The following is a 53,512-nucleotide window of genomic DNA, read 5'->3' on the forward strand; positions in this document are numbered from 1 at the left end:
GATCCAAATTTAGGCTCCCTGACCCACCCGGACACCTGGGTCCCTCCCGAGCTCCCTTGGGGGTGTCCATCCCCATCCCCCTGAACTCCTGGGTCCGTCCTGAACTCCTGGGTCCCTCCCGAACTCCTGGGTCCCTCCCGAACTCCTGGGTCCCCCCTGAACTCCTGGGTCCCCCCCGAACTCCTGGGTCCCTCCCAAGCTCCTGGGTCCCTCCCGAACTCCTGGGTCCCTCCCGAACTCCTGGGTCCTAGGGCAGGCAGGGGGGTCTAGGATCCCAATTTAGGCTCCCTGCGCCACCCGAACGCCTGGGTCCCTCTCGAGCTCCCTTGGGGGTGTCCATCCCCACCTCCCCGTCCCCCTAGGTCCCTCCCGAACTCCTGGGTCCCTCCCGAGCTCCTGGGTCCCTCCCGAACTCCTGGGTCCCTCCCGAACTCCTGGGTCCCTCCTGAACTCCTGGGTCCCTCCCGAACTCCTGGGTCCCTCCCGAACTCCTGGGTCCCTCCCGAGCTCCTGGGTCCCTCCCGAACTCCTGGGTCCCTCCCGAACTCCTGGGTCCCTCCTGAACTCCTGGGTCCCTCCCGAACTCCTGGGTCCCTCCCGAACTCCTGGGTCCCTCCCGAACTCCTGGGTCCTAGGGCAGGCAGGGGGGTCTAGGATCCCAATTTAGGCTCCCTGCCCCACCCGAACGCCTGGGTCCCTCCCGAGCTCCCTTGGGGGTGTCCATCCCCACCCCCCCGTCCCCCTGGGTCCGTCCCTGAGCTGCGCGCCCCCCCGGGGGCTGCGTCCCAGGCTGGAGTCGCTGAAGCGCTGGAATGGGGAGGGGGTGCTGTGGTGCGAGCGGGGGGCGCAGCTGCTGCTCACGGCCGTGGGGGCCTTCGCGGCCTTCGGCCTCATGACCATCGCCATCGGCACCGACTATTGGCTCTACGCCCGCGCCTTCCTCTGCAACACCAGCAACGCCTCCGGGGGGGGCGACGACGGCGGGGGGGGCGCCCGGGACCGCCGAGACCCGGGGGGGCTCACGCACTCGGGGCTCTGGAGGATTTGCTGCCTGGAAGGTGCGGGGGGGGGTGGGGGGAGGGGGTGGGGGGTGGGGGGAGGGGGGAGGGGCGGGGGTGGTGATGGGGGGGTGGGGGGGGAGAATTGGGGGGGGTGGGGGTGTTAATGGGGGCATTTGGGGGGTCATTGGGGACATTAATGGGGGGGTTGGAGGTGTTAATGGGGCCATTGGGGACATTAATGGGTCATTGGGGACATTAATGGTGGGGTTGGAGGTGTTAATGGGGCCATTGGGGACATTAATGGGTCATTGGGGACATTAATGGGGGGGTTGGAGGTGTTAATGGGGGCATTTGGGGACATTAATGGGTCATTGGGGACGTTAATGGGGGCGTTGGGGGTGTTAATAGGGGCATTTGGGGGGTCATTGGGGACATTAATGGGGGGGTTGGAGGTGTTAATGGGGCCATTGGGGACATTAATGGGTCATTGGGGACATTAATGGGGGGGTTGAAGGTATTAATGGGGGGGTTGGAGGTGTTAATGGGGGCATTTGGGGGGTCATTGGGGACATTAATGGGGGGGTTGGAGGTGTTAATGGGGTCATTGGGGACATTAATGGGTCATTGGGGACATTAATGGGGGGGTTGGGGATGTTTGAGGGGGTCACAGGGGACATTAATGGGTCATTTGGGGACGTTAATGGGGGTGTTGGGGGTGTTAATGGGGGCATTTGGGGACATTAATGGGTCATTGGGGACGTTAATGGGGGCGTTGGGGGTGTTAATAGGGGCATTTGGGGGGTCATTGGGGCCATTAATGGGGGGGTTGGAGGTGTTAATGGGGCCATTGGGGACATTAATGGGTCATTGGGGACATTAATGGGGGTGTTGAGGGTGTTAATGGGGCCATTGGGGACATTAATGGGTCATTGGGGACATTAATGGGGGGGTTGGGGATGTTTGAGGGGGTCACAGGGGACATTAATGGGTCATTGGGGACGTTAATGGGGGCGTTGGGGGTGTTAATGGGGGCATTTGGGGGGTCATTGAGGACATTAATGGGGGGGTTGGAGGTGTTAATGGGGCCATTGGGGACATTAATGGGTCATTGGGGACGTTAATGGGGGCGTTGGGGGTGTTAATAGGGGCATTTGGGGGGTCATTGGGGCCATTAATGGGGGGGTTGGAGGTGTTAATGGGGCCATTGGGGACATTAATGGGTCATTGGGGACATTAATGGGGGGGTTGAAGGTATTAATGGGGGGGTTGGAGGTGTTAATGGGGGCATTTGGGGGGTCATTGGGGACATTAATGGGTCATTTGGGGACGTTAATGGGGGTGTTGGGGATGTTTGGGGGGTCACAGGGGACATACATTATTGGGGGTGTTGGGGGAGTTAATGGGGGCATTTGGGGGGTCATTGGGGACATTAATGGGGGGGTTGGAGGTGTTAATGGGGTCATTGGGGACATTAATGGGTCATTGGGGACATTAATGGGGGGGTTGGGGATGTTTGAGGGGGTCACAGGGGACATTAATGGGTCATTTGGGGACGTTAATGGGGGCGTTGGGGGTGTTAATGGGGTCATTGGGGACATTAATGGGTCATTGGGGACATTAATGGGGGGGTTGGGGATGTTTGAGGGGGTCACAGGGGTCATTAATGGGTCATTTGGGGACGTTAATGGGGGTGTTGGGGGTGTTAATGGGGGCATTTGGGGGCATTTGGGGGGTCATTGGGGACATTCATGGGGTCATTGTGCATATTTACGGCTGCCATTGGGCACAGTGTCCCCATCCCCACGATGTCCCCATCCCTGCGATGTCCCCATCCCTGTGATGTCCCCATGATGTCCCCATCCCCATGGTGTCCCCATCCCCACGGTGTCCCCACCCCCACGATGTCCCCATCCCTGTGATGTCCCCATCCCCACGGTGTCCCCATCCCCGTGATGTCCCCATCCCCACGGTGTCCCCATCCCCGCGATGTCCCCATCCCCACGGTGTTCCCATCCCTGTGATGTCCCCATGATGTCCCCATCCCCACGATGTCCCCATCCCTGTGATGTCCCCATGATGTCCCCATCCCCGCGATGTCCCCATCCCCGCGGTGTCCCCACCCCCACGATGTCCCCATCCCTGTGATGTCCCCATCCCCACGGTGTCCCCACCCCCACGATGTCCCCATCCCCGTGATGTCCCCATCCCCACGGTGTCCCCATCCCCACGGTGTTCCCATCCCTGTGATGTCCCCATGATGTCCCCTTCCCCACGATGTCCCCATCCCTGTGATGTCCCTGTCCCTGCAGTGTCCCCATCCCCATGATGTCCCCATCCCCATGATGTCCCCATCCCCACGGTATCCCCATCCCCGCGGTGTCCCCATCCCTGTGATGACCCTGTCCCTGCAGTGTCCCCATCCCCACGATGTCCCCATCCCCACGGTGTCCCCATCCCCACGGTATCCCCATCCCCGCGGTGTCCCCATCCGCACGATGTCCCCATCCCTGTGATGACCCTGTCCCTGCAGTGTCCCCATCCCCATGGTGTCCGCATCCCCACGATGTCCCCATCCCCACGGTATCCCCATCCCTGTGATGTCCCCATCCCTGCGGTGTCCCTGTGGTGTCCCCATCCCTGTGGTGTCCCCGCGGTGTCCCCACGGTGTCCCCGCGGTGTCCCCACGGTGTCCCCGCGGTGTCCCCGCAGGGCTCAAGCGGGGGCTGTGCCTGAAGATCAACCACTTCCCCGAGGACATGGAGTACGACCACGACAGCGCCGAGTACCTGCTGCGTGAGTCGCCATGGCAACCGCCCCGGCATCCCCATGGCAACCCCCGTCACCATGGCAACCACCCCATCACCATGGCAACCACCCCATCACCATGGCAACTGCCCCATCACTGCGGCAATCACCCCGGCATCTCCATGGCAACCGCCCCAGCATCTCCATGGCAACCACCCCATCACCATGGCAACCCCCCATCACCATGGCAACTGCCCCATCACTGCGGCAATCACCCCGGTATCTCCATGGCAACCCCCCCATCTCCATGGCAACCGCCCCATCACCACGGCAACCGCCCCATCTCCATGGCAACTGCCCCAGCATCACCATGGCAACTGCCCCAGCATCTCCATGGCAACTGCCCCAGCATCTCCATGGCAACTGCCCCAGCAACTCCATGGCAACCGCCCCAGCATCACCATGGCAACCCCCCCATCTCCATGGCAACCGCCCCATCTCCATGGCAACTGCCCCATCTCCATGGAAACCACCCCAGCATCTCCATGGCAACTGCCCTCATCACCCTGGCAACTGCCCCATCACTATGGCAACTGCCCCATCACCACGGCAACTGCCCCAGCAACTCCATGGCAACCGCCCCATCACCACGACAACCGCCTCATCACCATGGCAACCGCCCCATTGCTGAGGCAATGGCTCCATCATCTCTGTGACAACCGCCCCATCCCCCTGGCAACTGCCCCATCCCCATGGAAACCATCTCAGCAACTCCATGGCAACCACCCCATCACTGCACCCACTGCCCCATCCCCATGGCAACCACCCCATTTTGTCGGGCAACCACCGCGTCACCATGGCAACCACCCCAGCATCACCCCAGCGATGTCCCCGGTGTTATCCCGGCGTCACCCCGGCAACCGCTGTGGCGTTGCCATGGCAACCGCCCCGGCATCGTCACCGCGATGCCTTGACGACCGGCTGCCATCATCCCGGCGATGCTCCTGCCGTTGCCATGGTGACGCGTCGCCCCGGCAACGGCCCCAGCAGCATCCCGGCCATGCCCGGGCGTTGCCATGGCAACCGCGGGCCCTAGCAACGGGGCTGCCACGGAAACCCCGCCCATAGCAACCCAGGCTGCTCCTGATTGGCTGCTGGTCTCAGAGCCACAGGAGCCTCTGCGTTCTGATTGGCCCCTGGTCACGGTTCCTCCCTTCTCTTCATTGGTTCCCACCCTCAAAGATCTCTCCTCTGATTGGCTGATGCCTTTAAGGCCTCCCATTGGCTGGGACTGACAGATCCCATGCCACTCCTGTGTTCTGATTGGCTGTCTACTTGATGCGCTCCCATTGGTCGGGGCTAAACGATCCTATGCCTTTCATGCATTCTGATTGGCTGCCAGATTGAGGGTTCCCATTGGCCGGGGCTAAGAGATCCCACGTCCTTTGTGCGCTCTGATTGGCCACCAGCCCTGGGGTCCCCATTGGCCAGATCTAACGAGGGGGCGGGTCTCACAGGGGATATTCTGGGCCCCCATTGGCTGTAATTAATGGAGGGATCTGTCAGGACTCTTCTGTTGTCAGTAATGAATTGGGGGGGTCTCTTAGGGCTGTCCCATTGTCAGTAACAAACCGGGGGGGTCTCCAGGACTGTTCCACTGTCAGTAATGAATAGGGGGGTCTCCAGGACTGTTCCATTGATGGTAATGGACTCGGGGGGTCTCTAGGGGTGGTCCCATTGTCTGTAATTAACAGGGGGGTCTCCAGGACTGTTCCACTGTCAGTAATGAATAGGGGGGGTCTCCAGGACTGTTCCATTGTCAGTAACAAACCAGGGGGGTCTCCAGGACTGTTCCATTGACGGTAATGGACTCGGGGGGTCTCTAGGGGTGGTCCGTGCCTCCAGCATCTTCCCCATCCTGAGCGCGGTGCTGCTGCTGCTGGGGGGGGTGTGCGTGGCCGCCAGCCGCCTGCGCCGCGCGCGCACCAGCCTGGTCCTGGGCGCCGGCATCCTCTTCGTGGCCGCCGGTGGGTGACGTGCGGGTCCCCTGGGTGCCCCAAACCCCCCTGGGGTCCCCCAAACCACCCCGGGGTCCCCTGGGTGCCCCAAACCCCCCTGGGGTCCCCCAAACCCCCCTGGGGTCCCCTGGGTGCCCCAAACCCCCCTGGGGTCCCCCAAACCGCCCCAGGGTCCCCTGGGTGCCCCAAACTCCCTGGGGTCCCCCAAACCGCCCTGGGGTCCCCCAAACCACCCCGGGCTCCCTTGGGTGCCCCAAAACCCCCTGGGGTCCCCCAAACCGCCCCGGGGTCCCCTGGGTGCCCCAAACCCCCCTGGGGTCCCCCAAACCCCCCTGGGGTCCCCTGGGTGCCCCAAACCCCCCTGGGGTCCCCCAAACCGCCCCAGGGTCCCCTGGGTGCCCCAAACTCCCTGGGGTCCCCCAAACCGCCCTGGGGTCCCCCAAACCACCCCGGGTTCCCTTGGGTGCCCCAAAACCCCCTGGGGTCCCTCAAACCGCGCCGGGGTCCCCTGGGTGCCCCAAAACCCCCTGGGGTCCCCCAAACCCCCCTGGGGTCCCCTGGGTGCCCCAAAACCCCCTGGGGTCCCTCAAACCGCCCCGGGGTCCCTTGGGTGCCCCAAACTCCCTGGGGTCCCCCAAACCGCCCTGGGGTCCCCCAAACCACCCCGGGCTCCCTTGGGTGCCCCAAAACCCCCTGGGGTCCCCCAAACCGCCCCGGGGTCCCCTGGGTGTCCCAAACCCCCCTGGGGTCCCCCAAACCACCCCGGGGTCCCCTGGGTGCCCCAAACCCCCCTGGGGTCCCCCAAACCACCCCGGGGTCCCCTGGGTGCCCCAAACCCCCCTGGGGTCCCCCAAACCGCCCCGGGGTCCCTTGGGTGCCCCAAACTCCCTGGGGTCCCCCAAACCACCCCGGGGTCCCCTGGGTGCCCCAAAGCCCCCCTGGGGTCCCCTGGGTCCCCAAAACTGTCCCGAGGTCCCTTGGGTGCCCCAAACCCCCCTAGGGATCCCCTGTGTCCTCCAAAGCCCCCTGGGGTCCCATGGGTGCTCCAAACTGCCCTGGGGTCCCTTGGGTGCCCCCAAACTCCCCTGGGGTCCCTTGTGTCACCCGGGGTCCCCTGGGTCCCCCACAACCCCTGGTGTCCCAGGGAGGGGTCCCCTGGGTGCCCCAAATCACCCTGGGGTCCCCTGGGTCCACAAAGCCCCTGGTGTCCTGGGGAGGGGTCCCTTGGGTGTATGAGTCCCTGGGTCCCCTGTCCTTTATCCCTTGTCCCATGTCCCTCATCCTTTACCCCTTGTCCCTGCCTGTCCCATGTCCCCCATCCCTTGTCCCCTGTCCCATTTCCCCATGTCCCCTGTCCCTTGTCCCGTGTCCCATGTCACTTGTCCCTTGTCCCCTGTCCCATATCCGTTATCCCTTGTCCCCTGTCCCCCATCCCTTGCCCCCTATCCCCTGTCTCATGTCCCTAATCCCTTGTTCCCTGTCCCCTCTCCCATGTCCCCTGTCTCCTGTCCCCTGTCCCCCATCCCTTGTCCCCTGTCTCATGTCCCCTGTCCCATACCCATTACCCCTTGTCCCCTATCCCATGTCCCATGTCCCCTGTCTCCTGTCCCCTGTCCCCCATCCCCTGTCCCCTGTCTCATGTCCCCTGTCCCATACCCATTGGCCCTTGTCCCCTGTCCCCTCTCCCATGTCCCCTGCCTCCTGTCCCATGTCCCCCATCCCTTGTCCCCTGTCCCATGTTCCCCACCCCATTCCTGTCTCCCCCTTGTCCCCCATCCCTTGGCCCCTGTCCCATGTCCCCTGTCTCCTATCCATTACCCCTTGTCCTCTGTCCCCCACCCCTTGTCCCCTGTCCCCTGTCTCATGTCCCCTGTCCCATACCCATTACCCCTTGTCCCCTATCCCATGTCCCATGTCCCCTGCCTCCTGTCCCATGTCCCCCATCCCTTGTCCCCTGTCCCCTGTCCCCCATCCCATTCCTGTCTCCCCCTTGTCCCCCATCCCTTGTCCCCTGTCCCATGTCACTTGTCCCTTGGCCCCTGTCCCATATCCATTACCCCTTGTCCCCTGTCCCATGTCCCCTATCCATTACCCCTTGTCCCCTGTCCCCTGTCTCATGTCCCCTGTCCCCTGTCTCATGTCCCCTGTCCCATACCCATTACCCCTTGTCCCCTATCACATGTCCCATGTCCCCTGTCTCCTGTCCCATGTCCCCCATCCCTTGTCCCCCATCCCTTGTCCCCTGTCCCCTCTCCCCTGTCCCCTGCCTCCTGTCCCATGTCCCCCATCCCATGTCCCCCATCCCTTGTCCCCTGTCCCCTCTCCCATGTCCCCTGTCCCTTGTCCCCTGTCCCCTCTCCCCTGTCCCCTGCCTCCTGTCCCACGTCCCCCATCCCTTGTCCCCTGTCCCATGTTCCCCACCCCATTCCTGTCTCCCCCTTGTCCCCCATCCCTTGGCCCCTGTCCCATGTCCCTTGTCCCCTATCCCCCCTCCTTCCCCCACACCCCCCCCACCCCCCCATCCCCCCACCCCCCCCCAGGCCTCAGCAACATCATCGGGGTGATCGTGTACATCTCTGCCAACGCGGGGGACCCGGGGACCAAGCGCGACGAGGACAAGAAGAGCCACTACTCCTACGGCTGGTCCTTCTACTTCGGGGGCTTGTCCTTCATCCTGGCCGAGGCCATCGGGGTGCTGGCCGTCAACCTCTACATCGAGCGCCACCGCAAGGCCCGGGGGGGCGGCCCCGGGGGGGGGGGGGGCGGCCCGGGCCCCCCACCCCCGCCTCCACCCCCCCGTGGTCCCCAAGGTCCCCGGCCCCGCCCCCGCCGCCGCTCCCGCTCCAGCTCCCGCTCCAGCGAACCCGGGCGCTCCCGGGATGCGTCCCCGCCGCCCCCCCCCACGGGGAAAAGCGGGGGGGAGGGGGGAGTGCGGGGGGGGGTGGGGGGGGTGCCCCCCCCGCCGATATTTCCATGTACACCCTATCGAGGGAGGGGCCCCCCGGTACCGCCCCCCCCGGTACCCCCGGTCCCCCCTTTTTGCAGCTGCACAACGCGTTTGGGAAAGACCCCCCCGGGGGACCCCCCGATAGCGCCTCGGGGACCAGCACCCTCAACCGCAAAACAACCCCCGTCTAGGGGACCACAGACCCCCCCGGACCCCCCCGGGACCCCCAGACCCCCCGGGATCCCCCAGACCTCCCTGAGAGCCCCCCGGATCCCCTTAGAACTCCTGGGACCCCCCCAGGACCCTTTAGAACTCCTGGGGTCCCCCGGACCCTCTGGGACCCCCCAGACCCCCCCTGAAATCCCCAGATCCCCCTGGGAACCCCCAGGACCCCCCAGACCCTCCCAGAACCCCCCAGGACCCCCAGACCCTCATGGGACCCCCCAGGACCCCCCAAACTCTCCTGGGACCCCCTGGGAACACCCAGGATCCCCAGAACCCACAGGGACCCCCCAGGACCAGCACCTTCAACCTCAAGATCACCCCCATCTCGGGGACCCCCCCGAGACCCCCAGATCCCCATCAGGACCCCCTGGGAACCCCCAAGACCCCCAAACCCCCCACTGGGACCCCCCCCCTCCATCAAGGGCTAAACTCTGCTCCAGCTCTGAGCCCCCCCATTCCACTGGGGATCCCCAAAACCACTCTGGTGGTGGGAGGAGGGGTCCCAAAACCACCGTCTCTTGAGGGACCCCCCAAAACTGCCAGTTCTTTGGGGGGGGACCCCAAAAGCGCTGTCATTTGGGGGGTCCCCGAATCTGTTCTCATTTGGGGGGGCCCCAAAACCACCATTTGTTGGAGGGGGGTCCCCAAAATGCCAGTTCTTTGGGGGGACCCCAAAACCGCTGTCATTTGGGGGGGGTCCTTGAAACCGCTGTCTCTTGGGGGGTCCCCGAAACTGCCAGTTCTTTGGGGGGGTCCCGAAACCGCTGTCTCTTGGGTTGGGGGGGTCCCCAAAACTGCCAGTTCTTTGTGGGGGGTCCTTGAAACCCCCATTTCCCAGTGGGGGGGGGGGTCCCTGAAACCGCCACTTTCACCCCTCCCCACCTGCCCCTTTCTTGGGGGGGGGGTCCCAGGGAGGACCCCTTGGGGTCCCTGTGCCTTATGGGGGGCAATGGGACCAGTGTGGCCCAGTCCCGGGGCAGGATCCGACCAGTACCCCCAGTGCCCCCCCATACGGGACCAGTACTGCCCAGTACGGCCCAGTGCTCCCAGTATCCCCAGTGCCCCCCCAATACGGGACCAGTACTGCCCAGTACGGCCCAGTGCTCCCAGTTTCCCCAGTGCCCTGGGCTGGCTGCAGAGCTGGGCTCTCCAGTGCAGCCTCACACCAGTTGCTCCCAGTAACAGACCAGTTGCTCCCAGTAACCACCCAGTTGCTCCCAGTATCCCCCCCACCAGTTGCTCCCAGTCCCCCTCAATTGGTCCCAGTTACCCCCCTCATTATTCCCAGTCACTTCCAGTCACTCTCAGTCTCCCCCAATTGGTCCCAGTTACCCCCCCCATCACTCCCGGTCACTCCCAATCTCCCCCAATTGGTCCCAGTTACCCCCCTCATCATTCCCAGTCACTCCCAGTCACTCCCAGTCTCCCCCAATTGGTCCCAGTTACCCCCCTCATCATTCCCAGCCACTCCCAGTCTCCCCCAATTGGTCCCAGTTACCCCCCCCATCCCTCCCAGTGTCCCCCGCCCGGTCCCATTAACGAACGTTGATTAATCGGGGAGGAAGAGGAAGGCGGGGGGGGCCGGGATCGTTGGGAGCCCCCCCCTCCACGAGCACGCGCAGCGCCGGGTGCCCCAGGCCCCGCCCTCCTGTACAGCCCCGCCCCTTTGTACAGCCACGCCCCCTTTCCCACATTGGCTCCGCCCCCTGTACAGCGCCGGGAGCCGCCCACTCCGGGGTTTGTCCCCGCCCACCCTGGGGCTTGTCCCCGCCCACTCGGGGCTCGGCCCCGCCCACCCCCGGGCTCGGCCCCCGCCCACCCCCGGGCTCGGTCCCGCCCACCCCGGGCTCGGCCCCGCCCACCCCGGGCTCGGCCCCGCCCCCTTGCATGGATTTTTACGGAAATTTCGCTCTTTAAAATAAAATGGGATCTCTGGACGTGGCGCGGGGGGACACGGGGGGACATGGGGGGACATTGGGGACATGGGGGACATGGGGGGTCATGGGGGACACGGGGGGACATGGGGGACATGGGGATGGGGGGACATGGGGGGACACGGGGGGACATGGGAATGGGGGGATAGGGTGGGACATGGGGGAACTTGGGAATGGGGGGACAAGGGGGACATGGGGGGCACAGGGGGACACGGAGGGACATGGGGGACACGAGGGGACATGGGGATGGGGGACATGGTGGGACATGGGGGACATGGGGATGAGGTGACACGGGGGGACTCGAGGGGACATGGGGATGGGGGAACATGGGGGGACATTGGGGATAGGGAGAGATGGGGGATTTTGGGGGACATGGAGGGGGGACACAGGGGGACAAGGTGGGACGTGGGGGCATGAGGTGACACTGGGGGACTTGAGGGGACATGTGGGGACACAGGGAAGTGGGGGGGACCCCAGAGCACCCACCTGGTTGCCATGTGAAGGGGAAAAGTCCTTGGGTCGTTGCCACAGCAACCCCGAGGGACCCCCCCCCCCCTCCCAGTGACCTCATGGGGGTGGGAGGTGTTGCCCCCGCGGGCTAATGGAGGCTCATTAATATTAATGAGGGAGGTGAATATTCATGAGGCACTTAGCAACAAACCAGCCGGGCCCTTAGCAACGCAACAGGCCCCGCCCTGCAGGCCATCCTGCCCTTCCATTGGATGACAGCCCTGTCAGTCAGGGAGAGAGGCGGGGCTAGGCGCCCCTCACACCTTATTGACTCCCTGACTGCTGATTGGTCAGCGTAGCTGCCTATCACCCAATTCGCGGCTGTCCCTCTTCCTATTGGGTACCGTGACGGGCTACGTCCCAGCGTCCGCTGCGGTTGGCGGTTCTGCCCCGTCCCTCAGGCCGGCGCTCGGTGATTGGCTGCGGTGGCGGCGTGGGGGCGGGCCCGGGCGGGGCGGGCGCCGCCGCGGCGGAGGAGGGCGGAGGAGCCGAGAGGAGCGGACGGAGCAGCCCCGGCCCGGCGCAAGGGGCCGCCGCGGCCGCCATGGAGGACGGAGTCTATGGTAGGCCCGGCGTGGGGAGGGAGGAGGCGGGAAGAGGCGCCGTTTGCCCCCCCGGGCTCCGTTGCTACGCTACGGTGGCCGCGTGGGGCCGATTCCGGGGGTGCGGTCACGTGAGGGGCGCACGGCGTTACCGGGGGGCGGGGGGGGTGGTCACGTGACAAGGCCGCACCGTTGCGCGGGGGGGGGGGGGGACACGACGACAATTCAAGGGCTGGGAGGGGGGCGTGGCTGTGATGTCCCAAACCGCGCCCACCTCTTTTGGCCAGGCCACGCCCCCTTTTGTCGGCCCGCCCCTTGCACGTGGTGTTGCATCGGGGCGGGGTTTAAGGGGAGAAGGGGCGGGGCTTAGGGGAAAGGGGCGGGGTTATGGCAAAGTGGGCGGGATTAGGGCCCAGGGCTCTGGGGCAGGGCGTGAGAAGGGGCGGGGCCTTCAGAAGAGGGTGTGGCTTCGGGAAAGGGTGGGCGGGGCTTAAGCAAAAGGGGCGGGGTTATGGCCTAAGGTTCCTCACTCTGGAGCAGGGGCGGGGCTTATGGGAGGGGGGTGGTGCCTTGTGACAGGGTGGGCGGGGCTTAATGAAAAGGGGCGGGGTTACATCTCCAAGGCTGCTGGCTCTGGACCAAGGGGGCGAAGGGTGCTTTGGGGGAAGTGGGTGGAGCTCGCAGGAAAGGGGCGTGTCCTAGTCCAAAGGGGCGTGGCCTGCGGGCAGGGGGCTGGCCTCGCTGCAGGGTGGGCATGGCTTAAGGAAAAGGGGCGGGGTTAGATCTCCAAGGCTCCTGACGCTGGAGCAAGAGGACGAGAGGTGCTTTGGGGGAAGTGGGTGGAGCTCGCAGGAAAGGGGCGTGTCCAACCGAAAAGAGGCGTGTCCTGCGGGCAGGGGGCTGGGCCTCGCTGCAGGGTGGGCGTGGCTTAATGAAAAGGGGCGGGGTTAGATCTCCAAGGCTCCTGACTCTGGACCAAGGGGCTGAAGGGTGCTTTGGGGGAAGTGGGTGGAGCTCGCAGGAAAGGGGCGTGTCCTATGCCAAAGAGGCGTGGCCTGTGGGCAGGGGGCATGTCCGTGACCCCCACCCCGCCCCCCCAGTGCCCCCCGACCTGACGGCGGAGGAGCGGCTGGAGCTCGAGAGCATCCGGCGGCGCAAGCAGGAGCTGCTGGGCGAGATCCAGCGGCTGCGCGAGGAGCTGAGCGAGGCCATGAGCGAGGTCGAGGGGCTGGAGGCCAACGAGGGCAGGTGGGACCCCCAAACACCCCCCCCGAACCTTCAGAGACCCCCCCCCGAGGCTCCAAAATACCCCCCAGGACCCACAAATGTCCCCCTTGGAACCCAAAATATCCCCCTGAAGCTCCAAAATACCCCTCAGGACCCACAAATATCCCCCCATTGACCCCAAATATTCCCCTGGAGCCCCCAAATACCCCCCCAATGTCCCCCAGAACCTCCAAAGACCCCCCTGAGGCTCCAAAATACCCCCCAGGACCCACAAATATCCCCCCATTGACCCCAAATATTCCCCCTGGAGCCCCCAAATACCCCCCCAGGACCCCCAAATATCCCCCCTGGAACCCCAAATAGCCCCATATAACCCCCCATTGACCCCAAGTATCCCCTCTGGAGCCCCCAGATAACCCCCAGGACCCCCAAATATCCGCCCAGGAACCCCAAATATCCCCCATTGACCCCAAATATCCCTCCTGGGACCCAAAATATCCCCTTGTGGCTCCAAAATACCCCCCAGGACCCACAAATATCCCCCCTGGAACCCCAAATAGCCCCCATATAATCCCCCATTGACCCCAAGTATCCCTCCTGGAGCCCCCAAATACCCCCCCAGGAACCCCAAATAACCCACCATTGACCCCAAATAACCCATCATTGACCCCAGATATCACCCCCTGGAACCCCCAGATATCCCCCCTGGAACCCCAAATTTCCCCCCCCAGGACCCCCAAACACCCCCCAAGGACCCCAAAATATCCCCCTATGACTCCAAAATTCCCCCCTGGACCCCCAAGTATTCCCCCCTGGAAACCCAAATAACCCCCCAGGAACCCCCCAAATATCCCCATGGAGCCCCAAATATCCCCCCCAGGACCCCAAATATTCCCCCCCTGGAGCCCCAAATAACGCCCTGGAACCCCCAAATATCCCCCCCCGGAACCTCCATTTACCCCCAGGAACCTCATATCCCCTCCTAGGACCCCCAAAATACCCCTCTGGTACCCCCATTATCCCCTGGCACCCCAAATCCCCCCCTGAGGCTCCAAAATCACCTCCAGGACCCTCAAATACCCCCCCTGACCCCCAAAACCCTTCCCCCAAAACCACTCTCAGACTTGGGGGTCCCCCTTGAACGTCCCCCCCTAACCCCACAGCAAAACCCTCCAGCGGAACCGTAAGATGGGGATGGGCCGCAAGAAATTCAACATGGACCCCAAAAAGGTGAGGGGCTCCCGGACACCTGGGTCCCCCCATCCTGGGGGGTGGATCCTGGGGACCCAGCTCCCTGATTTTGGGGGGTTTTGGGGTTTTTTGGGGGTGCAGGGGATCCAGTTCCTGGTGGAGAACGAGCTGCTGCGCCACACGGCCGAGGACATCGCGCGGTTCCTCTACAAGGGCGAGGGGCTCAACAAGACGGCCATCGGGGACTACCTGGGCGAGAGGTGGGGCTTAGGGACGGGGGCGGGGCTTCCCAAAGGGGGCGGGGCCTCCTGGGATGGGGCGTGGCTTCCTAAAAGAGGCGGAGCTTCCCCAAGCCCCCCCTTAGTATTTGGGACCAAGCCTTTGGGTTCAAGCTGAGGATGCTCTGGGTGATTGACAGGGGTGGGTGGGGCTTCCTGGGAGGGGGCGTGGCCTTCTGGGAGGGGGAGTGGCTTCCTAAAAGAGGCGGCGCTTCCCCAAGCCCACTCTTAGTATTTGGGACCAACCCCTTGGGTTCAGGCTAAGGATGCTCTGGGTGATTGACAGGGGTGGGTGGGGCTTCCTGGGAGGGGGAGTGGCCTCATGGGATGGGGCGTGGCTTCACAAAGTGGGTGGAGCTTCCCCAAGTGTCCGCATAGGAGTTTGGACCAAGCCCTTGGTTTCAGGCTAAGGAGGCTCTGGGTGATTGACAGGGGGTGGGTGTGGCTTCCTGGGAGGGGGCGTGGCTTCCTAAAAGAGGCGGAGCTTCCCCAAGCCCACCCTTAGTATTTGGGACCAGGCCTTTGGGTTCAAACTGAGGATGCTCTAGGTGATTGACAGGGGTGGGTGGGGCTTCCTGGGAGGGGGAGTGGCCTCATGGGATGGGGCGTGGCTTCACAAAGTGGGTGGAGCTTCCCCAAGTGTCCGCATAGGAGTTTGGACCAAGCCCTTGGTTTCAGGCTAAGGAGGCTCTGGGTGATTGACAGGGGGTGGGTGTGGCTTCCTGGGAGGGGGCGTGGCTTCCTAAAAGAGGCGGAGCTTCCCCAAACCCACCCTTAGTATTTGGGACCAACCACTTGGGTTCAGGCTAGGGATGCTCTGGGTGATTGACAGGCGGTGGGTGGGGCTTCCTGGAGGGGGAGTGGCTTCACAAAAGGGGTGGAGCTTCCCCGAGTGTCTCTGTAGGAGTTTGGACCAACCCTTTGGGTTCAGGCTGAGGATGCTCTGGGTGATTGACAGGGGTGGGTGGAGCTTTCCTGGGAGGGGGCGTGGCCACATAGGGGCGTGGCTTCCTAAAAGGGGCAGAGCTTCCCCAAGCCCCCCCCCTCTTTAGGAGTTTGAACCAACCCCTTGATTTCCGGCTGAGGATGCTCTGGGTGATTGACAGGGCATGATTGACGGGGGGTGGGTGGGGCTGCAGTGGGCGTGGCCTGGCAGTGATTGACAGCTAGGCCCCGCCCCCAGGGAGGAGTTCAACATCGGGGTGCTCCACGCCTTCGTGGATCTGCACGAGTTCACCGACCTCAACCTGGTGCAGGCGCTGAGGTGGGGGTCCCGGGGGGATTTGGGGGGTCCCGGGGGGATTTGGGGGGTCCCGGGGGCATTTGGGGGGTCCCAGTGCGATTTGGGGTTCCTGGGGGGATGAGGGGGGTCCCAGTGGTATTTGGGGGTCCTGGGTTGTAGTTGGGGGGTCCTGGGGGGATTAGGGAATGCTATTGGGATTTGAGGGGTCCCAGGTGGATTTGGGGGGTCCTGAGGGGATTAGGGGGTCCCAGTGGGATTTGGGGGTACTGGGGGGATTAGGGTGGGTCCCAGGGGGATTAGGGAGGTCCTGGGTGGATTTGGGGGGTCCTGGGGGGGATTTGGGGGGTCCCAGTGGGATTAGGGGGGTCCTGGGGGGGATTTGGGGGGTCCCAGGTGGATTTGGGGGGTCCTGGGGGAGATTAGGGGGTCCTGAGGGGATTTGGGGCTCCCAGAGGAATCTGAGGGGTCCTTAGGGGGGAATAGGGGATCCCTGGGGGGGAATTGGGGGGTCCTGGGGGGGATTTGGGGGTCCTGGGGGGATTTGGGGCTCCCAGGGAGATTTGGGGGTACTTGGGGGGTCCCATTTGGATTTGGGGGCTCCCAGGTGGATTAGGGGGTCCCGGGGGGATTAGGGGGTCCTTGGGGGGGATTTGGGTGTCCTGGGGGGATTAGGGGGTTCCAGGGGAATATTTGGGGGTCCAGGGTGTTATTTGGTGGTTCCAGGGGGAGATTTGGGGTCAATGGGAGGGGGGAGAATATGGGGGTGCGGTGGAGAATTTGGGGTCCCCCCCCAGACAGTTCCTGTGGAGCTTCCGGCTGCCGGGGGAGGCGCAAAAGATCGACCGCATGATGGAGGCGTTCGCCCAGCGCTACTGCCTCTGCAACCCCGGCGTCTTCCAGTGCACGGGTACCCCGAATCACCCCAGAACACCCCAAAATCACCCCAAAACACCCCTAAATACCCCCAGAACACCCCAAAATACCCCCAAAACAACCCAAAATACCCCAAAATACCCCCAAAATACCCCAAACACCCCAATATCCCAGCGCTACTGCCTCTGCAACCCCAGCGTGTTCCAGTGCACGGGTACCCCAAATCACCCCAGAACACCCCAAAATCACCCCAAAACACCCCTAAATACCCCCAGAACACCCCAAAATACCCCAAATACCCCCAAACAACCCCAAATACCCCCAAAACAACCCAAAATACCCCAAAATACCCCCAAAACACCCCAAACACCCCAATATCCCAGCGCTACTGCCTCTGCAACCCCGGCGTCTTCCAGTGCACGGGTACCCCGAATCACCCCAAAACACCCCAAAATCACCCCAAAACACCCCTAAATACCCCCAGAACACCCCAAAATACCTCCAGAACACCCCAAAATACCCCCAGAACACCCCAAAACACCCCCAAAACAACCCAAAATACCCCAAAATACCCCCAAAAAACCCCAAACACCCCAATATCCCAGCGCTACTGCCTCTGCAACCCCAGCGTGTTCCAGTGCACGGGTACCCCAAATCACCCCAAAATCACCCCAAAACACCCCAAAATACCCCCAGAACACCCCAAAATACCCCAAAATACCCCCAAACAACCCCAAATACCCCCAAAACAACCCAAAATACCCCAAAATACCCCCAAAACACCCCAAACACCCCAATATCCCAGCGCTACTGCCTCTGCAACCCCGGCGTCTTCCAGTGCACGGGTACCCCGAATCACCCCAAAACACCCCAAAATCACCCCAAAACACCCCTAAATACCCCCAGAACACCCCAAAATACCTCCAGAACACCCCAAAATACCCCCAGAACACCCCAAAACACCCCCAAAACAACCCAAAATACCCCAAAATACCCCCAAAAAACCCCAAACACCCCAATATCCCAGCGCTACTGCCTCTGCAACCCCAGCGTGTTCCAGTGCACGGGTACCCCAAATCACCCCAAAACACCCCAAATATCACCCCATTGACCCCAAATATCCCCCTTGGATCCCCAAATATTCCCCCATTGATCCCCAAATATCCCCCCATTGACCCCAAATATCCCCTTTGGATCCCCAAATCCCCCCATTGACCCCAAATATCCCCCTGGAACCCCCAAATATCGCCCCATTGACCCCAAATATCGCCCCATTGACCCCAAATATCCCCCCATTGACCCCCAAATATCCCCTTTGGATCCCCAAATCCCCCCATTGACCCCAAATATTCCCCCTGGAACCCCCAAATATCCCTCTATTGACCCCAAATATTCCTCCTGGTACCCCCAAATAACATCCTGGATCCCCAAATATCCTCCCATTGACCCCAAATATCCCCCCATTGACCCTAAATATCTCACCATTGACCCTAAATATCCTCCTGGAACCCCCAAATATCCCCCTTGTACCCCCAAATATGCCCCTGGAACCCCCAAATATACCCCTTGTACCCCCAAATACGCCTCTGGAACCCCCAAATATCCCCCTGGGACCCCAAATATCCCCCATTGACCCCAAACCCCCCCATTCCCCTGTCCCTCCAGGGGACCCCATTGACCCCAAATATCCCCCACTGACCCCAAATCCCCCCCATTCCCCTGTCCCTCCAGGGGACCCCATTGACCCCAAATATCCCCCATTGACCCCAAATCCCCCCCATTCCCCTGTCCCTCCAGGGACCCCATTGACCCCAAATATCCCCCATTGACCCCAAACCCCCCCATTCCCCTGTCCCTTCAGGGGACCCCATTGACCCCAAATATCCCCCATTGACCCCAAATCCCCCCCATTCCCCTGTCCCTCCAGGGACCCCATTGACCCCAAATATCCCCCATTGACCCCAAACCCCCCCATTCCCCTGTCCCTCCAGGGGACCCCATTGACCCCAAATATCCCCCATTGACCCCAAATCCCCCCCATTCCCCTGTCCCTCCAGGGGACCCCATTGACCCCAAATATCCCCCATTGACCCCAAATATCCCCCATTAACCCCAAACCCCCCCATTCCCCTGTCCCTCCAGGGGACCCCATTGACCCCAAATATCCCCCATTGACCCTAAATCCCCCCCATTCCCCTGTCCCTCCAGGGGACCCCATTGACCCCAAATATCCCCCATTGACCCCAAACCCCCCCATTCCCCTGTCCCTTCAGGGGACCCCATTGACCCCAAATATCCCCCATTGACCCCAAATCCCCCCCATTCCCCTGTCCCTCCAGGGGACCCCATTGACCCCAAATATCCCCCATTGACCCCAAATCCCCCCCATTCCCCTGTCCCTCCAGGGACCCCATTGACCCCAAGTCCCCCTCCATTCCCCTTATCCCCCCGCACCTTTTGCCCTCCCCTGACCCCCCCATTCCCCCCCAAGCCATGGGGTGTCCCCCAGCATTTCGGGGTCCCCCCCGACCCCCATGTCCCCGCAGACACGTGCTACGTGCTGTCCTTCGCCGTCATCATGCTCAACACCAGCCTGCACAACCCCAACGTGCGGGACAAGCCCTCGGCCGAGCGCTTCGTGGCCATGAACCGCGGCATCAACGACGGCGGCGACCTCCCCGAGGAGCTGCTGCGGGTGGGCGGGGCCTGGGGGCGTGGCCTGGGGGCGGGCGGGGCCGGGGGGTGTGGCCTATACCCTGGGGCAGGGCTCTGGGGTGAAGGGATGGGGACTCAGTAATGGAGAAATGCAGAGGGAGCTGCTGGGGGGCGTGCTCTATGGGGGCGTGGCCTGTGATGGAGGCGTGACCTGGTGGTGGGTGTGGCCGGGGGTGTGGCCTGGGGAGGGTGGAGCCTGGGGTGGGGCCCTAGGGTAGAGGGATGGAGGATCAGTAATGGAGAAGTGAAGAGAGAGCTGCTGGGGGCGTGGTCTGGGGGTGGGAGTGGCCGGGGGCGTGGCCTGGGGGCGGGACCTGGGAGTGGGCGGGGCTCTGGGGTGAAGGGATGGGGGTCAGTAATGGAGAAGTGTAGAGGGAGCTGCTGGGGGGGCGTGCTCTATGGGGGCGTGGCCTGGTGGTGGGCGTGGCCGGGGGTGTGGCCTGGGGAGGGTGGAGCCTGGGGCGGGGCCCTAGGGTGAAGGGATGGAGGATCAGTAATGGAGAAATGAAGAGGGAGCTGCTGGGGGGCGGGGCCTATTGGGGCGGGGCCTGTGATGGGCGGGGCATGGGGGTGGGGTTTCAGGGGGAGGGGAACCTCGTAGCTCTGGGCGGTGTCAGTCACTGTAGGTGGGGCTTGTGACTCTGTGGGCGTGGCCTGTCACTATGGGTGGGGCTTGTGGATGTGTGGGCGGGGCTTGATGCTCTGTGGGCGGGGTCAAAGGCTGTGGGCGTGGCTTGATGCTCTGTGGGCGTGGCTTGTGTCTTTGTGGGCGTGGCCAAACCCTGTGAGTGTGGCTTTTGGCTCTGTGGGTGTGGCCAGCCACTGTGGGCGGGGCTCGTGGCTCTGTGGGTGGGGCCTGTCACTATGGGAGGAGCTTGAGGCGCTGTGGGCGGGGTCAGTCACTGTGGGTGGGGCTTGTGGCTGTGTGGGTGGGGTCAGTTACTGTGGGTGGGGCTTGTGGCTGTGTGGGCGGGGTCTGTGGTTGTGGGTGGAGCCAGGGGCTTTGTCCAGCCCTGCAACCTCGCGAGGGGGATGGGAGGGAGCGTTTCCTTTGGGGTGGGCGTGGCCGTGGTGGGCGTGGCCCACTCTGACCCCGCCCCCCATGCCCCCCCCCCCCCCCTCTTCCAGAACCTGTACGAGAGCATCCGCAGCGAACCCTTCAAGATCCCCGAGGACGATGGCAACGATCTGACCCACACGTTCTTCAACCCCGACCGCGAGGGCTGGCTGCTCAAGCTGGGTGAGACACGCCCCCTTCCCGGCCACGCCCCCTTCCCCCCCTCTGGCCCCACCCCCTCTTCCCCGGACACCTGGGTCCTTTCTATTATCTGTCTCTGGCTGCTCAAGCTGGGTAGACACGCCCCCTTCTTCACACACGCCCCCTTCTTCACACACGCCCCCTTCCTCAGACACACCCACTTCCCCAGACACGCCCCCTTCCATGGACACACCCCCTTCCTCAGACACGCCCTCCCCCGGTGGCTCCACCCCCTCCCCCTGGCCCCACCTCCTCCCTCTGGTTCCACTGGGTCCTCTCTTAATCTCTTGAGACACGCCCCCTACATGGCCACGCCCCCTTCTCTGGCCACTCCCGCTGCATGGCCACGCCCCCTTCTCTGGCCACTCCCCCTGCATGGCCACACCCCCTTCTCTGGCCACACCACCATGGCTCCACCCCCTCCCTCAGTCTCTCCGGCCATGCCCCCTGCATGACCACACCCCCTTCCCGGCCACGCCCCCATGGCCACGCCCCTTACAGGCCACGCCCACTGCCAGCCCCACCCTTCTCTCTGCTCCACCCTCCCCCGGACGCCTGGGTCCTTTCTGTTCTCTGTCTCTGTCCCCTCTGTGGCCACTCGGGGTGTCCCCCCTCCTCACTTCCCTCCCAGTGCCCCCCCGTCCCCCCCAGTTCCCTCCCAGTGCACCCAGTTCCCTTCCCATTTCCTTCCAGTTCCCCCAGTGCCCCCAGTTCCTCCCAGTTCCCTCCAGTGCCCCCAATTCCCCTCCCAGTCCCCTAAATCCCCTCCTAGTCCCTCCCAGTTCCATCCCAGTTCCCCCCAGTTCCTCCCAGTTCCCCCCAGTGCCCCCAGTCCCCCTCCCATTCCCTCTCAGTTCCACTCAGTCCCTCCCAGTTCCTCCAATCCCCCTCCCAGTCTCTCCCAGTCCCTCCCAGTTCCCCCTAGTTCCCTCCCAGTCCCTCCCAGTCCCCTCCAGTGCCCCAAATCCAACCCCAGTCCCTCCCAGTCCCTCCCAGTCTCCCCCGGTTCCCCCAGCCCCCTCCCAGTTCTCTCCCAGTGCCCCCAATCCCCCTCCCAGTTCCCCCCCAGTCCCTCCCAGTCCCCACCAGTTCCCTCCCAGTTCCTCCCAGTCCCCTCCAGTCCTTCCCAGTTCCCCCAGTTCCCCTCCCAGTCCCCCCCAGTTCCCTCCCAGTGCCCCCCAGTCCCTCCCAGTCCCTCCCAGTTCCTCCCAGTGCCCCCAATCCCCCTCCCAGTCCCCCCCAGTTCCCTCCCAGTCTCCCCAATCCCCTACCCAGTGCCCCCCAGTCCCTCACAGTCCCTCCCAGTTCCTCCCAGTGCCGCCAATCCCCCTCCCAGTCCCTCCCAGTTCCCCCCCAGTCCCTCCCAATCCCCCTCCCAGTCCCCCCAATTCCCCTCCCAGTTCCCTCCCAGTTCCCCCCCAGTTCCCTCCCAATCCCCCTCCCAGTCCCCCCAGTCCCTCCCAGTCCCTCCCAGTGCCCCCAATCCCCCTCCCAGTGCCCCCCAGTCCCTCCCAGTTCCTCCCAGTGCCCCCAATCCCCCTCCCAGTTCCCCCCAGTCCCTCCCAGTCCCTCCCAGTGCCCCCCAGTCCCTCCCAGTGGCCCCCAGTCCCTCCCAGTCCCTCCCAGTTCCCCCCCAGTCCCTCCCAATCCCCCTCCCAGTCCCCCCAGTTCCCCTCCCAGTTCCCTCCCAGTTCCTCCCAGTGCCCCCAATCCCCCTCCCAGTTCCCCCCAGTGCCCCCCAGTCCCTCCCAGTGCCCCCCAGTCCCTCCCAGTGGCCCCCAGTCCCTCCCAGTCCCTCCCAGTTCCCCCCCAGTCCCTCCCAATCCCCCTCCCAGTCCCCCCAGTTCCCCTCCCAGTTCCCTCCCAGTACCTCCCAGTGCCCCCAATCCACCTCCCAGTGCCCCCCAGTCCCTCCCAGTCCCTCCCAGTGCCCCCCAGTCCCTCCCAGTTCCCCCCCAGTCCCTCCCAGTCCCCCCAGTTCCCCTCCCAGTTCCCTCCCAATCCCCCCCAGTTCCCCCAATCCCCCTCCCAGTTCCTCCCAGTCCCTCCCAGTCCCCCCCAGTTCCCCGGGGGTGGGGGGGGCGGTTCCGTGTGGCCATTACTGACGTTTCCTGTTTCTCTTCCTCTCTCTGTCCCCCCCCCATCCCCAACCCCCCCATTCTGTCCCCCCCCATCCCCCCCCCCCAATGCTGATGCCCGGCCCGGCCCCCCCAGGAGGTACGTATGGGGGGGGGGGGGGATGGGAAGGGGGGGGCAGCACCCAGGGACCCCCAAAAATTCCCTGGGACCCCCCAGAAAATTGTGGACCCCCCAAAACATTATGACCCCCCCCAAAAAAATTGTAACCCCCCCCCAAAATATTGTGACCCCCCCCCAACCCCTCTGGATCCTCCTGGTGCCCCCCAGAACCTTTTAGGGTCCCCCCGGCCCCCAAAACCCCTCTGGACACCCCCAGTGTCCCTCCCAACTTCATTGGGACCCCCCCCCGAGCTTTTTTGGGTCCCCATGACCCCCCTGGACCCCCCCCCCCCCCATGGCCCCCCTGACCTCATTGGGGACCCCCCAGGACCCCCCCCAAGGCTTTTTGGGTCCCCTGGCCCCCCCCCCAGGACCCCCCCCAACCTCACTGGGGACCCCCAAGACCCCCAATGTCCCCCATGTCCCCCCCAGACGCCTCTTGACCCCCTCCAGGGTCCCCGACCTCATTGAGCCCCCCCAAGGCCCCCCCCCAAAGTCTCTGGGCCCCTCCCAGGACCCCCCCAGAGCCTTTTTGGGTCCCCATGACCCCCCTGGACCCCCACCCAGGGTCCCCCCCGACCTCATTGGGGACCCCCAAGTCCCCCCCAGACCCCTCTGGACCCCCCACCCAGGTTCCCCCCAACCTCATTGGGGGTCCCCCCAGACCCCCCATGTCCCCCCAAGACCCCTCTGGACCCCCACCCAGGGTCACCCCCAACCTCATTCACCCCCCAAACCCCACCCCCCAAAGTCTCCAGGTCCCTCCCAGGGCCCCCCCAGAGCCTTTTTGGGTCCCCATGACTCCCCTGGACCCCCCCAGGACCCCCGCGACCTCATTGGGGGCCCCCAAGTCCCCCCAAGACCCCTCTGGACCCCCCACCCAGGTTCCCCCCAACCTCATTGGGGGTCCCCCCAGACCCCCCATGTCCCCCCAAGACCCCTCTGGACCCCCCCACCAGGGTCCCCCCAACCTAATTGGGGGTCCCCGCAGACCCCCCATGTCCCCTCCAGACCCCTCTTGACCCCCCCCAGGGTCCCCCCAACCTCATAGGGGGTCCCCCCAGACCCCCCATGTCCCCCCCAGACCCCTCTTGACCACCCCCAGGGTCCCCCAACATAATTGGGGGTCCCCCCAGACCCCCCATGTCCCCCCCAGACCCCTCTTGACCCCCCCAGGGTCCCCCCAACCTCATTGGGGTCCCCCCAGACCCCCCATGTCCCCCCCAGACCCCTCTTGACTCCCCCCAGGGTCCCCCCAACCTCATTGAGGCCCCCCCAAGATCCCCCCCCAAAGTCTCTGGGCCCCTCTCAGGCCCCCCCCAGAGCCTTTTGGGACCCCCCCGACCCCCCCATTTTTTGGGCCCCCCCTGACCGCCGTGTCCCCCCCAGGCGGGCGGGTGAAGACGTGGAAGCGCCGCTGGTTCATCCTCACCGACAACTGTCTCTATTACTTCGAGTACACGACGGTGAGACCCCCCCCAAAAAATACCCCCCCCAAACCCCCCTGAACCCCCAAACCCCCCCCTTGAACCCCCAAATCCCCCTGAACCCCCATAACCCTCCATAACCCCCCTGACCCCCCATAACCCATGGGGTCATTTAGGTACCCCCCCCATGACCCCCCCTGATTGTCTCTGGTGCTCCCCCCCCCAAAAAATACCCCCCCCCAGGTATCCCCCCAACCTCATTGGGGACCCTCCCAGTGTCTCTGGGCTCCCCCAAGACCCCCCCTGATCTTATTGGGACCCCCCCAGAGCCTTTTGGGGTCCACCCCACCCCCTTGGACCCCCACCCAGGGCCCCCCTGACCCCCTTGGACCCCCACCCAGGGCCCCCCTGACCTCATTGGGGACCCCCCCAGGACCCCCCCAGAGCCTTTTGGGACCCCCCTGCCCCCCCCAGGGCCCTCCCAACCCCATTGGGGACCCCCCAAGACCCCTCCAGGACCCCCCCAAACCCCCTGGACCCCCCACTCCAAGTCCCTGGGCCCCCCCCCAGGACCCCCCAGGAGCCTTTTTGGGGACCCCCTGGATCCCCCCGACCATGTCCCCCCCCCAGGACAAGGAGCCCCGCGGCATCATCCCCCTGGAGAACCTGAGCATCCGTGAGGTGGAGGATCCCCGGAAACCGGTGAGACCCCCGGGACCCCCCAGGACCCCCCATAACCCCCCTACGAACCCCCCCGACCCCCCCATAACCTCTCTGACCCCCCATAACGCCCCGTGAACCCCCTGACCCCCCCCAAACCTCCATGACTCCCAATGAACCCCCATAACCCCCCGATCCCCCCCATGAGCCCCCCATAACCCCCCATGAACCCCCAACCCCCCCTGACCCTCCATAACCCCCCTTGAGCCCCCCATGACCCCCCATGAACCCCCTGACCCCCCCTGAACCCCCATAACCCCCCTGACCCCCCAATCCCCTATGAACCCCCTGACCCCCCATGAACCCCCAACCCCCCCTGACCCTCCATAACCCCCCTTGAGCCCCCCATGACCCCCCATGAACCCCCTGACCCCCCCGACCCTCCATAACCCCCCTTGAGCCCCCCATGACCGCCCCATGAACCCCCAACCCCCCCTGAACCCCCATAACCCCCCTGAGCCCCCAATCCCCCATGAACCCTCTGACCCCCCATGAACCCCCTGACCCCCCTGAACCCCCATAACCCCCCTGACCCCCCAATCCCCTATGAACCCCCGACCCCCCATGAACCCCCAACCCCCCCTGACCCTCCATAACCCCCCTTGAGTCCCCCATGACCCCCATGAACCCCCTGACCCCCCCTGAACCCCCATAACCCCCCTGACCCCCCAATCCCCCATGACCCCCCTGACCCCCCCATGAACCCCCAACCCCCCCGACCCTCCATAACCCCCCTTGAGCCCCCCATGACCCCCATGAACCCCCTGACCCCCCCTGAACCCCCATAACCCCCCTGACCCCCCAATCCCCTATGAACCCCCTGACCCCCCATGAACCCCCAACCCCCCCTGACCCTCCATAACCCCCCCTTGAGCCCCCCATGACCCCCATGAACCCCCTGACCCCCCCTGAACCCCCATAACCCCCCTGACCCCCCAATCCCCTATGAACCCCCATAACCCCCATGAACTCCCCAACCCCCCATGACCCCCCATAACTTCCCTGACTCCCCATGACCCCCCAGAACCCCCCCTGACCCCTCCATGCACCCCCCAACCCCCCCTGAATCCCCCTAAACCCCCCTGACCCCCCCATAACCCCCCTAACCCCCCCTCATCCCCCATGACCCCCCTGACCCCCCATGAACCCCCCCGAACCCCATAACCCCCCTGACCCCCCCAATCCCCTATAAACCCCTCAATCCCCCATAACCCCCCATAACCCCCCTGACCCCCCCAAACCCCCATGATTCCCCATGAACCCCCATAATCCCCCATGAACCCCTGACCCCTGCCATGAACCCCCCCTGAAACCACCGACCCCCCATGACCCCCTGGCCCCCCCAAATCGCTGTGTCCCCCCCATTCTAACCCCATCTCCCCCATTTTCATGTGTCCCCCCCAATTTGCTCTTCCCCCCCTTTCAATGCCCCATTCCCACCTCTCCATCCCCACCAAGGGGCGGCTCATCCACCCCCATTTCCCACCCCAAAACCCCCCAAAACCCCCCAAAAACCCCCCAAACCCCCCCAAATCGCTGTGTCCCCCCCATTCTAACCCTGTCCCCCCCCATTTTCATGTGTCCCCCCCCAATTTGCTCTTCCCCCCTTTCAATGCCCCATTCCCACCTCTCCATCCCCACCAAGGGGCGGCTCATCCACCCCCATTTCCCACCCCAAACCCCCCCAAAAACCCCATAAACCCCCCCAAACCCCCCCCAAACCCCCTCAAATCACTGTGCCCCCCCCTATTTTGATGTTCCCCCCCCAATTTGCTCTTCCCCCCCTTTCAATGCCCCATTCCCACCTCTCCATCCCCACCAAGGGGCGGCTCATCCATCCCCATTTCCCACCCCAAAACCCCCCAAAACCCCCCAAAAACCCCCCAAACCCCCCCAAATCGCTGTGTCCCCCCCCCTTCTAACCCCCCCATTTCCCCGTGCCCCCCAGCACTGCTTCGAGCTCTACATCCCCAACAACAAGGGCCAGCTCATCAAAGCCTGCAAGACCGAGGCCGACGGGCGGGTGGTCGAGGGCAACCACGTCGTCTATCGCATCTCGGCCCCCACGCGCGACCAGAAGGACGAGTGGATCAAATCCATACAGTGAGCGCCCCGAAATACCCCCCCGTGCCCCAAAATACCCCCCCGTGCCCTAAAAGACCCCCCCGCGCCCCAAAAATCCCGCCTGATTGGGCGCAATGGGCTGGAGGGACCCAGGCGTCCGGGAGGGACCCAGGCGTCCGGGAGGATGGGGGACACTGAACCCCCTCCTTAGGGACCCCTAAAGCTTCTGGGGACCCCAAAATACCCCCGGGACCCCAAAATACCCCCCCACACCCCAAAAATCCCATCTGAGGCGTCCCCATGGGCTGGGGATGCACTTAAGGTGCTGGGGGGACCCAGGCGTCCGGGAGGGACCCAGGCGTCCGGGAGGATGGAGGACAATGAACCCCCTCCTGAGGGACCCCTAAACCTTCTGGGGACCCCAAAATACCCCAAGGACCCCAAAATACCCCCTACACCCCAAAAATCCCACCTGAGGGGTCCCCATGGGCTGGGGATGCACTTAAGGTGCTGGGGGGACCCAGGCGTCCGGGAGGGACCCAGGCGTCCGGGAGCATGTGGGACACTGAACCCCCTCCTGAGGGACCCCCAAACCTTCTGGGGACCCCAAAATACCCCAAGGACCCCAAAATACCCCCTACACCCCAAAAATCCCATCTGAGGCGTCCCCATGGGCTGGGGATGCACTTAAGGTGCTGGGGGGACCCAGGCGTCCGGGAGGGACCCAGGCGTCCGGGAGGATGGAGGACAATGAACCCCCCTCCTGAGGGACCCCTAAAGCTTCTGGGGACCCCAAAATACCCCAAGGACCCCAAAATACCCCCCCATACCCCAAAAATCCCGCCTGATTGGACCCAATGAGCTGGAGGGACCCAGGCGTCCAGGGAGGACCCAGGCGTCCGGGGAGGACCCAGGTGTCCGGGGGAGGACCCAGGCGTCCTGGGGGGACCCAGGCATCCGGGGAGGACTCAGGTGTCTGGTGGGGGACCCAGGCGTCCGGGAGGACCCAGGCGTCTTTGGGAGGACCCAGGCGTCCGGGGGAGGACCCAGGTGTCTGGGGAGGACCCAGGCGTCCGGGGGAGGACCCAGGCGTCCGGGAGTGGGTTCCTGGGGTGGGGGGACACCCCAAAACCCCCTGTGTCCCCCCCAGGGCCGCCGTGAGCGTGGACCCGTTCTATGAGATGTTGGCCGCCCGCAAGAAACGCATCTCGGTGAAGAAGAAACAGGAGCAGCCCTGAACGGGGGGGGCTGGGACCCCCCCGGGACCCCCCTGGACCACACAGGACCCCCCCGGACAACAGTGGACCCTCCCAGACCATGAGGGACCCCCAGGACATCAATGGACCCCCCCCGGACCATAGTGGATCCTCCCAGGACCACACAGGACCCCCCCAGACAACAGTGGACCCTCCCAGACCACGAGGGACCCCCAGGACATCAATGGACCCCCCCTGGACCATAATGGACCCTCCCAGGACATCAGTGGACACCCCCAGACCACGAGGGACCCCCCCCAGGACTCCCCCAAACCACAATGGACCCTCCCACAACATCAGTGGGACCTCCCCAGACCACAATGGACCCTCCCAGGACCCCTCCAGACAGCAATGGGACCCCCCCCAAACCACACAGGACCCCCCCCCAGGACAACAATGGACCCCCCAGAACACAATGGACCCTCCCAGGACCCCCCCAGGACATCAATGGACCCCCCCAGACCACAATGGATCCTCCCAGGACCACACAAGACCCCCCCAGGACCACAATGGACCCTCCGAGGACCCCCCAGAGAAAAATAGGACCCCCCCCCGAACCACACAGGACCCTCCCCCAAGACAACAATGGACCCCCCCCAGACCACAATGGAACCTCCCAGGACCATGAGGGACCCCCGCCAAACAACAATGGACCATCCCAAACCACAATAGACCTTCCAGGACCCCCCCAAACTACAATGGACCCTTCCAGGACCACCAGGCCCCCCCCAGGACTATGAGGGGACCCCCCCAGTTTCACCCCCCTCCCAGTTCCCCCCAGTCCCTCCCAGTTTGGCTCTGGGGGTCCCTTGGGGGGGTCTCTGTCCCCCCCCCTTTATTTATGGCCCCTCCCCCATTAAAGCTGGTGAACACGGGGGGGGCTCCGGCTGCTTTGGGGGGGCCCGGACGCCTGGGTCCCCTCAGGGGGGGGGGGGAGGGGAAGGCCGGGGGGGGTGGGGGGAGCGGTGGCTCCTTATAAGGTTTTATTTCACATTTTGGGGGAAAAAAACAGCATTTTGGGGGTGGGTGGGCTGTCCTCCCCCCCCCCGGCCACCAGGGGGGACCCAGGCGTTCGGGGGGACCCAGGCGTCCGGGAGGGGACCCAGGCGTCCGGAAGAGGTCAAGGGCTGCTTGTGCGGGGGGACCCAGGTGTCCGGGAGGGGACCCAGGCGTCCGGAAGAGGTCAAGGGCTGCTTGTGCGGGGGGACCCAGGTGTCCGGGAGGGGACCCAGGCGTCCGGGAGGGGACCCAGGCGTCCGGGAGGGGACCCAGGCGTCCGGAAGAGGTCAAGGGCTGCTTGTGCGGGGGGACCCAGGTGTCCGGGAGGGGACCCAGGCGTCCGGGAGGGGACCCAGGCGTCCGGGAGGGGACCCAGGCGTCCGGAAGAGGTCAAGGGCTGCTTGTGCGGGGGGACCCAGGTGTCCGGGAGGGGACCCAGGCGTCCGGGAGGGGTCGAGGGCTGCCTGTGGGAGGGACCCAGGCGTCCGGGAGGGGACCCAGGCGTCCGGGAGGGGTCAAGCGCTGCCCTGTGGGGGGGACCCAGGCATCCGGGAGGGGACCCAGGCGTTCGGGAGGGGTCAAGCGCTGCCTGTGGGGGGGACCCAGGCGTCCGGTGGGGGGACCCAGGCGTCCGGGGAGGACTCAGGCATCCGGGAGAGGACCCAGGCGTCCGGGAGGGGACCCAGGCGTCCGGAAGAGGTCAAGGGCTGCTGGTGCGGGGGGACCCAGGCGTCCGGGGGGGACCCAGGCGTCCGGGGGTTTCAGGGACAGGGGTCGAAGGGCAGGATGGACCCCCCTGAAAGTGGACCCAGGCATCCGGGAGAGGACCCAGGCGTCCGGGAGGGGACCCAGGCGTCCGGGGGGCTCAGGGGCAGGGGTCGAAGGGCAGGATGGACCCCCCTGAAAGTGGACCCAGGCGTCCGGGAGAGGACCCAGGCGTCCGGGGGGCTCAGGGGCAGGGGTCGAAGGGCAGGATGGACCCCCCTGAAAGTGGACCCAGGCGTCCGGGGGGCTCAGGGACAGGGGTCGAAGGGCAGGATGGACCCCCCTGAAAGTGGACCCAGGCGTCCGGGAGGGGACCCAGGCGTCCGGGAGGGGACCCAGGCGTCCGGGGGGCTCAGGGGCAGGGGTCAAAGGGCAGGATGGACCCCCCTGAAAGTGGACCCAGGCATCCGGGAGAGGACCCAGGCGTCCGGGAGGGGACCCAGGCGTCCGGGGGGCTCAGGGACAGGGGTCGAAGGGCAGGATGGACCCCCCTGAAAGTGGACCCAGGCGTCCGGGAGGGACCCAGGCGTCCGGGGGGCTCAGGGACAGGGGTCGAAGGGCAGGATGGACCCCCCTGAAAGTGGACCCAGGCATCCGGGAGAGGACCCAGGCGTCCAGGAGGGGACCCAGGCGTCCGGGGGTTTCAGGGACAGGGGTCGAAGGGCAGGATGGACCCCCCTGAAAGTGGACCCAGGCGTCCGGGAGGGACCCAGGCGTCCGGGGGGCTCAGGGGCAGGGGTCGAAGGGCAGCGCGGTCGCCCCCCCGTGCAGCTCCAGCGCCCCCGGTGCCCAGGCCAGCAGGTCCCCGGCCGGGCGGGTGTCACACGAGGCCACCGCGGCCACCTCGGCCGCGTCCAGCACCCGGCCCCACAGGTGGAACTCGGCGATGTCCCCGACGAAGGCCTGGGTGGCATCGAACCGCCCGCCCAGCGCGTCCTGGGGACACGGGGACAGCGGGGACATGGGGGACATGCGGGGGACATGGGGACATGGGGGACATTGGGGGAATACAGGGACATGGGGGATATGGGGATATGAGGGGATATGGGGACATGGGGATATGGGGGACATTGGGGACATTGGGGGACATGGGGACATGGGGGGATATGGGGACATGGGGGACATTGGGGACATGGGGATATGGGGACATGGCGGGATATGGGGACATGGGGGATATGGGGGACATGGGGACATGGGGATATGAGGGGATATGGGGACATGGGGGGACATTGGGGACATGGGGGACATGGGGACATGGCGGGATATGGGGACATGGGGGATATGGGGATATGGGGGACATGGGGGGATATGGGGACATGGGGACATGGGGACAATGGGGGATATGGGGGACATGGGGACATGGGGGACATGGGGATATGGGGGGACATGGGGATATGGGGGGCACAGTCCCCATGACCCCAGGGTGTCCCTGTGACCCCGTGACCCCACATTCCCCCCCCGACCCTGTGTCCCCCCCATCCCCATTGTCCCCCTGTCCCCCCCTGTTGTCCCATCCCCCCCCTCCCCATTGTCCCCATAGCCCCCATTGTCCCATTAACCCCGTTGCCCCCATTGTCCCCATTGTCCCCATTGCCCCCCTGTCCCCATTACCCCCATTACCCCCATTGTCCCCATCATCCCCATTACCCCTGTTGTCCCCATTGCCCCCATTACCCCCATTGTCCCACTGCCCCCAATGCCCCCAATGCCCCCATCACCCCCATGCCCCCATTGTCCCCATCACCCCCATCGCCCCCATTGTCCCCATAACCCCCATTGTCCCCATTCTCCCCATTGCCCCCATTATCCCCATTGCCCCATTATCCCTATTACCCCCATTATCCCTATTACCCCCATTGCCCCCATTGTCCCATTGCCCCCATTACCCCCATTGCCCCCCCTGTCCCCATCACCCCCATCGCCCCCATGCCCTCCCTGTCCCCATCACCCCCATTGTCCCCCTTGTCCCCACGTCCCCTGTCCCACCTGCTCCTGGCCCAGCACCAGGACCCCGTTGCCCCTCAGGGGGTGCCCGCTGGCCAGGCCCCCCCACCCCCCTGACCCCATTATCCCCATAACCCCCGTTATCCCCATGGTCCCATTACCCCCAATGTCCCCATTGCCCCCATTGTCCCCATTGACCCCATCACCCCCATTGCCCCCATTGTCCCCATAACCCCCATCGCCCCCATTGTCCCCATAACCCCCATTGCCCCCATTGTCCCCATTCTCCCCATGTCCCCCGTTCTCCCCATTACCCCCATTATCCCCATTACCCCCACTTCCCCCATCACCCCCATGCCCCCATTGTCCCCATTCTCCCCATTGCCCCCATTATCACCATTACCCCCATTGCCCCCATTACCCCCATTGCCCCATTGCCCCCAATGCCTCCAATGCCCCCATTGCCCCCCGTCCCCATCACCCCCATTGCCCCCCCTGTCCCCATCATCCCCATTGTCCCCCTCGCCCCCATCGCCCCCATTGTCCCCCTTGTCCCCACGTCCCCTGTCCCACCTGCTCCTGGCCCAGCACCAGGACCCCGTTGCCCCTCAGGGGGTGCCCGCTGGCCAGGCCCCCCCGCCCCCCTGACCCCATTATCCCCATAACCCCCGTTATCCCCATGGTCCCATTACCCCCAATGTCCCCATTGCCCCATTGCCCCCATCACCTCCATCACCCCCATTGTCCCCATAACCCCCATTGCCCCTATTGTCCCCATTCTCCCCATTGCCCCCATTATCCCCATTACCCCCATTATCCCCATTGCCCCCATTACCCCCATTGTCCCATTGCCCCCAATGCCCCCAATGCCCCCATCACCCCCATGCCCCCATTATCCCCATCACCCCCATTGTCCCCATTCTCCCCATTGCCCCCATTATCCCCATTACCCCCATTACCCCCATTGCCCCCATTACCCCCATTGTCCCATTGCCCCCAATGCCCCCATTGCCCCCCCTGTCCCCATTGCCCCCATCACCCCCATTGTCCCCCTTGTCCCCACGTCCCCTGTCCCACCTGCTCCTGGCCCAGCACCAGGACCCCGTTGGCCCTCAGGGGGTGCCCGCTGGCCAGGCCCCCCCCGCCCCCCCGGGGGGCCCCATCCTGGAAGCTGCGCCAGGCGCCCCCCGCGGCCGCCCAGGACACACAGAGGTGCTGCCAGCGCCCCGGCTGCGGGGACACGGACAGCGGGACGGCCTGCGGACAGACGGACGGACACACCATGGAGACACACGGACACACGGACACACGGACACACAGACACACGGACACACGGACACACAGACACACGGACACACAGACGTGCTGCCAGCGCCCCGGCTGCGGGGACACGGACAGCGGGACGGCCTGCGGACAGACGGACGGACACACCATGGAGACAGACACACGGACACACGGACACACACACACACGGACACACAGACACACGGACACACGGACACGGACACACGGACACACGGACACACAGACACACAGACACACGGACACACAGACACACAGACACACAGACACACGGACACACGGACACACAGACACACAGACACACGGACACACGGACACACAGACACACGGACACACACACAGACACACGGACACACGGACACACAGACACACGGACACACGGACACACGGACACACGGACACACAGACACACGGACACACGGACACACGGACACACGGACACACACACACACAGACACACGGACACACAGACACACGGACACACACACACACGGACACACGGACACACACAGACACACGGACACACGGACACACACACACACAGACACACGGACACACGGACACACGGACACACAGACACACAGACACACAGACGGACACACAGACACAGACACACAGACACACGGACACACAGACACACACAGACACACAGACACACACAGACACACGGACACACAGACACACAGACAGGGGCACGGCCTGCAGACAGACGGACGGACACGGTTACCCCATGGAGCCCCATGGACACACAGACAGACACACGGACAGGGGGCCGGCCTGCGGACAGGCAGACAGACGGACAGACGGACACCGTCACCACATAGACACCCCCCATAAGCCCCCCTAGACCCCCATAGACCCCCCATAGCCCCCCATCCTCCTCATACCCCCCCATAGACCCCCCCATAGACCCCCCCATAGCCCTGCCATAGTCCCCCATAGACCCCCCATAGCCCCCCCAGACCCCCCATAGACCCCCCCATAGACCCCCCCATACGCCCCCATAACCCCCCCATAAACCCCCCATACTCCCCAGATAGACCCCCCATAGCCCTCATAACCCCCCATAGACCCCCCATAGTCCCCCCCAAAGACCCCCATAGCCCCCCCCATACATCCCCATAGACCCCCCCATAGCCCCCCTATACCCCCCACAGACCCCCCCATAGCCTCCCTATATACCCCCCATAGACCCCCCCATAGCCCCCCCCATACACCATCATAGCCCCCCCCATAGCCCCCCCCATCCTCCCCATACCTCCCCATAGCCCCCCATACCCCCCCATAACTCTCCCCATAGTCCCCCATCCTCCCCATACCCCCCCATAGTCCCCCATAGACCCCCCCATAGCCCCCCCCATACACCACCATAGCCCCTCATGGACCCCCCCATAGCCCCCCCCATCCGCCCCATACCCCCCCATACCCCCCCATAACTCTCCCCATAGCCCCCCCCATCCTCCCCATACCCTCCATGGACCCTCCCATAGCCCCCCATACCCCCCCATAACTCTCCCCATAACCCCCCCCATCCTCCCCATACCCTCCATGGACCCCCCCATAGCCCCCCATAGCCCCCCATGGACCCCCCCATAGCCCCCCCCATCCTCCCCATACCCTCCATGGACCCCCCCATAGCCCCCCATACCCCCCCATAACTCTCCCCATAGCCCCCCCCATCCTCCCCATACCCTCCATGGACCCCCCATACCCCCCCATACCCCCCCATAACTCTCCCCATAGCCCCCCATCCTCCCCATACCCCCCCCCCATAGTCCCCCATAGACCCCCCCATAGCCCCCCCCATACACCACCATAGCCCCTCATGGACCCCCCCATAGCCCCCCCCATCCGCCCCATACCCCCCCATACCCCCCCATAACTCTCCCCATAGCCCCCCCCATCCTCTCCATACCCTCCATGGACCCCCCCATAGCCCCCCATACCCCCCCATAACTCTCTCTATAGCCCCCCCATCCTCCCCATACCCCCCCCCATAGTCCCCCATAGACCCCCCCATAGCCCCCCCCATACACCACCATAGCCCCCCATGGACCCCCCCATAGCCCCCCCATCCTCCCCATACCCTCCATGGACCCCCCCATACCCCCCCATACCCCCCCATAACTCTCTCTATAGCCCCCCATCCTCCCCATACCCCCCCATAATCCCCCATAGCCCCCCCCAGACCCCCCCATAACCCCCCCCATAGCCCCCCATACCCCCCCATACCCCCCCCCAGACCCCCCCCGACCCCCCCATACCTGATCATCCACCAGCAGCTCCATGGGCCGCCCCCCCCACGCCAGCAGCACCAGCTCGTTGGGCTGCCCGGGGGCGGCGTAGGAGAAGGGGGTGCCCAGGACGTGGGGGGGGGCGGCGGCCGCGGGGCCCCCCCCGGGGCGCAGCCACAGGCAGGCGGTGATGGCGCGGACCCCCCCGCCCAGGCTGCCCCGAAATCGCGCCCACTGGTAATTGGTGCGCAGGGGAAAGGCCACGCGGAAACCTGGGGGGGGGACACCCCGTTAGTGGAGGGGGGAATGGGGGGGGCCAGCCATGGGGGGCCACAGTTCTTCCAGACTGGGGGGTACCAGCCCTGGGGGTCCCAACCCTGGGGGGGGGGGTCCCAGTTTTGGGGTCCCAGCCATGGGGGGGTCCCAGTTTTGGGGGTTCCAACCCTTGGGGGGGGTGTCCCAGCCATGGGGGGGTCCCAGCTATAGGGGTTCCCAGCCCTGGGGGGGTCCCAGTTTTGGGGGTCCCAGCCCTGGGGGGGTCCCAGCCCTGGGGGGGTCCCAGCTATGGGGGTCCCAGCCCTGGGGGGGTCCCAGTTTTGGGGTCCCAGTTTTGGGGTCCCAGCCATGGGGGGGTCCCAGCTATGGGGGTCCCAGCCCTGGGGGTCCCAGTTTTAGGGGTTCCAGCCCTGGGGTGGGGGGCCCAGTTTTGGGGTCCCAGCCCTAGGGGGAGTCCCAGTCCTGGGGGTCCCAGTTTTGGGGGTCCCAGCCCTAGGGGGGGGGGGGTCCCAGTTTTGGGGTCCCAGCCATGGGGGGGTCCCAGTTTTGGGGGTTCCAACCCTTGTGGGGGGGTGTCCCAGCCATGGGGGGGTCCCAGCTATGGGGGTCCCAGCCCTGGGGGTGTCCCAGTTTTGGGGGTCCCAGCCCTGGGGGGGGGGTCCCAGTTTTGAGGTCCCAACCCTGGGGGGGGGGGGGTCCCAGTTTTGGGGTCCCAGCCCTGGGGGGGTCCCAGTTTTGGGGGTTCCAACCCTTGGGGGGGGTGTCCCAGCCATGGGGGGGTCCCAGCTATAGGGGTTCCCAGCCCTGGGGGGGGTCCCAGGTTTGGGGGTTCCAGCCCTAGGGGGGGGGGGTCCCAGTTTTGGGGTCCCAGCCCTAGGGGGGGGGGGGTCCCAGTTTTGGGGTCCCAGTTTTGGGGTCCCAGCCATGGGGGGGTCCCAGCTATGGGGGTTCCCAGCCCTGGGGGGGTCCCAGTTTTGGGGGTCCCAGTTTTGGGGGTTCCAACCCTGGGCGGGGGGTCCCAGTTTTGGGGTCCCAGCCCTGGGGGGGGGGGGTCCCAGTTTTGGGGGTTCCAACCCTTGGGGGGGGTGTCCCAGCCATGGGGGGGTCCCAGCCCTGGGGGTCCCAGCCATGGGGGGGTCCCAGCTATGGGGGTCCCAGCCCTGGGGGTCCCAGTTTTGGGGGTTCCAGCCCTAGGGGGGGGGTCCCAGTTTTGGGGTCCCAGCCCTGGGGGTCCCAGCCCTGGGGGTCCCAGTCCTGGGGGTCCCAGCCCTGGGGGTCCCAGTCCTGGGGGTCCCAGTTTTGGGGGTTCCAGCCCTGGGGGTCCCAGCCCTGGGGGTCCCAGCCCTGGGGGTCCCAGTCCTGGGGGTCCCAGTTTTGGGGGTTCCAGCCCTGGGGGTCCCAGTCCTGGGGGTCCCAGTTTTGGGGGTTCCAGCCCTGGGGGGGGGGGGTCCCAGTTTTGGGGTCCCAGCCCTAGGGGGGGGGGTCCCAGTTTTGGGGTCCCAGCCCTAGGGCGGGTCCCAGCCATGGGGGGGGTCCCAGTTTTAGGGGTTCCAGCCCTGGGGGTCCCAGTCCTGGGGGTCCCAATTTTGGGGGTCCCAGCTCTGGGGGTCCCCAATTCTTCCATCCTTGGGGGTCCAATTTTGGGGGTTTCATTCCTTGGGGTCCCCAATTCTTCCATCCTTGGGGGAGTCCAGTTTTGGGGGTCCCAATTTTGGGGGTTCCATCCATGCGGGTCCCAATTTTGGGGATCCCACCCCTTGGGGTCCCCAATTCTTCCATCCTTGGGGGGTCCCAATTTTGGGGGCCCCACCCCTTGGGGTCCCCAATTCTTCCATCCTTGGGGGGTCCCAATTTTGGGGATCCCACCCCTTGGGGTCCCCAATTCTTCCATCCTTGGGGGAGCCCAATTTTGGGGGGTCCCAATTTTGGGTGTTCCATCCATGGGGGTCCCATCCTTGGGGGTCCCAATTTTGGGGGTCCCACCCCTTGGGGTCCCCAATTCTTCCATCCTTGGGGGTCCCAATTTTGGGGGCCCCACCCCTTGGGGTCCCCAATTCTTCCATCCTTGGGGGAGCCCAATTTTGGGGGTCCCAATTTTGGGTGTTCCATCCATGGGGGTCCCATCCTTGGGGGTCCCAATTTTGGGGGCCCCACCCCTTGGGGTCCCCAATTCTTCCATCCTTGGGGGTCCCAATTTTGGGGGTCCCAATTTTGGGTGTTCCATCCATGGGGGTCCCATCCTTGGGGGTCCCAATTCTGGGGGTCCCACCCCTCCACCCTGGGGGTCCCCTCACCCCTGTGCTTGTCGCCGGGGTCCCCTCGCTCCTCGGGGTCATCGTGGTCCTCCTCCTCCTCCTGGCGGTCGCCATGGCGACGGCCGCGGGCCCAGGGATGCTCGGGCTGGTTGCCATGGAGACGCCCGCCCTTGCCGTGCTCCCCGTGGTGGTTGCCATGGTTACCGAAGTGGTTGCCGGGCGGGGCGCTGTGGGGGTGGTTGCCATGGTGACCCTCCAGGTGGTTGCCGGGGACGTTGCCGCCTTTGCCGTGGTCGCCGTGGTGACCGTGGTGGTTGCCATGGAGGCCGCCGTGGTGGTTGCCGTGCTCCTTGCCGTGCTCCTTGCCGTGGTGACCGTGGTTGCCATGGAGACCCTCGTGGTGGTTGCTATGGAGGACGCCGTGGGGGTTGCTATGGTCACCGGGCTTGCTGTGGTCGCCATGGTGACCGTGGTTGCCGTGCAGGATGCTATGGAGGTTGCCATGGTCACCGGGCTTGCCGTGGTCGCCATGGTGACCGTGGTTGCCGTGCAGGATGCTATGGAGGTTGCCATGGTCACCGGGCTTGCTGTGGTCGCCATGGTGACCGTGGTTGCCATGCAGGATGCTATGGAGGTTGCCATGGTCACCGGGCTTGCCGTGGTCGCCATGGTGACCGTGGTTGCTATGGAGGACGCCGTGGTGGTTGCCATGGTCACCAGGCTTGCCGTGGTCGCCATGGTGACCGTGGTTGCCATGGAGACCCTGGGGGTGGTTGCTATGGAAGATGCTGTGGTGGTTGCCATGGTCACCGGCCTTGCCGTGCTCCTTCCCGTGGTCGCCATGGTGACCGTGGTTGCCATGGAGACCCTCCTGGTGGTTGCTATGGAGGATGCTATGATGGTTGCCGTGGTCACCGGGCTTGCCGTGCTCGCCATGGTGGTTGCCATGGAGACCCTCGTGGTGGTTGCCGTGCTTCTCGTGGTCGCCGTGGTGACCGTGGTGGTCACCGTGGTGGTTGCCATGGTCACCGTGGTGGTTGCCATGGTCACCGTGGTGGTTGCCATGGTCACCATGGTGGTTGCCATGGTCACTGTGATGGTTGCCATGGTCACCATGGTGGTTGCCATGGTCACTGTGATGGTTGCCGTGGTCACCGTGATGGTTGCCATGGTCACCGTGATGGTTGCCGTGGTCACCATGATGGTTGCCGTGGTCGCCGTGGTGGTTGCCGTGATGGGTGCCGTGGTTGCCGTGGTGACCGCTGCCGTTGCCATGGTGATGCAGCTGCTGCTCCAGCTGCCCCATCCTGCTCTGCAGCGCCTCCCGCAGGCCCGACGCGTTCCGGCTCTGCAGGGCATGGGGGGCTCCAAACTGACCCCCAACTGCCCCACAACCTGCCCCATAGACCCCCACAACCTGCCCCCCAACTTACCCCATAGACCCCACAACCTGCCCCCCAACTTATCCCATGGGCCCCCAAACCACCCCCAAACAGCCCCCATCTTACTCCATAGGCCCCCCAACCTGCCCCCCAACTGCCCCCATCTTGCCCCATAGATCCCCCAACTGTCCCTATCTTACCCCATAGACCCCCCTAACCGCCCCCCAACTTACCCCATAGACCCCCCAACTTACCCCATAGAACCCCCAACCTGCCCCCCATCTTACCCCATAGACCCCTCAACTGCCCCATCTTATCCCATAGACCCCCCAACTGCCCCCCAACTGCCCCATAGACCCCCAAACCACCCCCAAACAGTCCCATTTTAACCCATAGACCCCCCAACTGCCCCCCATCTTACCCCATAGACCCCCCAACCTGCCCCCCAACTATTCCCATCTTACCCCATAGACCCCCCCAACTTACCCCGTAGACCCCCCAACTGCCCCCAACTTGCCCCATAGACCCCCCAACTGCCCCATAGACCCCCCAACTGCCCCCAACTTGCCCCATAGACCCCCCAACTGCCCCATAGACCCCCCCAACTGCCCCATAGACCCCCCCAGCTGCCCCCCAATTGGCCCCATCTTACCCCACAGACCCCCCAAATTGCCCCCCAAGCCCCCCCCTATTTCCCCCCATCCCCCTCCTGCCCCCCAACCGCCGCATCCCCTCCCCCCGCCCCTCCCCCCTCCCGGTATAATTAGCCCGAGCTGCCTCATTAATCCCCCCGGGTTAATCAGCGCCGGGTTAACGAGGGCAGGGGGAGGACCCAGGCGTCCGGGCCCCCCCATCCCCCCCACTAAGGTCACCAGATGGGCCCCAAAGAGGAACAGGGGGGGCGTGCAAGGAGGCGTTTGCACGAGGATGGGTGTGCACAGGGTGTTGCACAGGGGTGGGTGTGCACAAGGGTATTGTGCACATGGATGAGTGTGCACGGGGTGTTGCACGAGGATGAGTGTGCACAGGGGTGATTGTGCACATGGATGAGTGTGCACAGGGTGTTGCACAGGGGTGGTTGTGCACAAGGGTATTGTGCACAAGGATGGGTGTGCACAGGGTGTTGCACAGGGGTGGTTGTGCACAAGGGTATTGTGCACAAGGATGGGTGTGCACAGGGTGTTGCACAAGGGTGGGTGTGCACAAGGGTATTGTGCACATGGATGAGTGTGCACGGGGTGTTGCACAAGGGTGGGTGTGCACAAGGGTATTGTGCACATGGATGAGTGTGCACAGGGTGTTGCACAGGGGTGGTTGTGCACAAGGGTATTGTGCACAAGGATGGGTGTGCACAGGGTGTTGCACAGGGGTGGTTGTGCACAAGGGTATTGTGCACAAGGATGGGTGTGCACAGGGTGTTGCACAAGGGTGGGTGTGCACAAGGGTATTGTGCACATGGATGAGTGTGCACGGGGTGTTGCACGAGGATGAGTGTGCACAGGGGTGATTGTGCACATGGATGAGTGTGCACAGGGTGTTGCACAAGGGTGGGTGTGCACAAGGGTATTGTGCACATGGATGAGTGTGCGCGGGGTGTTGCACGAGGATGAGTGTGCACAGGGGTGATTGTGCACATGGATGAGTGTGCACAGGGTGTTGCACAAGGGTGGGTGTGCACAAGGGTATTGTGCACATGGATGAGTGTGCACGGGGTGTTGCACAAGGGTGGGTGTGCACAAGGGTATTGTGCACATGGATGAGTGTGCACGGGGTGTTGCACAAGGGTGGGTGTGCACAAGGGTATTGTGCACATGGATGAGTGTGCGCGGGGTGTTGCACGAGGATGAGTGTGCACAGGGGTGATTGTGCACGAGGATGAGTGTGCACAGGGTGTTGCACAAGGGTGGGTGTGCACAAGGGTATTGTGCACGAGGATGGGTGTGCACAGGGTGTTGCACAGGGGTGGGTGTGCACAAGGGTATTGTGCACATGGATGAGTGTGCACGGGGTGTTGCACGAGGATGAGTGTGCACAGGGGTGATTGTGCACGAGGATGAGTGTGCACAGGGTGTTGCACAAGGGTGGGTGTGCACAAGGGTATTGTGCACATGGATGAGTGTGCACGGGGTGTTGCACGAGGATGAGTGTGCACAGGGGTGATTGTGCACATGGATGAGTGTGCACAGGGTGTTGCACAGGGGTGGGTGTGCACAAGGGTGTTGCACGAGGATGAGTGTGCACAGGGGCGATTGTGCGCAAGACTGTTGTGCACAGGGATGAGTGTGCACAATTATGTTGCGTGAGTATGAGTGTGCACAGGGTGTTGCACAAGGATGAGTGTGCACAGGGAGGTGTGCACAGGGATGAGTGTGCACAGGGTGTTGTGCACAGGGGTGAGTGTGCACAATTATGTTGCATGAGTGTGCACAGGGTGTTGCACAAGAATGAGTGTGCATAAGGGTGTTGTGCACAGGGAGGAGTGTGCACTATTATGTTGCACGAGTATGAGCGTGCACAAGGGCGTTGTGCACAAGGATGAGTGTGCACAGGGATGAGTGTGCACTATTATGTTGCATGAGTATGAGTGTGCACAGAGTGTTGTGCACGGGGGTGAGTGTGCACTATTATGTTGCATGAGTATGAGTGTGCACAATGTTGCACAAGGATGAGTGTGCACAAGGGTGTTGTGCAAGGTTGGTGCAACACAGGCAATTGTGCATAAGGATGGCGCAAGATGGAGTTGTGCACAAGGATGGTGCAGGAGGGAATTGTGCACAAGGATGGTGCAACACAAGCAGTTGTGCATGAGGATGGTGCAACACAGGGAATTGTGCACAAGGATGGTGCAAGACAGAGTTGTGCACAAGGATGGTGCGTCCCAGGGAGCCGTGCACAACACTTGTGCAACACAAGTACAGCGCCCCAGCCCCCGTGCACACCCCTTGCACACGCGCGTGCAAGCCTCTCCCCCATCCCCCCACTCACCTGCAGCCCCCGCCACCCCTTCCACGCACCCCTTGCACACGCGTGTGCAACCCCCCCCGCGCACCTGCAGCCCCCGCCACCCCCGTGCTCCCCTTGCACACGCACGTGCAAGCCCTTCCCTGCCCCCCACTCACCTGCAGCCCCCACCACCCCTTCCACGTGCCCCTTGCACACGCTCGTGCAAACCCCCCCGCTCACCTGCAGCCCCTGCAGCCCCAACCCCCACCACCCCTTGTGCTCCCCTTGCACACACACGTGCAAGCCCCCCATCCTCCCCGCTCACTTGCAGCCCCGGTCACTCCCATGCTTCCCTTGCACACGCGCGTGCAAACGGCCCCCCCACCCCGCTCACTTGCAGCCCCAACCACTCCCGTGCTTCCCTTGCACACGCGTGTGCAAACCGCCCCCCCACCCCGCTCACCTGCAGCCACAACCCCCATCACCCCCGTGCTCCCATTGCACACGCACGTGCAAGCCCCCCACCCCCCCCGCTCACTTGCAGCCCCAACCACTCCCATGCTTCCCTTGCACACGCGCGTGCAAACCACCCCCCCGGCTCACCTGCAGCCCCAGCCACTCCCATGCTTCCCTTGCACACGCATGTGCAAACCCCCCCCGCTCACTTGCAGCCCCAGCCACTCCCATCCTTCCCTTGCACACGCGTGTGCAAACCGCCCCCCCCCCCGGCTCAGCTGCAGCCCCAGCCACTCCCATCACCCCCATGCTACCCTTGCACACACACGTGCAAGCCCCCCATCCCCCCCGGATCACCTGCAGCCCCAGCCACTCCCATGCTTCCCTTGCACACGCGTGTGCAAACCGTCCCCCCCCCACCCCACTCACCTGCAGCCCCAACCACTCCCATCCTTCCCTTGCACACACGCGTGCAAACCCCCCCCCCGGCTCACCTGCAGCCCCAGCCACTCCCATGCTTCCCTTGCACACGCATGTGCAAACCCCCCCGCTCACTTGCAGCCCCAACCACTCCCATCCTTCCCTTGCACACACGCGTGCAAACCACCCCCCCACCCCACTCACTTGCAGCCCCAACCACTCCCATGCTTCCCTTGCACACGCGCGTGCAAACCACCCCCCCGGCTCACCTGCAGCCCCAGCCACTCCCATGCTTCCCTTGCACACGCATGTGCAAACCCCCCCTGCTCACTTGCAGCCCCAACCACTCCCATCCTTCCCTTGCACACGCGCGTGCAACCCCCCCCCGCTCACTTGCAGCCCCAACCACTCCCATCCTTCCCTTGCACACGCGCGTGCAAACCGCCCCCCCCCCCGGCTCACCTGCAGCCCCAGCCACTCCCATCACCCCCATGCTACCCTTGCACACACACGTGCAAGCCCCCCATCCCCCCCGGCTCACCTGCAGCCCCAGCCACTCCCATGCTTCCCTTGCACATGCGTGTGCAAACCACCCCCCCCCCGCTCACCTGCAGCCGCAACCCCCACCATCCTCGTGTTCCCCTTGCACACGCACGTGCAAGCCCCCCATCCCCCCCGCTCACTTGCAGCCCCAACCACTCCCATCCTTCCCTTGCACACGCGCGTGCAAACCGCCCCCCCCCCGGCTCACCTGCAGCCCCTGCAGCCGCTGCCGCAGCCCCCGCAGGGCCTCGTGCGAGGCCTCCCCGCCGCGCTCCCCGTGCGCGGCTCGGCCCTCGTGCGCCGCCAGCTGTTGCACGCGCGCGTGGCAGCGCCCCAGCTTGGCCGCCAGCTCCAGCGCCGCCTCGCGCTGCCGCACCAGCGCCTCCCGCAGCCGCAGCACCGCGCCCGGGCCCTCGTGCGAGCCCTCGTGCAAGGCCTCGTGCAAGGCCTCGTGCGAGCCCTCGTGCAAGGCCTCGTGCGAGGAGGCGTCGGCCGAGCAGCCCGGCTCGGCGTGCGGGGGGAGGGGCGTGCAAATGAAGCGGGGGGGGAGGGGTTCGGGTGACCCCCCACCCAACAAGGCCCCCAGGGCCAGGAGGGTGAGTGTGAGCGCACGGGGGGTCACGAGCATGGTGGGGGGGAGGGGGGGGGTTGGGTTTCCTTGCACGCGCGTGTGCGAAGAGCGGGGTGGGGGGAGGGCGTGGGTGGGTCCTGGTGGGCGCTGGAAAAAAGGGGGGGGGGGAGTCGTGCACACGCGTGTGGAAGGGGGGGTGGGGGGTGGAGGCCCTTGCACGAGCGTGTGCAAAAGGGACCCCCCCCCTTGTGAGCCACATGGCCCCTCCCCCCTTGTGACCCCATGACCCCTCCCCCCCATCGTGACCCCCCATGACCCCTCCCCCCCTTATGACCCCGTGACCCCTCCCCCCCTTATGACCCCATGACCCCCCCCCTTGTGACTCCATGACCCCTCCCCCCCCCTCGTGACCCCCAATGACCCCTCCCCCCTTATGACCCCATCGTCGCCCCACCCCCACCATGGGGACCCCTCCCCCCCCCGTTCCTGCACCCCGGGCCCCTCCCCCACCCTGGGTGCCCCCCTCCCCCCCCCGTTCCTGCACCCCCGGCCCCTCCCCCACCGCGGGTGCCCCCCTCCCCCCCCCACCTGCACCCCCGGCCCCTCCCCCACCCCGGGTGCCCCCCTCCCCCCCCGTTCCTGCACCCCCGGCCCCTCCCCCACCCCGGGCCCCCCCCTCCCCCCCCTACCTGCACCCCGGGCCCCTCCCCCACCCTGGGTGCCCCCCTCCCCCCCGGTACCTGCACCCCGGGCCCCTCGCGCTCGTCCCCGCCGCCCCGTCCGGCCCAGCGGCTCCAATGGGCTCTAATGGGCTTTACTGGGCTTTACTGGGCTCCACTGGGACGGGGACCCAGGCGTCCGGGCGGGGGGGGGAGGGGGGGATCAGAGCGGCTCAGGGCGGGGGGGGGGAGGGGCGGCTGAACTGCCCCTCCCCCCTCCTGGCTCTGCCCCCCAGTACGAACCAGTTTGGGGTTCGCAGCTCCCAGTCCAAACCAGTTTGGGGTTCCCCCTCCCAGTACAGATCAGTTTGGGGTCCCTGGTTCCCAGTATAAACCAGTTTGGGGTCCCCACTCCCAGTACGACCAGTTTGTGGTCCCCATTCCCAGTACAGACCAGTTTGTGGTCCCCATTCCCAGTATAAACCAGTTTGGGGTCCCCCCTCCCACTACAGACCAGTTTGGGATCCCTGGTTCCCAGTATAAACCAGTTGGGGTCCCCATTCCCAGTACAGACCAGTTTGGGGTCCCCATGCCCAGTATAGACCAGTCCGGACCAGTTTGGGGTCCCTGGTTACCAGTATAGACCAGATTGGGGGTCCTCGGTTCCCAGTATAAACCAGTTGGGGTCCCCACTCCCAGTATGACCAGTTAGGGGTCCCCACTCCCAGTATAAACCAGTTTGAGGTCCCCCCTCCCACTACAGACCAGTTTGAGGTCCCCACTCCCAGTATAGACCAGTCCAGACCAGTTCGGGATCCCTGGTTCCCAGTATAAACCAGTTGGGGTCCCCATTCCCAGTACAGACCAGTTTGAGGTCCCTACTCCCAGTATAGACCAGTCCAGATCAGTTTGGGGTCTCTGGTTACCAGTATTGACCAGATTGGGGGTCCTCGGTTCCCAGTATAAACCAGTTGGGGTCCCCACTTCCAGTCCAAACCAGTTTGGGGTCCCCATTCCCAGTACAGACCAGTTTGAGGTCCCCCCTCCCAGTACAAACCAGTTTGGGGTCCCCATTTCCAGTCCAAACCAGTTTGGGGTCCCCATTCCCAGTATAAACCAGTTGGGGTCCCCATTCCCAGTACAGACCAGTTCGGGATCCCTGGTTCCCAGTATAAACCAGTTTGGGGTCCCCATTCCCAGTACAGACCAGTTTGAGGTCCCTACTCCCAGTATAGACCAGTCCAGATCAGTTTGGGGTCCCTGGTTACCAGTATAGACCAGATTGGGGGTCCTCGGTTCCCAGTATAAACCAGTTGGGGTCCCCACTCCCAGTATGACCAGTTAGGGGTCCCCACTCCCAGTATAAACCAGTTTGAGGTCCCCCCTCCCACTACAGACCAGTTTGAGGTCCCCACTCCCAGTATAGACCAGTCCAGACCAGTTCGGGATCCCTGGTTCCCAGTATAAACCAGTTGGGGTCCCCCCTCCCACTACAGACCAGTTCGGGATCCCTGGTTCCCAGTATAAACCAGTTGGGGTCCCCATTCCCAGTACAGACCAGTTTGAGGTCCCCCCTCCCAGTACAAACCAGTTTGGGGTCCCCACTCCCATTCCAAACCAGTTGGGGTCCCCATTTCCAGTCCAAACCAGTTTGGGGTCCCCATTCCCAGTCCAAACCAGTTAGGGTCCCCATTCCCAGTACAGACCAATTTGGGGTCCCCATTCCCAGTCCAAACCAGTTTGGGGTCTCCATTCCCAGTACAGACCAGTTTGGGGTCCCCACTCCCATTCCAAACCAGTTGGGGTCCCCATTTCCAGTCCAAACCAGTTTGGGGTCCCCATTTCCAGTCCAAACCAGTTTGGGGTCCCCATTCCCCGTATAAACCAGTTGGGGTCCCCATTCCCAGTACAGACCAGTTTGAGGTCCCTACTCCCAGTATAGACCAGTCCAGATCAGTTTGGGGTCTCTGGTTACCAGTATTGACCAGATTGGGGGGTCCTCGGTTCCCAGTATAAACCAGTTTGAGGTCCCCCCTCCCAGTACAAACCAGTTTGGGGTCCCCACTTCCAGTCCAAACGAGTTTGGGGTCCCCATTCCCAGTACAGACCAGTTTGAGGTCCCCCCTCCCAGTACAAACCAGTTTGGGGTCCCCACTTCCAGTCCAAACCAGTTTGGGGTCCCCATTCCCAGTGCAGACCAGTTTGAGGTCCCCACTCCCAGTATAAACCAGTTAGGGTCCCCATTCCCAGTCCAGCCCAGTCCAGCCCATTTCTCCCAGTAAAAGGTTTTATTCCACTTTCCCTGCCCCCCCCCGCCCCTCCCCCCCCGCCCCTCCCCCCCCCGGGGGGTTCACCCTCCCGACCCCCACGTTTGGCACCGGGGGGGGGGGCTACGTGGGGGAGGGGCCCCCCCCCATTGCTGGGTCTGATGGGGGGGGTGGGGGACCCCTCCCCCCAATTTGGCACCGGGTGATGGGGGAGGGGCCACCCCCCCCCGCCCCCACCCCCCAAAGTCTCTGTAGAAAAGGGGGGGGTGGGGGGGGAGGGGCGGCGCTGGGACCCCCCCCAAATTGGCTGCGATTTTGGGGGGGGAGGGGTCAGGACCCCCCCCCCGGGTCAGTTCTCGATGGGAGCTGGAAAAGGGGGGGAGGGGTCAGAGAGAGAGACCCCCTGACCCCCCCCGAACCCCAAATGGGACCCCCCAAATGTGACCCCCCCCGAACCCCAAATGGGACCCCCCAAGAACCCCCAAATGGGACCCCCCCCAAATGTGACCCCCCCCAACCCCAAATGGGACCCCCCAGGAACCCCCAAATGGGACCCCCCCCAACCCTCCCGAACCCCAAATGGGACCCCCCCATCCCCCCCACACCCCAAAAGTGACCCCCAAGGAACCCCCAAATGTGACCCCCAGGACCCCCCCACACCTCAAATGTGACCCCTCCCAAACCCCCCGAACCCCCAACTCTGCCTCATAGGACCCCCCCAAATCTGCCCCATGGGACCCCCAAATCTGCCCCTTTGACCCCCCCCAAATCTGCCCTATGGGATCCCCTGAACCCCAAACCTGCCCCATGGGACCCCAAATCTACCCCTTGATCCCCCCAAATCCTCCCCATGGGACCCCCCGAGCCCCCAGACCCGCCCCATGGGACCCCCAAACCTGCCCCATGGGACCCCCAGAGCTGCCCCATGGGACCCCCAAATCCTCCCCATGGGACCCCCCGAGTCCCCAGACCCGCCCCATGGGACCCCCAAACCTGCCCCATGGGACCCCCAAATCCTCCCCATGGGACCCCCCGAGTCCCCAGACCCGCCCCATGGAACCCCCAAACCTGCCCCATGGGACCCCCAAACCTGCCCCATGGGACCCCCAAATCCTCCCCATGGGGCCCCCCGAGCCCCCAGACCCGCCCCATGGAACCCCCAAACCTGCCCCATGGGACCCCCAAACCTGCCCCATGGGACCCCCAAATCCTCCCCATGGGACCCCCCGAGTCCCCAGACCCGCCCCATGGGACCCCCAAACCTGCCCCATGGGACCCCCAGAGCTGCCCCATGGGACCCCCAAATCCTCCCCATGGGACCCCCCGAGCCCCCAGACCCGCCCCATGGGACCCCCAAACCTGCCCCATGGGACCCCCAGAGCTGCCCCATGGGACCCCCAAATCCTCCCCATGGGACCCCCCGAGTCCCCAGACCCGCCCCATGGGACCCCCAAACCTGCCCCATGGGACCCCCAGAGCTGCCCCATGGGACCCCCAAATCCTCCCCATGGGACCCCCCGAGCCCCCAGACCCGCCCCATGGGACCCCCAAACCTGCCCCATGGGACCCCCAGAGCTGCCCCATGGGACCCCCAAATCCTCCCCATGGGACCCCCCGAGCCCCCAGACCCGCCCCATGGGACCCCCAAACCTGCCCCATGGGACCCCCAGAGCTGCCCCATGGGACCCCCAAATCCTCCCCATGGGACCCCCCAAGCCCCCAGACCCGCCCCATGGGACCCCCAAACCTGCCCCATGGGACCCCCAAATCCTCCCCATGGGACCCCCCGAGCCCCCAGACCCGCCCCATGGGACCCCCAAACCTGCCCCATGGGACCCCCAGAGCTGCCCCATGGGACCCCCCCGAACCCCCAGACCCACCCCACGAGTCCCCCAAATCCTCCCCATGGGACCCCCAAACCTGCCCCATGGGACCCCCAGAGCTGCCCCATGGGACCCCCAAACCTGCCCCATGGGACCCCCAGACCCGCCCCATGGGACCCCAGCCCCGGCCCACGGCCCCGCCCCTCACCGGCCGTGGGGCGCTCGTCGGGGGGTCCCCGGGGGGGCTCCATGGCGGGACACACGGTGAAGCGGGTGCCCGGGCGGGGGTCCCCAGCCTGGGGGGGGCCGGGGGGGTCCCGCTCCTCCCCCCACAACAACAGCCCGTCTGGGGGGGGATGGGGGTCAGGGAACCCCCCATGGGGCAGAGACCCCCATGAAACCCCCATAAACCCCCCCATGAACCCCCCATGGGGCAGAGACCCCCATGAACCCCCCATGAACCCCCTATGGGGCAGGGACCCCCATGAACCCCCCATGGGGCAGAGCCCCCCATGAACCCCCCCATGAATCCCCCACGGGTCAGGGAACTCCCCATGGGGCAGAGACCCCCATGAACCCCCCCATGAACCCTCCCATGAACCCCCTATGGGGCAGGGACCCCCATGAACTCCCCATGGGGCAGAGACCCCCATGAACCCCCCATGAACTCCCCATGGGGCAGAGCCCCCCATGAACCCCCCATGGGTCAGGGAACCCCCCATGGGGCAGAGACCGCCATGAAGCCCCCAAGAACCCCCCATGGGGCAGAGACCCCCATGAACCCCCTATGGGTCAGGGAACCCCCCAATGGGGCAGAGACCCCCATGAACCCTCAATGGGGCAGAGACCCCCATGAACCCCCTATGGGGCAGAGACCCCCATGAACTCCCCATGGGGCAGGGACCCCCCTGAACCCCCCCCATGAACCCCTCATGGGGCAGAGACCCCCATGAACACCCCCATGAACCCCACCATGAAACCCCCATGGGGCAGGGACCCCCCCGACCCCCCGGGTCCTCCCGCACCCACCGATGCCGCCAGGGGGCGCCAGAGCGTCGGGCTCCGCCCCCTCCCCCTCGGCGCCGCTCTGGCCGCTCAGCTCGTTGGTTGGTGTCTCCTGCACGGGGGGGCGGAGCCTCGCACCGCCGGACACGCCCCCTCCCCATGGCTCCGCCCCTCTGTTGTCCCCGCCCCTTCCGTGGCTCCGCCCCTCCCGGAAATCCCGCCCCCTGCCTGTTGGCTCCGCCCATCCCAGTGGCCACGCCCCTTTATCCCCACCTCTCTGTTTGGCCCCGCCCCATCCCAATGGCTCCTCCCCTCCTTTCTACCTGTCCCGATAGCTCCACCCGCTCCCTTTTGCTCCGCCCCCTTTATCTCCGCCCCCTTTATCCCCGCCCCCTCCCTTCTGCCAATCAGCTCCTCCCTTTGTCCCTGCCCCTTTGTCCCCGCCCACTCCCCTTTTCCCCGCCCACTTTAGCTCCTCCCTATTTGTCCCCACCCCTCCCTTTTCCCCGCCCACTTTGTCTCCTCCCCTTTGTCCCCGCCCCTTGTCCCCGCCCCCTCCCCTCCTCCAATCAGCTCCTCCCTTTGTTCCCGCCCCTTTGTCCCCGCCCAGTCCCCTTTTCCCCGCCCACTTTATCTCCTCCCCCTTTGTTTCCGCCCCTTTCTTTGTCCCCGCCCCCTTAATCCCCGCCCCCTCCCTTCCTCCAATCAGCTCCTCCCTTTGCCCTCGCCCACTTCGTCTCCTCCCCTTTGTCCCCGCCCCTTTGTCCCCGCCCATTCCCCTTCGTCCCCGCCCACTTTGTCTCCTCCCCCTTTGTCCCCGCCCCCCTTCTGCCAATCAGCTCCTCCCTTTGTCCCCGCCCGCACCCCTTTTCCCCGCCCACTTTATCTCCTCCCCCTTTCTCCCCGCCCCCTTTCTCCCCGCCCCTCCCGTCCTCCAATCAGCTCCTCCCTTTGCCCCGCCCACTTCACCTCCTCCCCTTTGTCCCCGCCCCTTTGTCCCCGCCCACTCCCCTTTCTCCCCGCCCACTCTATGTCCTCCCCCTTTGTCCCCGCCCCCTTTCTCCCCGCCCCCTTTCTCCCCTCCTCCAATCAGCACCTCCCTTCCCCCCCCATGCCCCCCCCCCCAACCCCACCTGGTCGAACAGGTGCACGGTGACGTCATCGAAGAACGACACCGCCTTCCTCTTCCGGTGCAGCGCCCCCTGGCGGTCGCCGCCGGGCCGGGCGGGTTTGAGCAGCCCCCGCAGGCCCCGCCCGTCCCACCGCGTCACCACCTCGGGGACCGGGGTCCCCCCGCCCCCCCCGGGGTCGCCATCGGGGTCCCCCCCGGGCTCCTCGTCCCCCCGCGGCTCCGGGCGCTCCCAACGAGGGGCCCTGGGGCCCGGCCGAGCCGGGAAGGGGCGCAGGGACAGCGGCGGCAGCGGCAGCGACAGCCGGGACGCCTTGGCTGGGGGAGGTACCGGGGGGGATGGGGTTATGGGGGGATATGGGGTAATTGGGGGGATGGGGGTGATGGGGTTATGGGGGGATATGGGGTAATTGGGGGGATGGGGTTATGGGGGGATATGGGGTAATTGGGGGGATGGGGGTGATGGGGTTATGGGGGGATATGGGGTAATTGGGGGGATGGGGTTATGGGGGGATATGGGGTAATTGGGGGGATGGGGTTATGGGGGGATATGGGGTAATTGGGGGGATGGGGGTGATGGGGTTATGGGGGGATATGGGGTAATTGGGGGGATGGGGTTATGGGGGGATATGGGGTAATTGGGGGGATGGGGTTATGGGGGGATATGGGGTAATTGGGGGGATGGGGGTGATGGGGTTATGGGGGGATATGGGGTAATTGGGGGGATGGGGTTATGGGGGGATATGGGGTAATTGGGGGGATGGGGGTGATGGGGTTATGGGGGGATATGGGGTAATTGGGGGGATGGGGTTATGGGGGGATATGGGGTAATTGGGGGGATGGGGGTTATGGGGTGATTGGGGGATACGGGGGGTTGGGGGTTATGGGGGGATTGGGGATTATGGGGGTTATGGGGGGGTTGAGGTTATTGGGGGTTATGGGGGGATGGGGGGTGTGGGGGGGTTGGGGTTATGGGGTGATTGGGGGATATGGGGGGATTGGGGTTATGGGGGGGTGGGGGGATTGGGGTTATGGGGGGATGGGGGGTTATGGGGGATATTGGGGTTTATGGGGGGATTGGGGGATATGGGGGGATTGAGGGTGATGGGGGGGTTGGGGGTTATGGGGGATTGGGGGGGACAGAAAAAAGGACAAACAGTCAAAGGGGGGAGGGGCAGGAAGGTGCCCCCAAAACCCCCATTTCCCCCCCAAACCCCATTTCCCCCCCAAACCCCGTTTCCCCCTCAACCCCATTTCCCCCTCAACCCCATTTCCCCCCACAAACCCCCATTTCCCCGCCCAACCCCCATCTCCCCCCAACCTCCATTTCCCCCCAAGTCCCCATTTCCCCCCCTTTCCTCCCCAATCCCCCTTTCCCCCCAACCCCCCATTTCCCCCCATTTCCCTCAACCCTCCATTTCTCCCCATTTCCCCCCCAATCCCCCATTTCCCCTCCACCCCCCATTTCGCCCCATTTCCCCCCAAGTCCCCATTTCCCCCCAACCCCATTTCCCCCAACCCCCCATTTCACCCCCAAGCCCCCATTTCCCCCATATTCCCCCAAACCCCATTCCCCCCAACCCCATTTCCCCCCAACCCCCATTTCCTCCAAACCCCATTTCCCCCCAAAACCCCCATTTCCCCCCCAACCCCCATTTCCCCCCCAAGCCCCCATTTCCCCCATTTCCCCCCCAAGTCCCCATTCCCCCTCAACCCCCATTTCCCCCCCCAAAACCCCTCATTTCCCCCTCACCCCCCATTTCCCCTCACCCCCCATTTCCCCCAACCCCCATTTCCCCCCAACCCCCATGTCCCCCCCACCCCCAATTTTCCCCCACCCCCCATTTCCCCCTATTTCCCCCATTCCCCCCCAACCCCCCATTTCCCCCACCCCCCATTCCCCCCCCCATTCCCCCCGCCCGTCCCCCCCCCACCTCTGATGTCGGCGCTGCTGGGGGTGCCGGGGGGGGGTCCCCCGCTGCTGGGGGTGCCGGGGGGGGGTCCCGCGCTGCTGGGGGTGCCGGGGGGGGGTCCCCCGCTGCCTCCGCTGCCGTCGCTGCCTCCGCTGCCGTCGCTGCCGCCTCCTGCGCCGCTGTGCCCCCCCCGCGCCGCCAGGGGGCGCGGATC

At 64.9% G+C, this 53,512-nt stretch overlaps 3 protein-coding genes across 3 annotated transcripts; 2 read left to right on the top strand and 1 right to left on the bottom strand.

Moving 5' to 3' along the window:
* The first annotated feature begins 798 nt into the window (after window positions 1-798).
* On the top strand, window positions 799-10,475 carry CACNG8 (calcium voltage-gated channel auxiliary subunit gamma 8). The gene is made up of 5 exons (XM_071801061.1): window positions 799-1,058; window positions 3,711-3,794; window positions 5,633-5,773; window positions 8,305-8,972; window positions 10,317-10,475. Exons 1-5 carry the CDS (start codon window positions 893-895, stop codon window positions 10,473-10,475), a joined length of 1,218 nt encoding a protein of 405 aa, XP_071657162.1. The 5' UTR covers window positions 799-892.
* Window positions 10,476-11,804: 1,329 nt separating this feature from the next.
* CYTH2 (cytohesin 2) lies at window positions 11,805-29,287 on the top strand. The gene is made up of 12 exons (XM_071801144.1): window positions 11,805-11,943; window positions 13,023-13,170; window positions 14,313-14,379; window positions 14,482-14,600; window positions 15,802-15,882; window positions 16,656-16,768; window positions 19,281-19,429; window positions 20,578-20,689; window positions 24,335-24,411; window positions 25,003-25,074; window positions 27,041-27,195; window positions 28,307-29,287. The coding sequence occupies exons 1-12, from the start codon at window positions 11,925-11,927 to the stop codon at window positions 28,392-28,394; spliced, it is 1,200 nt and encodes a 399-aa protein (XP_071657245.1). The 5' UTR covers window positions 11,805-11,924; the 3' UTR covers window positions 28,395-29,287.
* Window positions 29,288-30,902: 1,615 nt separating this feature from the next.
* LOC139826112 (neuronal pentraxin-1-like) lies at window positions 30,903-38,649 on the bottom strand. Its single transcript, XM_071801062.1, has 5 exons — window positions 38,629-38,649; window positions 38,227-38,548; window positions 35,687-35,928; window positions 33,198-33,527; window positions 30,903-31,112 (listed from the first exon to the last, which is right to left on the bottom strand). The coding sequence occupies exons 1-5, from the start codon at window positions 38,647-38,649 to the stop codon at window positions 30,903-30,905; spliced, it is 1,125 nt and encodes a 374-aa protein (XP_071657163.1).
* Window positions 38,650-53,512: the final 14,863 nt, after the last annotated feature.

Source organism: Patagioenas fasciata, chromosome 35, assembly GCF_037038585.1.
Source record: "Patagioenas fasciata isolate bPatFas1 chromosome 35, bPatFas1.hap1, whole genome shotgun sequence".
Lineage (NCBI taxonomy): Eukaryota > Metazoa > Chordata > Aves > Columbiformes > Columbidae > Patagioenas > Patagioenas fasciata.

Coding starts and splice junctions, on each gene's coding strand:
- CACNG8 (XM_071801061.1), top strand. CDS start 893: ATGACCATCGCCATCGGCACCGACTATTGGCTCTACGCCCGCGCCTTC. Junction 1,059..3,710: donor GAGGATTTGCTGCCTGGAAG/GTGCGGGGGGGG, acceptor GTGTCCCCGCAG/GGCTCAAGCGGGGGCTGTGC. Junction 3,795..5,632: donor CAGCGCCGAGTACCTGCTGC/GTGAGTCGCCAT, acceptor GGGGGTCTCTAG/GGGTGGTCCGTGCCTCCAGC.
- CYTH2 (XM_071801144.1), top strand. Junction 15,883..16,655: donor AACCTGGTGCAGGCGCTGAG/GTGGGGGTCCCG, acceptor GTCCCCCCCCAG/ACAGTTCCTGTGGAGCTTCC. Junction 27,196..28,306: donor GAGTGGATCAAATCCATACA/GTGAGCGCCCCG, acceptor TGTCCCCCCCAG/GGCCGCCGTGAGCGTGGACC.
- LOC139826112 (XM_071801062.1), bottom strand. CDS start 38,649: ATGGCGACCACAGCAAGCCCG. Junction 38,549..38,628: donor TGGCGACCACAGCAAGCCCG/GTGACCATAGCA, acceptor CACCACGGCAAG/GAGCACGGCAAGGAGCACGG. Junction 33,528..35,686: donor AGCTGCTGGTGGATGATCAG/GTATGGGGGGGT, acceptor GTCTGTCCGCAG/GCCGTCCCGCTGTCCGTGTC.